The sequence below is a fragment of the Elaeis guineensis genome, chromosome 8, assembly GCF_000442705.2.
Source record: "Elaeis guineensis isolate ETL-2024a chromosome 8, EG11, whole genome shotgun sequence".
NCBI lineage: Eukaryota > Viridiplantae > Streptophyta > Magnoliopsida > Arecales > Arecaceae > Elaeis > Elaeis guineensis.
This window is the reverse complement of record NC_026000.2, coordinates 5,923,265-5,992,737: the sequence shown is the minus strand read 5'-3', so window position 1 is coordinate 5,992,737 and position 69,473 is coordinate 5,923,265. Positions and strand designations below refer to the sequence as shown.

The window sequence follows — 69,473 nt, the reverse complement described above, 5'->3', positions numbered from 1 at the left end:
AAGGAGCACGACATCATCGTGGAGAACTCGATCTCAGGAGCCAAGGATCCGGAGATGTGGATTAGCATCGATGGTGTCGTTCTGATCCATGTGGACAACCTCCAATGGAAGTTCCGGGGGAATGAGACGGTGATGGTTGAGAAGGTGCCGGTGCAAGTGTTTTGGGACGTGCATGACTGGCTGTTCGGGGCCCCGGGAACGGGGCATGCCTTGTTTATATTCAAGCCTGGGGTACCAGGGGCTGCAGCAGAGGAAGACCGCAATGGGACTGAGGGGTGTAGTAGTAGTTCGGGTCAGAATGGCACTGCAAGCTCTCCGGCTCCAGAGTTCTGCTTCTTTCTTTGCGCTTGGAAGACGGAGTGACTGATTCACGAGTCAGTCAGTCCCAGCGTCATCCCCGAAGGCTAAGATGTTCCGAGGAGCACTATATGTGAAACATAAGAAACATACGAGGTCTGGCACGATGTTTTCAATCTGAATATAAAAAGAGCTCTCTCCCATCTTACACTCCCATGCGATGTACTTTTGAATTCTGGATGTTGTAATGATGGAGAACCCGTCATTCGATCGTTAAGAATATATTATTGAACTGCAGGAGACTTGACAATATCGTATCGGGTGGTTATTTTGATTAGCTAAGTATAAGCTACTGCGACGATGGCTTTTGAAGCATATAAGGTAAGCTTATGCCCTAGTTGACTTATTTTATCCATAGAAGCTATGACCTGTTGATTCATACTACAAAACAATTGTCTTTTGAATTTCTTCCTTTCTTTTTCCTTTTGAGAATAGAAGTTAAACCTCTCTTGAATGATTTAGATTTTTTATTTTTATAATTGACCTTTTTTTCATAACTTCAATCATTGAATCACATATAGCATAAATCTCACAGCACTATAAACTTCTTCGTTCATCTGCTCGCATAGATCTTGAAGGACCATCGTGCAATCTAATTGTAGATTGTTGCAAAGAAAGATGAATCCCTTTTTTATGCAAAATATACAACCCATCCCTCTTGAAAGCCCTGTTTTTTTTTTTTTTTTTTTGGGTTCGAAAGCCACGCTTGGCAAACCTCCACCAGTCCGGCAATAGGCTTTCAGTTTGAGACGTTCTTTTCTGATGGTCACAACCAAGGATCGTACGTTGTCCGGTGAGAGGCATCCAAACGACCCCGAGTAAAATTCTGTATACCGTTCTACTTTTCAGACCAAAAGGCAGTCTAGGTCGCGTTTGACATGAATCAGTTATGACCCGCTGTATCGTTTTGCCCGAAGCCGTGTTTCACCCAATAGAGAGCTCGTTCTTGTCGGATGGGTTTCATCTACTACATTTCTTAGCTTTATCAAAGGTAATTTGTTAGACTTGCATAGCATTTATATGCAGGCGGCACTAATACAAATTTACATCATCACACCTCATCGAGCTGGTACGAGCACTTTGTAAAAATCAGATAAATGAACGATCTCATCCGTCTTGAGTCCTAGATGGCAAAAAGGAAGTGAAAAATGGAAACGCAATAGATGCGTAACGAAAAGGTCCACCGATGAGACCGTCTGTGAGCAACAACTTTCTTGGGGTTTTCATGAGCAAGGTGATTTGACAATGTTGAGAAACGCAAGTGTGATTCTCGCGGCCTGCTGAGAGTCTCCAGGCGTATGCACCATTCTCCCTGTATGCCTAATTTTGCAAAGAGTAAATAAACACAAATACAAAACACAAATGGGTTGCCAGTGCTCCCATGTTGTTTCGGGTGACGCCTGTCAAGATCGTGCAATTTGGTTTCTCCAAAAGAATACAAGGAGACACTACTGACACATCCTCTACAGAAACCAAAGGCTGCACAGAATCGGTTCCAGGGCCTCATGTGGAGTATGTCCAAAAAAATCTCATTTTTTTGCCTTGGCTTCTGCCACCTAGGCTCGCACAGAATTAAATAATTTTTTGAACCTTCCAACTCTCTTGGACTTTTGCGTGCACCGTTTTGACACAAGAAAACAGCCTCCCACAAATATCCACAATACAATCAAGTTGTCTAACACAGCATGAAAAGAAACTCCAGTGCAGAATCACGGAAAGATATATGTCCGAATCTCAACAACGAAGAATGAGCAATTGTGACAACCAATTTCAGTATGGAAGCCACCATCGTTGGATGATATGAAACCATGCAAGAAAACCAATTCAGCAAACCACAACATAGGTCCTTTTTTTTTCTTTCTTCTTTTGGAAAGAAATTTGTGCAGCAGTTTCACAAAGGACCAATCTGGCTCGTACCTTAAGGCGTATCTGCTTAAAAATGCGCAGGACAGGAGTAATGAGTTAAAATTGTTATGAGAACTCATCTCTTAAAATCCTTTATATCCAACAGATCTCTCTCTCTCTCCTCTCTCTCTATTGAGCTAAGATTTGTGTCGCTTGAATCCATTTAGCTTATTTTTGGAAGTCCCATCATACACTGCAAGCTCAATACTGCTAATAATATTCAAGAACCAAAAAGATAGAACGTTAGTGTGGATGCTGTTACAGGAAGTCCCTTGAAACAAAGGAAACCTAGGATATTAGCTCACCCTCATATGGGAAAATGAGACTTACACCTCACCACATCACCTGCCAAAGCACTTTAGTACTGATGATGTAAGAGCTGACGAAAGAAACTTCATTCCAGCAGATCCTCCAGGAAAATATGAAATAGCATAATATCCAAGCGCAAGGACCTAGGCCAGAACCCCCCCCCAAAAAAAAGTGTAATTAATTTTTCTGTCAGCTCTGAATAGGTTATGTTGATGTTCTTTACATTTGAAGTATTTATTTTAAGCATTTAGACAACACATATTTGCTATCAACTAAGATGTCTAGACAAAATAAAAGTTACTACAAAGGAAGGAGTTCAGGTCTGCATATTATAATTGACAATGTTATTACGCACCATTATCATGAACTAAAGTATTAAACCAGCTATATCTTGCTAACATTATGTGCTCGTGAAAACAATAGCAAAACAGCAAATATTTAGAAAAGGGAAAGAAAATTATAGACAGTTAAATAACATAATGAAGCCACATGCATATCTTGACAGCAATAGGTCAGATATTTACCAGCAACTTGGAGAAATAGAAGAATAAAATGCAAGTAGAGTGAAGATCACAAGGATCATTACCTGAAGCACAGAGAAGAGAACAGAAAGGATGTAGCTATGAAGCACCATGGACACATAAATGGTACCCACCATGCTTCCAACAAATCCCAGTGTGAAAGGTAGTCTCTGTTAAAAACACGGAAGCCCATATTGACATAAGTTATTATTCTTACCACAAATTTTAGTGAAAACATATAAAAATACAAAGCAGATCTGATAGCAACGCTTGATAGACCATTTAAGTGAGATACCAGTGACCATGAAGTAAAGAGCAACTGAAATGGCTACATGTCAGAGAAAGCTCGTCAGGGAAAATGGAACTTTATATCCAATGTTTGCATTCAACTTACCCTCCAAGTTTTTGAATTATAAGCCACTTACTATCACAAGATAAACCACAGTAGCAGCAAACTGATCAGAGCATGGTTTGCTGAACCAGACTGATAGGCAACCGGCACGATTCAAGCTTCTAAAATAAAACAGCTCCCCCGGCTATTAAATCTCCCACACAACTTGGCTATTAAACGGCCCACATCTATTAAACGAAATGGCTCGCAATTCATTCCACCCACCCGACCTCGGATGCTCGAGAGAGCACCCCTTCTCTGCTTGCGAACACTTCCCTGCCTGCTGCTGCTCAAATGCTCTGCCCTCCTGCTGGTATAGTAAGTCCCTCCCCACCCTCTCCCTCTCCCTCTCCCTCTCTTGGGGCTGGGGTAGGGTTTCAAGTCCCTCCCTCCCCCCCCCACCCCTCTCTCCTTTTCTCCCGCTCCCCCTCCCTCTCCCCTCTCCCCCCACCTCTCTCTCCTTTTCTTCCACTCCCCCTCCCTCTGTGGCTCTCCCTGTGTTGGTACACCTCGAAACAGCATGGTACAGACCCGTACCATGCCGAGTTGGTCGCATCTAGTACCCCCTCCGGTACGGTTCGGCGAACCTTGGATCAAAGTTTAATTTTCAAATAGAACCACAAATTATCTTTCTGGACCTCAAAGTGATCATCCACTTTAGTACCTATTGTGCATCTAGCTGATGTACTAAAGCATGGAGACACACAGCACCAGCCCTCTACTCAATTAGTATTTAGCCCAGAAACCTTTATATTCCAGACCAAGTACCATTCAACACAAAATTTATAACACCAAAAGAGGACAGTTGTGGATTAACAATATTTATGGCAAGAAATGGAAACTCAGATGCTGCTAGTGATGTCCAAGACATATGGCCAACCACATAATTTTGCAGGTGCTAGTGATCAGTCAGAGTGGATTAGAGTAACGCCATTCCAGAAACGAGTTTTTTTTTTTTTTTGGTATAACTTCCATGGCAATTATCAGAAGGGAAAGACTATTTGGTTGAAATGGACGACTAAGTTGAGCATGAATGCTGCAAAGATCAGGAAGACATAGTTATCTACAACTAGGGCTCTAAATATGGAAGTCATAGAAAATAGGGTGCTCTTCAGGCAGGCTGACTCAAGTTGCCTAACAGAATGCATTAACATCCTTATGTAATAACATAGTCTAAGTAAATTGGAGTCCGTTTCATAGAAAAAAGTACAGCAAACATCTCCCGAAAGACAGATGTTCAGGTATTGCTCTATATTAGAGGGGGAAAATTTTGTCCTAACCATCTGACTAACCCAGTTTGACAGGGAAAAAAAATCAGGCCATGGATGACAGATCCATTTCCAGGAACCAGGTCAATTCCTGGAAAATTTGGCCAAGTTTAGAACTTGCCCAATCGAATGCATTTACATTCTTATGTAACAACCTAGTCAAGGAAGTAAATTGGAGTGAGTTTCATAGAAAGAAGTACAGCAAACATATCACAAAAGACAGATATTCAGGTATCACTCTATCTTAGGGGAGGGAAAATTTTGTTCAAACCACCTGAATAACCCGGTTTCACCGGGGAAAAAACAGGCTATGGATGACAGAACCATTTCAGGAACCAGACCTATTCCTGGAAAAAACGACCAAGTTTGGAACTGTGTTAGGTTTAAGACTATGAATCCAAAAATACAGGTTCTTACCATGGGGTCTTAAAGTGGGGCCAGACTGGGTCAAGTATAGGTTGACCAAATTAAAACCAAACCAATCTGAAATTTGTTAGTTTTGTAAATACATACAGGAACAAAAGTTAAACTGAAATCAACTGGAGTAAAAAATCCCCAAATTCTTCCTAATAAAGAGAGAATCCATCATCAAGACATGAAAGAAATCCTACCATTGATACTTCAGCCATTTTCACATTCCTAAATCTGGAACAAGAAACTCTATTGCAGCATTAACAATATTGTTTTAACCTAAAACTACTCCATGATTCATAAAAGAAAATAAATCAAAAAGTTTGTCCTCTTACTACACAGTTAATATAGTAAATAAAGAACAAATACATATTTCCCCATAGCCAACCCTATTCCAAGTCAACTAAAACATAACACCTATATCGTTTTCTTTCTTTTTTTTTGTGTAAATGTGATGTACTCATCTTTCTTTTCTTTAATCAGAAGATATGGAAGAGAAGTGGCACAAAACTAACAAGAAAAGGCATCTCTAGTAATTTGATACCTCTTTTGAAGCCATGTGAGCAAGCTGATTCTTAGGACCTTTAAGAGCAAAGAATGATCCAATAATAAAGGCACACCCAAGTGTGAAACAGATAGCAAATTTCTGAGGCATCAACACCATGACTGGAAGGAACATGGTGAATGCAATAAAAATGAGAAAAATGCCACTAGCAAGGAGCAGTCCAAAGTATAAAAGAGACTTTCCAGATGGTACATTGCTAGTGGCTGACTGAAAACTTCCAGGTAATTCTCTAACACCTTTGGAAAACCTGAAAAATATCAACCGAACAAATATCAAATTTAAATGTTGATTTGCAGAATAGATAAGAAACTGTAAATCATATCATTAAATACTTTATGACTGGACAAAAGAAACTTGCATCAGAAACAAGATAATGTCATCTCTATTTTTTCAGTAACACTCTCATTAGCGCAGAGCATACCTAGCTCAAGAAACCTACTTAGTTGCTGCCAGGGTTAATGCTAGCATATAGATCAAGTAATAAAGAACATTCTCCAGCTTAACTTTAAATTTTTGATAATTGGTTTACAATTATGGATAAATCACCAGCTGCAGAATGAGGTCTGTGAACCAACATTCTGATTGGAACCTAGAAGCTATAAATCTCTAGCAAGGAGATCACACCGGCTTTGAAGTGTCTGTGGACCTCTCTCCAATACTGCTTCTTAAGTGCTTCTTTACTATAAAATGTAATAATTAGCATGCAGTACTAGGCATAAAAATTAATATGCCTGTTTTTCATTGTTTTTTGTCAGACATTTTTACATGCATGCATACACATGTATGTAGATATAAAAAATGATAAATACGGTAAACAATAAAACATGTGCATATGCACATTTCAATTTAGGCAATAATCTGAAAGTTATGGCAAACCAAAAAGACTTTAAAAAATGACAATAATCCGAGGGAACAAATTTATTTACATGCTAATAAAGCCTTGAATATACATATAGAATAAATACAGTTTACAAATGGTCTCTATTGACCGAGACAAAAGAAATGTAAGCGTACCAAGAGAATTTGGGGGCATTAAGAAAAATAAGGTCTGAATACATGGTATGCTCAAATCGCTGAGAACCAATGTGTTAAAGCAGTTGCAAGCAACAAGACTAGTTATCACAAGCCCAGTTAGTTTGTAATCATGATAGGCTTACACTTTTTCTTTTTTGATGCAAAGGGAGGCTTACCCACTATGGGCTTACACTAATTGTCAGCACCATAACCATTCCTCCTCACAGGAATCGTCAATAAACTTATTGATAATATCTACAAAGATGTGGCACAATGTAAGAACAACTTTAACCAATTCGAAGGTTAAACTTTGAACTAAAATAAGGGTCTAAAGCTAAAAGAGCAAATAATAGTATATATGTGACGTAGTTCCCACATAATCGGGATGCAGGTGGGGCCCCAATGTATATGATCATTTTCATTTCTAGGAATTATTTACAAAAGAATAAGTGGGTAGATAAGCCATATCTTATACAGTTGGAAGTAAACGAATGAAGCGAAATGCTTTTTGATTGTTAGGTCATCAACACATTCCCTCAACGTACCAGAGCATTATGTAAACTACAATAGATAGTAAAGTTGGGTAGTTAAAAGGTTGAAGCAAACAAGATGCAAGTGGCAGAAATGAAAATGCTGAGACATATGTTGGTAAATAAGCAACGTTATAATGAGGATAAAGTATTTTGAAGGACACATGGAGGTTAAATCAATTGAGAATTGATAAGCTAGCAATGGTAGAGCAACGCGTGTACTAGATGATGCATGGATATCATATCAATTAAGGCAAGTGACAGAAATGGCTGAATAGAAACAGCATGCAATAAAATCTAACAAGGCCCTAATAAGAAACGGTCTCCAAATCTATGTCAAAGATTCTAGAAAGAGAAAGACATGACTATGCTAAATGATTAAAATTATGGGAAAGGCTTTGAAAAGGTGAATGATTGAAAAGTAATAATTTTAAATCCAAATAGTTGCGGTAAGCCTTAATAGCTACGGTAAGCAAGAATTCTGATACAATGAAACTCTAATTAATATAAAACCAACATTAGGTTTATTATAGTAAATCTTTTATAGGCTATGGGTTAGATCACTTGGTACTTGATCAACATCATATCCACAAGCAACAATACACGTATCACATTGGCTCATTGTACCAAAGCTGGTGCCAATGGACAATATCTAAGACATAATTATTGCAAAAAAGGGAACTAGTTACGATTTAACTCATCTTAAAAATACTTAGATCTGATTAAAAAAATGGGAGAATGATACAGACATCCATTCTCTAAAGTTTCAAATTTAAAAAAATCAAATATATAACTTAAGAAGAGATATACAAAATTATGAATTTTTGGGAATTTGGTTTAAATCCAATTGCATCCATAACTTTGTAAGAGAAAAAAGCATAAGGAAAAAAAAAAATCGCACAACGATACCCCCTCAAGGGTATTAGAGAGTGTGAAGAGTTTACTGGCGGTGAAGGGATTTCTAATTCTATTAATTTTCTTAACTTTATTTTCTTTGCTGATTGATCTTTAAGGCTATTTAAGTGGGCTAATAATTTGAGTTTTAAAGTTGTCATATGATTTCAAAAATCATGATCGGACTACTATCTTAGAGAAATCCAGTAATTTATGTTACAGTTTTATATACATTTGATACTTGGGCCCATGAAGGTGTACTACGTACAAGGATTTACTCATCATGTTCCATAGTTGTGCAAGTGATAGGTTGGCATATTATGATATCTTAAGATACCATAGCCACCAAGAGCGCGATCGCATGCTTGAGCCCATTTCAACTCATTATTCTATTCATTTTCCTACACACTTCATCAAAACAACCAAAATATAAAAATATTATTCCATGGTAACATTTATTTTACATTATTAATATTTATCTGAGCATTATGTGGACCTGAATCCTACCACATCAGATAAATTTGGGGAAGCAATGCCAAAAGTGACAGTAACAATTGTTCATGGCCAGCCATTTTTGCACGAAAATTCATATTCTCACATATTATTGGGCTATACATCCTATATGCAAACTCAAACTTCCTCGCTTCATGGAAATACAATCTGAAATATATAAAGGTAAAAGTTCTCTATTGATGCAATTACCTCAAGATGCATTAGTTACCTATTTAAACAATTCATAAGGATTTCATTATGAATCCCAAAGTATTAGATGTTTTTCAGAATTTTTTGAAAAGGGCATCAATAGTTATGCTATTGACACTTGAAAGATGAATGTACAGAGATAAATAGTAGCCTTGGAAATCATAGCAAAGCAAATATTACCTGGCCTCTCAAATTGTGGATCGTGAACTACAATAAGTCAATCATCCAAATTTCCTTAGAAGGACCATAACTATAATCTCATCTGTATTTCTTTTAGTGTCAGGTCTACCACTCCTTTTCCATTCATTTTTACCGAGACTACATTATCTATTGACATAAATCAGTTCAAACGCTTTCCCACTTCCATCTTGACACACTAACCTTTTCCAATTCACCCTCATATATGAAACCCTTCTTCCCCAACCTCCTGCAATTTTTGTTCCACATGTCATACCACCTTACACAATTTTCTGGTACTTTGCTTTCAGATGTTGTAACTCTTAAAACTTCTATATGGCAGCTTCAATTTTACCTACTTCTATACTACGTAGATTAACCAAGATCTAGCTCAGCAATCTACTTTGCAATATATCCTCTTTGTATTCCAAAAGGTCTAAAACTCATCTATGTCTTCGTTCTTCCACACAACCAACTTCGATATAATGAAACATAACAAATATTTGGGATCCATTGGCCGTCACCTCATCAAATTGTTATAGTTCGGTTCTTGTTTGAAGGCCCCTCCTCCAGAATCTGATCCACAGTTTAGGCTGAACCAGCATGACACTGTATCTCAACAGTTTTGAACCCAAACCCTAAATTACCAAGAAGCGTTCAAGAAAACCAAAGAGCAACAGAAGGACAGAACACAAGAAATAGATTGCAGTAAGAACTGAAAACGAAGAAGATGATCAAAGAGAGTGGCCTCTTCTTACACGTTGAAGGTTCCAGTGACCTTATCGTTGGCGGTTCTGACGGCGGCCTCGAGATCGAAGCCCAGGGCGGAGGAGGCGGCCTCCTCGGAGGATCTGGAGGCGGCGTAGGAGTTCCAGTCGGCGAGGAGGGAGGAGGAGCTCTGCTGGTCGCGATCGCTCGGCCCCCCAGAGAACCAGGCCTGCGCGGTCTTCTGCATCGCGCGACCCGGATCGAATCCGGAGACGGGGAACCCCAAAGCGAGACCCCTAGAGAGAATAGTGTCGGAGATTACGTGAGCAAGTTAAATTGGCTTCCATGAATGATGGCGGTTGAGAGAGAGACAGACCTCGGTCGATTTCTTTATCGCAGGAGCGACAATTCAAGGAGGAGGAGCAAGCAATCTCCGCACGCTCGGGTAACGCCTCGTTCGTGAAGGACTCGGGCATCAGACTGGGAATATTTAAATAAACAAATTCTGTAATAGTTATTTTAAAAAATAAATTATATTTATATAAATTATGTAATACTAAATAAAAATATATATATATTTAAAAATATAAATAAATAGGTACAAAATTTTCAAAACAAACCCACGTAAATGTTTTCATCAGATTGAATTTTTCTCAAATTAGTTTCAAAATAACTATTTACAGATAACGAAATAAATCTTTCGATAATTTTATTAACTTGATTTTTTTAAAAAAATTTATCCATAATTTTATTAGAGCATGTTTTATATTTTTTAAGAATCAAGATTATGAATTTCAGCTGAAAGATATTTTTGATAGACGAGACTCATTCGTTGGAATGATTATAGATAATTATGTATTATATAAAAAATGAATAGGTGTTTTTGACATAAAAAATGACAGTATCCAAAAAGAATATCCCTCAATTGTGAAAATATATAATTTTTAGATATAATATGAAAAAATTCAACTCTTTTTTTTTTAAAAAAGTTGTAATTATCGAGGCTTATATTTGATTGGAGTTCCCAAAACACTTATAGTGAGTCAATTCATCCCTCTCAACCTTTTACATTTGGCCACCAAGCACAGCCTCTGGCGCAGTGTGCTCATCTTAAGATAGAACACATATTCCACCATTAGTATATTCCAAGAACAAAATTTGTACAGCTATCGCAGCAGCCAGACATTTTCTATCGTTTCTTATGCAGAGTTAGAAGGTCAAGAAGAGTGCACAAGATTATTCCCGTTGGCATATGAAAATCTATTAAGCAAACTGGTTCAATTATGGGGTTTCACCCACCCGGTTCATTGGCTTCCCCTCAAAATTGGCCAGATTAAGGATTTCAACCGCACTTCCAATCCTATGTAAAGACCAAATCAATTTAAACACATCATAACGAACGGGCAAAAATCATGTGTAGGAGTTGATGTAGTATTTTCAAGCTTTGGGAGGCCACAGAAGGAGTCGGAGTATTGGCTCCAGAAGACTAAGACAGGTGTGGTCCTAGGTGGAGGTGGTGTATAGCTCTCTACGGGCTCAAGGTCCGAGTGTTCAGGACTTCGAGGGATTTGATTGGTGCTACAGAGACTTGGGGATATAAGTGGAGCAAGGAATTAGAGCCAGAGCTGAAGCTGTGGAAGAACAAGCAGATTCATGGTGTTAGTTGGCTCAGATAAGATTGGATCGACTAAGTCGCAGGTGGATCAATCCAGTCACAGTCTGGGTCGACGATATCTCAGGTAAACAGAAAGGGATATTTTGGAAAACTGTGGCATGGTACGTAGGTGAGTCGACTCATGCTAGTCTGAGTCGACTCAATCGCAGGTGAGTCGACTCAGTGTCGGGCAGAGCTACATGATTTTCTGTTTGGATCTAGAGTCAAATTTGATCCTAGAATTCTTAAGGCCTAATTTGATAGACCTTAAGGAGGCTAACTAAGGGTTTGAACTGGGATTAAGTCCAAGAGATGAGAGCATATGAGACATGGGTGTACATAGGCTTGGTGAGTACTTTCATGTATGGGTTAGCCAAGAAAATTTTTTGTCAAGCCTATTGGCTGTATATATATATATATATATATATATATATATATATATATATATAGTATTAGGGTTTGACACAGGGTGTGGAATACAAGGTCTTTTCTCCCTCAATCTCCTCTCTCTCTCTCTCTTTCTCTCTAGGTTATCGCCCCAGGTTTCTTGAAGAAATCTTAGAGTGGGGGGCGCCTCCCTCAAGCCCTAAACGCCCTTGGGGGTTGGGAGGAGGGAGGTACCCCATCATAGTACCTTGGGATTGGTGCTGGTATTTGCTGCCTTCAGAGAGATCGGATCTATTGCAGGTCTCCTCAGGTCAATGCATAAATCAAGGGTTTCAACATGGTATCAGAGCAGCACAGCAGATTGAGTTAAGCAGCGGGTTGAGCAATGCCATGGGTCCTTATATTTGATATCAGAGTCTGGTAGAGCGTAAAAAAAGGAGAAGTCATACAAGGTGAAATCAAAAATCTGCACATCTATATTTCACGGTGTCTCAGATCAACTTTTGTTCTTTTTGCTGTGGTTTGGCCAACTGGGTGTAGCAGATTGAAGGTGGAGGCTAGAGATTTGAAGGAAAGGGATGCTTCTCGGGGTGGAAGGTTTAGGTGCATAATTTGTTGATCCAACTTTGGTTGGAGGCGATCTTGGAGGAAACATCAGAATTTATGATGGTTAGGCGATAGGGATCTCTGGGAAGAAGGGCAGCATGGGGGCTGTTGGTGAATGAGGAGAGTTCACTCAAGGGGTAATGGTCGAGGGAAGCTGAAGAAGCAACTATAGCCTTTGGGTGTAAGAAGACAAAAAAGTAGTCGGGGATGCATTCAATAGTTCGACTAAAGCAAAGATTTGTGAAGCCTTGGAAGGATGGAGATACTGATCTTGGATCAGATTTATCTTCTGTAGGGGCATCAGGAGGAGTCGCAATTCAAGTGGAGCACCGGTCAAAAGTGCCTCCATGGGTGGAGGATGGTTTGGCACAAGTTCAGAATCTAAGAGTGCAAAGATGAAGCCAGTTTCTAGCACCAGCGACAGTGATGCACAGCATGATTCTATGCAGGATGTGCGGGTACCGAAAAGCCATGACCCTGGGAAGACCATGTCAGACAGGTTGTTTGTAGCAAGAGAGGATCCAGATATCTATGAGGAGGTTGTGGTGAGCCTCAGATTGAGATAGATGGATCTGAGCCCAGGATAGGATTTGAGCTGCAGTTACTCCAGGAGAAGCTGAAGCGACGGTTGGTGCAGGGACAGAAGAGGATAAAGTGCTAGAATGAAATTTGTAGGGTTCAGTCGCTGAAGGTGAAGAATTGGATGAGCTTTTTGATAGTTTCGAAGGAGTCTGCAGAGTGCGGTGTATTCGAAACAGCTTCGGAGGAGTTCATGGAGTGCGGATGATCCGAAGAGGTAGCGATGGTGTTCGAGGTGTAGCGCAAGCCCAGCAGGACAGCGTTGGATGGTTGGCCTCAAATACTTATGCGGCATCAGGTGGACTTCAGGTTCAAATGGAGCACCGGACAAAGATGGCTTTACAGGTGGAGAAAATTTGGCACGAGTTCAGAGCGAAGAAGTACAAGAGGAGGAGCAATATCCTAGCACCAGTGTCAAGGCTGCACAAAGCCAGATGGAGCAGAATGTGCAGACAGAGAGGCATGGCTCTGAGGAGACCATGATAGGTGCATCGTTGCAGTGAGTGTCAGTTTAGAAATGCTGCAGTTTCTCAGAAAAGTTCGAGACAAAATTGATGCGGTTGTCAAGCAGAAGGACGCCTGCAATATACTCTAGAGTGGTGCAAAAAGCAAGCCATGTGCCTTCAGCAGTGGAGACGATCATCCCAAAAGCTTCCAAAGGAGCGCTCAGCAGCTAAAGAGGGTTGGCAGAGGTAAATTTGCACAAGAGGCTGTCAGAGCGTGCAGCGATAGCGAGATCGTGCAGGAAGACGTTGTCAGGTGTGCCAAGATTTGGACGCACCAGGATGAAGATCGTAGGAGTTTGTGTTGCTCCCAAACCTTAAGAGGTTATAGGAGTCGTTGGGATGTTAGCTCCGAAAGACTAAGACAGGTGTGGTCCTAGAATTAGGACAGAAATTATCCTAAGGTGAAGGCGATGCATAGCTCTCCATAGGCTCAAGATTCGGATGTTCAGGACTTCGAAGGGCTTCGTTGGTGCTCCGAAAACTTGAAGACACAAGGTGGAGCAAAGAATCAGAGCCAGAACTGAAATGCGGAGGAACAAACAATTCAGGATATTAGTCGGCTCGGACTGAGACTGGATCGACTAAATTATATGTGGATCGATCCAATCTCAGTCTGAATCGACTATGTCTCAACAAACAGAAAGAGATATCTCAAAAAATTGTAGCATGCTATGCAAGTGAACCGACTCAGTTTGAGATTGAACCAACTCAGTATCACGGACAGAACTGCACAAATTTTCTATTTGAATCTAGGATCAAATTTGATCCTAAAATTTTTAAGATCTGATTTGATAGGTCTTAAGAGGACTAACCAAGAGTTTAGACTGAAATTAAATCCAATGAATGAGAATATGTGAAACATGGACATACATAAACTCGATGAGTACTTTCATGTGTGGGTTAACTAAACTTTTTTTATCAGATCTATTGGCTACACACACAGATTGTATTAAAATTTTACATAAGGCGTGGAATACAAAATCTTTTTTCCCTCAATCTCCTCTCTCTCTCTCTTTCTCTTTAGATTCAGAGGTGCTCCTTACTCTAGGATTTTTCAAGAGTCTGAGCAGCTAGGAAAAAATCCTAGAGTAAGGGGCACCTCCCTGAAGTCCTAGACCCCTTAGGGCTGGGAGGAGGAAGGCGCTTCATCATAGCACCTAAAAAATGATGCTGGTATTTGCTACCTTCAAAGAGACTAGATTTATTGTAGATCTCCTCAAATCTACACATAAGAATAAGGATTTCAACATGATATCAAAACAGTAAAGCAGATTGAGTTACGCAGCTGATTGAACGATGCCATAGATCCTTGCAATATAGACCTACCACCTTTCATCACGGGGTGAAAAAACACCCAGCCACCTATGCAAGGTTGATGGATCTCGTTTGATACCTGTATGAAGAGACACACGGGACTAATAGGAAAAAACAATCCTCCGACCCCCCCTCCCCCACCTTCATGATGACAATGGTGGGACAGAGGATGACCACTATGCAGTCTGACGTTCTCAGCAAATACCCTGTGAATCATAACTTATTCTTTATGCGCATGAGAGAACGATGAGCTAGACTGTTAGCCTTATAATGGTGTGATTACATGAACGATCCACCTTAAAGAAATCAAAAAGGGCAAACAAAGTTGACAGCATCGTCTTTTATATCAGCCACCATTATAATGCCTAGCGAAAATGTATACACACTGGATGACGTAAACTATAGAGGTGGAGAATCTTGTCATCTCGATCAGAGTACACAATCATTTTTACATGGTCTCACTTCAAGCATCAAAGACCTGCAGAAATTCAAAAAAAAATGATAAGCAGATTATTATGTTTAAGATATTGATATAACTCACTTTTTGATAGAATAAAAATGTCTTCCATGAAGTATGAAATAGCCATTTGCGCTTTCACACAGCAATTAGTAGATGGAGGCCGATTTTGGTTGTGGAGAAGGGGCAAAAGAAAAAAAAAAGAAAAAAGAGGTGGGGGAATGGTGAGCCGGATCTATATTCTATGTCCCTTGCATTCTGGCCATGGTTACAACGTCAGCCAACATCTAAAGCCATACATGCTTAATGAAATATTGCAGTCAAGATTTAGGGTATTCAACTGCAGAAGAATTCCAATCTCACTTCTGTTATCTTAATGAAAGTGGAGTAAGCTTTTGCCTGACTCTTCTCCGAAAGAACAAGATACATGTTAATAAATCAAAACTTGTATATAAACAGATAGCAGAGGCTCATAAATGTGGGAAATGTGGATTAGATAATGGGAATTGTAGACTCACATTAAAATAAATCAGAAGGTTGTATATGAACAGTCAAATGACCTTCTAAGGCTTTGATAATGGGAAATGTGGATTCTCACATTAAAATATTTATAAAAGGGAGTTACCATCATGTGCTATTATATAAATTTCACAAGCAGCATCAAACATGTGAAAAATGTAGGATGCATGATAGAAGACTGAAGAACCAAGCAAATTAATTTACCAATTTTCTTCTTGACAGACTCAAGCAAATACCTAGTAATCTTAATTTGATATTGCAACACAAACTTCACAAAATCTTTTCACCATGAAATGATTGTTATGTCAAGCAATAATAGAAGAATTGATCATCAACTGACAACTGTTTTTACCCACACATATGGCATAGGTGGAAAAAATAAAAGTACCTGCCTACATCGCCATTTCTGCCTGTAATGCTGCAAGTTCATCATCTTCAGCTGTATTTTTCCGTGGAGCAGGCCGAGGCTGTTGCCTAGCAGCAGGGACAGGCATTGGAGCAGCAGGAGCAGTTGTGGCAGGTTGAAGAAGCTGTTCCTCCAATTCCACACCCTCCAACTCTTCAAGTTCTGCCTCTAATTCGTCCTGCCATTGCAAAGTACAAAAAATAGATATCAACATGCAAATTAATAGAACAGAAAGAACAAACCAAAATTAAAGGAAGGCTACATACTTCATCAAAATCAGCTGCAGCTCCAATAGGAGCAGATAGTGCTTCCTGAATTTGTTTCATGTTCTCCGTCTGCTCATTAATTTCATCCATAGTCTTGTCAACATCATCAATATTACTGCATCACATAAGGTGGCATCCATGAGAAAATACTTCCTCAATTTCAAAATAGTATTATCATTATTATGATACCTATACTTCAGAGCATGTCCGGATATAGGAAAGGCAACAATTTAACCATATATATATATATATACGCGCGCGCGTGCGCACACATATGATACCTATACTTCAGAGCATGTTCGGATATAGGAAAGGCAACAATTTAATCATATGTGTGTGTGTGTGTGTGTAATCCAAGACAACTATCAATTATCATGCAGTGGAAAAAGAAAATGAGAACTACTGAATGCTGTAATTCAAAACTTCAAAAGTCTGCTCCCTCAAGCAGGTTAAGGTGCGGCAAATCAAGGACAGATGAGAGAAAAATAAATTTTGTATAGGCCTTACAGCACACGTTTCAAGCATAAATTTCACAAGAGCATAATACATTATGACCACTGAAATTTAGTACTATTTACTCACGTTGCTTTCTGCATGGCCTTCATAGCTGATGCTCCAGTTCTTAATGCATCAACAGTCTCTGTTGTAGCTTTTGCACCTTCCAACATTATCATCTGAAAAGTACAACTCAAAAACATTTAATATAGTGAGTGTACAAGTAATTAGTAAAAGAAATAATCAATCAAACCTTAGGGCACTGTTAGCAAATTAAATTTCAATTTGTACCTGATCATGGATACGCAATTGGAAATTCCCAAGTTGCTCAACCTGCTGCTCGTAAATCCTCTTTTTCTTCAAGCATTGTATTGCAGCTAATATAAATACAAAATAAGGATTCAACATGTTTAAACATGATTAGCATGAATATATGAAAATTTACATTTCATGGATGCAGGAAAAAATGTCCATTCCAAATGCATTATCAATTCATTCGAACTTTGCAATCTTCGCTTGTGCACAACACCTACGAACATTCTTGCAGGAAATGATCAGTAAACTATGATAATGAACAGAAAAGGGCAGTCTTGATGCTTATACCATTTTTAACAGAACATGCCAGATCAATGAATAACAAAAGTCCTAATCAATTGCAAGAAACCTGTCACTAGCTGGTAATCTAGTGGTCTCTAGTATTTAACGATTGCACTAACTGCAAAATGGGTAATATGCAAATAAAGGTAAGTAGATTGGTATGTTTCACTTAATTTATTTCAGATTGAATCACCAAGCAACTGGCACAAATCAATGAAGGCAGACAATCTGCAAACTCCAGAAGATCAAAGATCCACATAGACAAAATGGATATGAATTCTGGAGACTAGAGAACAAATGGTTCGCTTACAATCATTTAAAAATCATTTAGATCTCTTGCATTGATGGATATTTCAGTTGAGTTGCCGGATATATGGAAAAACCAGTACCAAAAGGACTAGAGCAGAACATATCATATTGCATCTGATGCTATAACAAGCAGAAAAGATCAAAAATAAAAACTAAATTAATAAATACATAACAAACCAATCAAATTAACATGGAAAAAAAAAAGAAAAAAATAAAAATAGAACATCACATGCATCCTTGCACCCAACAAAATGGTAGGTAAATATATAATCCAAGCTCATTTCAGTCATAAACTTTTCCTTTTCGAAAACACCAAACATTTTTCTTTTTTCTTTTGTTGCCACCTTGAAGTGCATCACAAATTTGAAATTCTTGTAGCAATGAAATTGGAATAACCTTTACATGTTCAGTCCAAATTCTGCCCCCATGCATCTATCACGCTTGCATGTTCTTTATGGATAGTATCCCATCGACTACCATGACCATCAACATATTCAACAAGGACTTCTGCTCATGAGTACCTTAGAAGAAACCTTTTTGATTGTTGTTAAACTTGACCACAGGTTGGAGACAAACTAATCACTGACAAGCCCCATCTTATTTATACAAAAATCAACTCTCTACAAATAACATCTCTTTGACTGAAGCAAACAAACAAAATCCCTTAGACCTGATGCCTAAAATGATTATAAACATGAGAGCAGAAATGGGAGCAAATGTAGGAATGGATTCATGGGTGCAAATGGGATGTGCTCCCCCCCACCCCCCTCCCCCACAAAAAAAAAAGGGAGGAGAAAAAAAGGAAAGGAAAGAAGAAGAAGCAGTGGAAGCAAATGTGGGAGCAAGAATTCAAGTCCTAGCGGGACATGTCGTGGGACATCGAGACGGGGTACCATCCCATGTGTCGGGATAGGACCATCCCGCTAGCGTCTCCGCATCCCGATCAGAACGTATTGGGACATCCTCTATCCCAAATGTCGAGATGGGGCAAGATGGCAGTGCATCCCATTCTATAGGAAAATCGGAATAATCCTGTCCCACAGGATTTAAAACCTTAAGTAGGAGTGGTTTCAAATGTGGAAATGGGGATGGGAAAGTGTCTTCCCCCCTCCAAGAAAAAGAAAGAAGAAGAAGTAGAAAAGAGAGGTTTTCTATCAATAATAATACTGAATTTTATAAATGATTATCAAACATATGATTGGTAGGGTTGTTTTCTTTGAGACTAAATTTGGTATTTGTAGTTTATAGAAAACACAAGATGAGGACTTCAATGATCTAAAGTTGCTCCTAACAGTTAAAACATTTAACATTATATGCTTGGTCAAGAAAAGGGTGATCTGAAATGTCAGGAAGCATGAGCCAAATCCTAGAAGCACAAATAGCACATTCAAAATTTCAAACCACTAAGACACAACATTGCGATGCCCCACGTTGGGTTGGTGGGTGGGAAGCACATCCATAATGATCAAAGAAAAAAAAAGACTTGAATTGGAGGATCGATAACTTTGATTTTGGAAGAATGGCTTTGTGAAACTGAAACAACCATGAAATAAGATACAATAATATCTAAATCTTCACCAGGTGTGAAGATACGCTAGGGTCATAAAAATGGTATAAAGATAGAAGAGTCTAGAAAACCTTGACACCACAAAAGGCTTGAATTCAACCATACGGTTGAATATACTCAAGTTCTAACCTGTATAGAGGATTACCATGCTTTAGCTGAGCTTAATAGATGCATTCACATTACTCTAACATATTGTCAAGGAAAGACCTTTCCGCTTTCAAACCAGTCATGCAAATTCTCTCCATACTATCTGAAGAAAATAATACTTTCACTTTACTTTAATCCTTTATTTTTTTGATTGCGAATTGTTGAATCAATATACTAGAGGAGAAGAAAGGAGAATCCTCCACAACATGCAAAATAAGTTCAAAGCACACAAGTGAAAATAAAAAAATAAAAACAAAAGTTCAAATCAATCTACCCCACATAACAAGGTCTTCCAACTGTGGCAATGGACTAAAGTTGAAGGAATCCCAACCCTTGAAGTAATCACCCTAACTTCAGCACCAAGTGTGATATACATAGGTGAATTTCCAACTATGTTGATCATAGGGCAGGTAGTCAGAGCGAGTCACAGGTGCATGAATAAAAGCATCGGACACAAATAACACATGGTTTTTGGAATATAGAAGCTGGAGTGGAAGATTTTGTAGGCTTGTGGTTGGGGATAGAAGCTACAGCATTCTCATGAAAAAGCATATCTAGAAAAATTATGCCAACAATACCACCTATAACATAAATGAATGCCATAAGATGGGCAAATGATGCATAGACTGCTGACAACAAAGCATGCAGAAGCATACCCCTTTTATTCTTTGCTCTGGTGAACTCCTTAGCCCTTTCAACCTCAGCAGCAACCTTCTTCAGCAGAACTTTCTCCCTTTTCTCTAGCAATTCAAGTGTCTAATATATATGAACAGCAGTCAGTTTACTCTCGCAGATAATGCAATATTTATAACTTTGAGTTGCATGACATAATTACATGACCTATGAATCAACCCAAAGAAGTTTACAAATGTAAATGAATGCTTACATATGCACATGAAAATTATACTGATCTAACGTATAAAACTGCAAATATGGTAAAGAAACAAGTTCATAGGTGATTGTTTTCACAAAATTCCCTCCGACATAATCATTTTCATAGCAAGTTTCATGAAAGAATACATTCTGTTAGCAAATGTTCATAAACAATGTAGAAAATCATAATTCATTACAGAAAATCAGATCTCCTGTCTATGACATAATATGTTCATCCACACTGACTGGAATTCCCTAGTTCTGTCATAGGTGATTGAACTGGGCTTAATTTTGCAACTTGTAACTTCAATGGTGAAAAAAAAAAAAAAACACGGAAATCATGAGCTACCATTCAAAAATTAGATTGTTTCTTTCAAAATAAAGTGATGAGATGAGATGAAGACTTGTTTGAAAGCCATGTTGTAGACCTATAAGAGCTATCGGATTTCATATGAGAGTGATAAAATTTGGGCAACCAAAAATAATAGGAAAATAGTAATCAATAAGAAGAATATGAGAACTGAAGTATGGTCAAATCAGCACCCAACATCTATGCAAAAGATGCATCGAAGATATTAACAAATTGTTTAATGGTCGCTAGCTAACTCAATGGCCTCAACAGAGGCTCCTTGTAAGCATCAAGCTCATCATCTTTCTTATTCTAAAGAATATTTTCCATAATCATGCATGATTTCATGAAAAGAAAGCCACAAACCAATTTTCTCCTATGGACATGTGATGCATATTGGGTTGGGGGAAAAAAATGCAATGTAGCAAGATGATGTTTTATACCCGGAATCATAATAACTTGTTCTTGTTTCATTTTTCCTATCAAAAGGACTAAAGCATTCTATACAAGAGCAGAAACTTCACCATGCATTCTCCCCTGATGTGAGTTTTAAGAACACATGGAAGTCATTCAGACCAGTGCAAAGCTTTAGGCTATTAGACAGCCAATTAACAGATTCATTCCTATAGCTTCTTATGCCACAGATAAAAAGATCTGGTACCTGTGCTACAAGTTGTTTACCATTAGGGAATAGGTTCTTCGCATGCCGAGGTGGCTTAATCCCAGCTCTAAGAAGGCTGGTTAGATTTAACAAATCAAGATCCACATCCCATTGGTGTACATCGTTTCTTATTGCTAACTGAAAAATTCTAATTAGGACTTTTTTCAGTCTTTACCACTTACATAGCCATTGCAGATTCAGAGTACTACCAGTATAAGAAACAGGACTTCCAAACGTGACACCAGAAAGAAAAATTCATCGTCCGGATCATGGTTTCCCGACACTATGGTGATCAAATTCGATTCACAGGTCAAAACCATTACGCGATATGCCAAGCAATTTCGAATCACATATTGCCCGTGAAAACATGACACTAGATTCACCGCAAAATCCCAAAAAACATATTCTATCAAATATTTAAGAGTTAATCAACAAACAACTAAAAAGAAGATGAAAATATGATAATACCTCGTTTAACTTGTCGAGGGTGGCCAAGGCATTCGTCTGCTCCTTGGGCTTCCCGAAAATCCTACTAAACATGGCAGACATAATCTAAACAACTCGCCTCTGCAAGCAAAACAACAAAAAATTCTCAAATTCCCAACCCCAACCAGAAACCTAGATGATAATTTAGAAGAGCAACCTTTGATCGATCCTGTCGAATCAAACGAACGAGAAAACTGGAAAGGAAGTAAAAGAAGCGATTTTGAGCTGTAATTGAACAAATTTCGCAAGAACTAGGCAAGAAACGTACCCAACGTATCAAAAAGAGAAGAGCGATCGATCGATCGATCCAGGAAATTAGGTTTTAGACAGAATGATCGAAAACGAGGAAGTATCAGTGATATCTGGATTGGTTCGAAGTCGATGGCGAGGGTATCTTCGAGGAAATCGCACTACCGCGGAGGGGCCGACGGGGCGAGAGATCTCGAAACGCCCCGCGTGGCAAAGTAGCGTAATGGGAAAACTAATATAAACACCTGTTTCCGCGTAAACTACAAGCAGGGTGGAGTGGCATCAGCTTAAGGGAAGTATATGTATCGACCACGTAAGAGGCTAATGGACCAGGTCCAGTGGACCATTCTAAATGCGGATGCATAGGGCGCCCTTCGTTCGATCTTGAATTCTTTAAATATAAGAGGATAATATCGGACTGGTCCACTGGTCCATCAAATAATTAGACCTGGATTGAGTGGGCGATGACCACAGACTGGTAGCGTGGTTTCCTTGCGAACTAAGGTATTGGTATGTTCAAAGATGATCTGAGTTTTCTTTCTTTATTTATTTTTTTAATTATGGGTTGCTGAAGTAAGTTTTTCACCTAACTGTAGACATATTATAATTATGCAGTGGGTATTACCGGTGATCATTATTTTAGGAGAAGATTGTGGATTTGAGCCTTCATTGTGTATCCTGAGTATTTGGGCCTATATAACTTATAATGACCACACCCTCCTTCCAAAAATAGGTTTTTGGGTTCATATCTTGAATGGTAAATTTCGAATATTTGGTTGTGTTGGGGAATACCGACCGATCCCACTCATGCCGACTCATCATCTGGCCTATATGTTCAACGCCCGACTTTATCAACCGACCGACCGACCGAAGGAAGCCGTTACCGACCGACCGACGGAAGCCGTTACCGACAGACGAGTGCCGTTACCGACGATCGGCGGCTATCGACCGATCGAGGATACGTTGGTCGGGCAGACCTTTTCCGCTCTCCCAACCGACTGCACCATGGAGTCCGATGCCCGACTCCTGCAACGTGCCCAACTGACTGTCGGAGGGGCCCAGATCTTCACCCGACGCGCCTCAGCTGGCCGCCGACCTATGGTCGGTCGGCTCCTCCAATCGCCGTACTGCTGCCACAAATTGTCAGTCCTGACAACGGCATGCGGCACTGCCGCCTAGGGGCATTATCCCACCTAAGGCATGGGTCAACCCTAGCGATTTGATAGTGCCACGGTGATTTGACACTAGGTCTGACAGTCTCATGAGTTGACATATTCAATTGTCCGGCATTAATGAGCGCATACATGTACTATATATATGAAGCACAATGTAGGTCGATTCGAATGAACTTTTTTTTTTTTTTTTTTTTTTTTTTTTTTCTTTTGACTGAATTTCGCAGTCTCTCAGTTATTTTTTTGCAGGCTCGTTGGAAGAGAGAGATTGGCGACAGATTGTATTGGTTCAAGTCCTATATGAAAGATGTAGGGTATACTGAATTGTACCATCGGCTGATTGATTCGGAATTTAGTACCAGCATAACAGATCTTAATAATATCCATATGGAATATAAACGGGAAATGGTTAAAAGATAAAAAAATTACACCGTCTGATTGTTCTTGTAATTGCACAGCACCATTTTATGAAGAGGTAGCGTTGGCTCATTGGTTCCTCTTTAAAGTATTCGCAATCTGTTAACACAACCGACATTTATATGTTTCGTTCATACAATTTATTTTCCATCATTAGAATATTAACTTATGCATATGATCATGGACCAAAGTGTCCTTATGCTTCAAGAAAAATTAATGTTCAGACTTCTAACAAACTTGATAAATAAAATTATTTTAATTATATTTGCAGGACCCGAACATTCTATTAGACTAAATGCTGTTAAGAACTCCATTGTTCAAGGGTAAAGCATAAGACTGTAAATGATTGGGTTGATCTGTGATTCGATTTGATTCGAATTTTTAAAGAATCTGTGAATCCGGATCGGATTCTAAAATAATATTTGTTCTATTTTTCGAATTGGATCCAAATTTACTAAATTTTGATCCAATCCGATTCAATTCGATCCGTGAAAATTTTTGGATTGATTTGAATTTTGAGATAAATGATCCAATTCGATCGAATCCATCCCTCATCTCTTTTTGTTCTATATTACATGAATGTTAATTTTGATCAAAATTGCTTTAATATTTATTGTTCTAATTAAAATACATTCTATTGATTTTAGATCTTTATTTTTTAAAATTTTATTAAAATATTTTGAATTTGAATTAACTAAGTCAGAGACAATGATGAGAAAAATGTGATTAAACTTTTTAAATTCTTAGATAAAAATGTAGGACATGAGGCTCTAATGGTCTCATGCATCAGAATCAAAATTTGTAGTGCGAATAAGATTATTTATATATCTTCTATTTATTAATTTGTTATTTATAATTAGATTTAAATCGGTTCAAATCTGGATTTAAATTGGGACCATATTTCATGGATCGAGATTGGATTATATATATATCCGATCCGATTTGAATGATTTATTGGATTAAAAAATTTGATCATAGACCCGATCCGATCCGATTTAATTTTTTATTGGGCTGAGTTTAGATCTAATATTTAAATCTGATCGAGAAACAGAATCGGATCAAGATTACTCCGACTTGATCCGATCCATTTGCATCCATTCTAAAGCACAGCTACATGCATTTTCCTAGCAGCTTTATTTCTTATTTGTTTTCTAATATTTACCCAGCCTCTTTCACGGATCCCAGTGGGTTGCTCGAGAAGGTTCTGTGTGTGATGAACCTATCCAGAATGTGAAATCCAAAATTCTAAATACATCTATCGTTGCAGAATCCTTGCGCCGAGGAGGTGTCAGATGATTCCCACCGCTCGGCGTGTGGTTTACTCAGCTTTCATTATGGCAAACCCAAGGCTTACAGAGCCTGTTTACTATGTCGAAGTAACATTAGCTGCATTCAATTAAATTAGGAGAAGTAATAAATAAAATTAACTTGTTCTCTTCTCTTTTGCAATATCTGGTCAGATATCTGATATTCAGCACCTTGCTTGTGAGTTCATGGTGAAAACAAGATGCCAGAAAGTATGTATACAGTTAGAATTATCTGTTTACCAGAATTTTCTTTGATTAGTTGGACGCCAGTAATATTTCCATCTACCTTCCAACATGGATGTACCTTTTTATTTGCAGGGAATGAGGCAGGATTTGAGTGTCAACAAGTTCTTCGATGAAATGTGAAAACGGTAGCTTTTTCCTTCTAGTTTCAGAGGTATATTGATGTGTATAGCCTGCCATTTCTCCTACATGCGATGTCCTATGCAGTATTTTTCACTGCAGAAAAATGAACTAGGGTGGAGCAGCAAGCCTTGTTGTTAATTTGACTTGTTATTGTTGTGATGATCTTTAACCATCTAAACGTAGAACTCTCAAAGGTATTATTAGCAGGTTTTGCTGCTAGATATGGTCCTTGTAATGTTTCCCACTTTTATGGTAGCCAGGCTGGAATGTTGTTTGGGATAGATGTTGCTGGTAGATTATCCTTTCTTTGCTTGTGCGCATGGCAGTGACACTAGGATTTGACCTGAGTGGTATTAAAATGTTGCAGAAGTATGGTGCCCATCAGATATATCTATATTTGTATTTGGAGTAGATGAACATCCTGGATTAGTATTAGATCACATAGAAACCCATCTCTTTTGTATGCGTGATTCTGGTTTCCCTCTTGATTACTGAAGAGTGCATTATTTATACATTTCAGACAGTTCATACCCTGTGGTTTCGTGGATCAGCTACCTACCTTAAGTTTGCCCGAGATTTATGGTGCCAATCTTGTGTACAATTTGCTCATTGCATTAACTTTTTTTAGTACCTGATATCACTGTCAGCAGTATATTTAGATGCAAAGCTTCATTAACACCGTCTGTGAGAGGCAGGATTTAATGGCTCACATGCATTCTGAAAGTAAAACAGTAGCTGTGTAAACCTTTTTTTTAATCATAAAAAAGAAAAGGGTTAAATTGGATGATGATGCAAAGGATGTGATGTTGAAACAGAAGAACTGGATGCCTTTAGATAGACAGGAACGAAGATATCAATCCATGGCCAAGAAAACAAGGAAATACTATGGAGTTACTGGATATAAAAACAAGATATTGTGATTTCCATATCATGCTGTTCTCGTAGCTTTTGCTTTAACATCCACTCGAGGCTGGACTATCATCAACAGACTGAAGTCTTGTAATCGCAGGTTTTGGCAATTTTTTATGCCTCTTTTTGTTGCTACTGCCCTTTTAGCAAACTACTGAGTATAGCATGTCATATTATATACAGTTTGATGTGAAGAAATGACCAGTCCTCTTCCAAGTTACCACTTATCTGCAAAACTGAATAAATATGGACCCAACGAGATTGCCAGTGGAAATCAGAACAACTTCCTTAAATGGGGAAACAGTTTCCTCCTCTCATTTATTCAAGTTTATTTTCAATGATGTTGCTGAATAAACACTAATATAGAACAACATATTAAAAAGAAAAGAAGAATCAAATTTGATGATGTTTAACAATTTTTGGATCAAGAAAATATACCATCCAATTTTCTTGAGCATGCCCCTCGGTGTGAGAGCTCTGCACCTGCTCGAAAAGCTGATAATTTTTGAGAACATTATAGCACTTTCAAGAGCTGAACTTCAAAAATTAATGGCTCATTTGCATGAGAGAGAAGGCTTCTCCTTGGACCAAACTGTAAAAAACAGCAAATTGTGGATTAAATGGTGTGTATGACAGAGAATCATCTGATTGTATATTTGTATCTAACCCAAGGAAAAAGGTCTCTAGCTAAATGCTGATCACCTTTTTCTTAAAAAAGAAAAGAAAAGAAAAGAGTTTGGCAAAGCCCAATTCAAATGTACAATATCATATTTGGAAGATATTCCAATGGCCATGACAAAAACACAAACAAAGAGATAATAGAATACGTACCTCATCCGGGATTGGTTTCAAGTTCTCATTGACATACCCCATGTCAGGAGGTATCAAAGCTCTACGCTTGCCTGCAAATTAGCCCACTTTAAATAAGCATGATTGCACAAGGCTGACCAGAATCTGAGTAGTAGGAGCCCTGCTCCAAGTAAGAGAAGAAATTTTGATCGCAGATCCTTAAACTGAACATGAGAAAAGTGGTATGTTTTCAGTTATACATTAAATTAGATCATATATTTCTTCACCTTTTTTTTTTTTACATGCAACATGAAAAAATCATGATATTAGGGTGATAGTTTGCCCAAATAAATCAAGGATTAAATCCTTTGCTAAGAAGTTCTGAATCTGAATTTCTTTTCCAGATTTAGGGGATTCCCCCACAAAACTAATCAGTTCATATATAATGAATCCGCAAATCTTTTTTTTTTTTCCTCCCAGCTAGCATCAACAATGCCTTTGCTCCCTCTCCCCTCCCCAACAAGTTGTATATACAGTGGCTACATATCAAAACAATGGCAAATTTTCGAGATCACGGACTTGGTTTTACTTAACCCCGATTGCGACTTCCACAAATTTTCAGAGCATATTAAGAAGGCAACTAAAAACGGACAAATCTGACCATTAAAATCTTCAAGCTCAAAAATCTACCTCCAACCTTCATGCCAACTAAAACATCTTTCAAGCCCTTTATGATCTGTCAAACAAGGTAGAGAAAATTAACATTTTAAACAAGCAGAAAACTCTAGATCGAAAAGCATGTAGCAAGAAACAAGATGCAATAAACACAGTGTTTGCCTCACAGAAAAAGAACCAGTTTTAAAGCAGGAAAAAGCTACTATACCTCTTTTTCATCCAGAGAGAGTACCACAGGCCTGCTTTCGCCATCAAATTGGTTCACCGTGCTACATTTAAATTCACATAGAGCATAAGATCAAATAATGGTATTGATTTGCAAAATGGATATCGTAAATAGATCCCCTCCTCTATCTTCATAATCCCACAATCAAATGTCAAATGATCTAAGGCCTAGGGACTCTTTCAACACCAGCTTATCGGATCATAGGATAACTCAAATGAAAGGAACTTGACTGAGATGCAAGAGTTTCTTTTTGGGTGTTTTATGTGTATGCGCATGTAGGTGGGCAGGGGAGGAGGGGTTGCCCTAGAAAGATATATCCAAATAAGTGATTTTTGAAAATCTTGGATCCAAGGGATAGACTAGCCTCCCTGATCTCCTGCAGTCCTGCTCCAGTCTGCCACCATGTTCTCCTCACCAAATTCCCACTTCATGGGAATTTTCTGCCGGCATGGCAACCAGGAATTGAACAGGCCCTTAATTTGTATCATTCATTCAAAATAACAAATAGCAAATATGATCAACATAGAAGCACAAAATTCAAATTTGGGTTCTATTCCCTGTATTATAATACTAAAATGAGATTGTTGAGGCAGATAGTTAGATCTATGAAAGTCTGCTTTATAGAAGCAACAATTACAGTTTTACCTGTGCACATAATATCCATTTGAACGCCGGCAAACATAGTTAATTTCAACCAAATCACCTTCTTGTGCTTCCAGGCCAACCCCTTCAACAATATCTTGAAATGGAAGAGATCATTCATGAGCAGTCTATTACTAACAGAAGTTCAGTGAATCAACTTTTGATGCTCATAGGAAAAATATCAACATGCTAAGGAATCACTACCTTGAAATTTTACACCACTATTTAGCTTTTGATACCTGCATACTTCAAAATCAAAACAAAACATGCTTTTAAGAAAACACAAGACTTTATGAAAACTTCACTCTAGTCCATTAATAGAGTGTTAAAAGCTAACAAATGACATGAAACCTGTATTCAAAAACATAAACTCTCAAAATATCCACACCTAATTCAAATTAAATTCCATTACCGGATCAGCTCAGGATCCTTTGCCTCTTGCAGTGGCACCGAAAGACATGGGTTAGCATACAATACGGCAGCACCAAGAGCCACAAATTCTGAAAGAAATCTCCTCTTTGATATCTCGCGGAAATTATCAGGGGCATAACCTTTACACAAGAACTTCACCCAGATCTTCTGGGGCTCTCCTTTGTCCCCAAATCTGTTTAAAACAAGTTGTTGTCACTTTGGCATACCAGCTGAAACTGCAACAGTATTACCTTCCATGTTCAAATGATCTAATACGCAACCGATGATCATTGAAGACAACAGTGACATAGCAAAGGGAAACTTAATTCATTCGAGACTCTAATTCTGTGTCATGGTCAAATTACTTTGATCTGATTGCATACATAAAGACCACAAGGTTTCATTTCAGTTTGGACACTGTCAAAAAAAAAAAAAAATTACAACTGCAATCGATTGATATAAATTTAAGATTTCAGCTTGGCTTTTCCTTAGTTTCTACAAGGATCAAAAACAAATGCAAACTAGCAATATATGAACTAACAAGTAAAACTACACGAACAGACCGAGCGCCATGGCATGCATGTGTCCAGCCAAAGCTTGCAGGACCAAGCTCCTTAACTAGTGCTCGTGGCACAATTAACCGATCTTTATACCATTCCGAGATGGCACTCAATATCTCACCTTTTTTCTAAAGTCCTACAATTTATTGGTCCTTCCCAAATAGAGCAACAACCGAGGGTTTGATCACCCCTTCTCTGTTATTTCACTGGTCCTATAATTGAACTCCGTAGTCTTAATTGACTACTAAGTGGTTTTTCTTTTTTTTTTTCTTAAAAAAAAAAAAGCAGAACATATTTCATTAACTGGAAAAAGGTATTATCTTTATGTATATGTTAAAAAAGAAAGAAAAATAAAAAGGGAAGGGCCTAAAAGTTTCAGAACCGTGGCCTTCCGGAAGGAAATTCCCGTTGGAGTTATTCTATCATAAAATGCGATTGAGAATTTAACTTGCTGCAAATTATAAAGATGCGACAGTTTAATACTACTGCATAAAGAGAGAGAAGGGAGGGTAGTGAGCTGAACAAAGGAGTAGAAAGAAGGGAAGAATAGGGGATTTTTGGTGATTACGTGGAAGAGAGGGAGTTGCGGCGACTAATCGGAGTCAGAGATCGAAGGGCCCAAGCCTCCATTCTCGCAGCGGAGAGGAACGAGCGAAAAAGGATAGGACGACGCCGTAGGTATCCGTATCGAACACTTTTTCTTCTTTTACCAAAAAAAAAAAAAAACACATTTTTCTCGTATACGTGGGTGCCCCCTTTGCCACCTTCTGCAATTTTTAGTTAATGATTTGTGCAATTTCATATTAAAACAAAAAACGATTCTATGATTAGAAAGGGATGTTGGTTAATGCAGGAAAAAAAAATCATTTAAAACAAAAACCACCACCCGAGCATAGATGTTTGGACAAAATTTATCTTGGCAAAAAAATTAGAAACGTTAATCATTGTATGCTTGGGTAATTACTAGAAGATATGAAAAATATTTTAGCCAAAATTAGCTAAGGACATGTTCCATATTATATTAAAAAAATCTTTTATAATTTTTTGATAACATCATTTTAAAAAAAAATATTACAAAAAAATCTTAATTTCTAACTTCTTCTTTTTAAAAAAAAACAGAAACAGAAGCAAACGACAAATACACTATGAATATTGGACTATACACAGCTTGACTTCTATTTGGATACCCAGGCAGTCCATTTTTTGGAGAGAAATTTTTTAAGTAGTCTTTCAAATAAGATTTTGATCCATCTTAAAGTTTATGGGACCAAATAAGACTTATATTTTGGTTTACCCTCCAAAGATGGAGAAAGCCTAGAACAAGGAAGAAAAAAGGAAGCAGGCAAAAGAAGAAAGAAAAAGCTACTATCAACCCCCTACAAGGACAGCACCCAAGTTAGAACAGAAAAAATCCTCCACTCTTCCCTCTTATTTGATCCCAACTTATTGCAGTTGGGACCAGAAGATTGATTGGATGAGACCGTTATCAAAGAATATTTTTATTTTTTAAATAATTTTCAACTTTGAGATGAGGATGAGGCTTTTGTTTCGAAAAATATTCATTGCAACGATAATATCATATCAAAATTATCGTGACTCAATTAAAAATTTATGATTAATGTAAAATATCAGCTTCTAATATTCAGCCGATAAATGTCAAAGAGAGTCGTCAAGACAGAAAGGAGTTGAGACTCTTCAATGAAGATGTAAGAATTGGCAGAATTGATGAGACCGTATCAGAGAGTGTTTTTATTTTTTAAATAACTTTCAACTTTGAGATGAGGACGAGGCTTTTGTTTTCGAAAAGATATTCATTGCAACGATAATATCATATCAAAATTATCGTGCCTCAATTAAAAATTTATGACTAATGTAAAATATCAGGCTTCCAATATTCAGCCGATAAATAGTCAAAGGAGAGTCGTCCAAAGACAGAAAGGAGTTGAGACTCTTTAATGAAGATGGTAAGAATTGGCAGAATTGATGAGATCGTTATCAACTTTGAGATGAGGACGAGGCTTTTGTTTCCGAAAAGATATTCATTGCAACGATAATATCATATCAAAATTATCGTGACTCAATTAAAAATTTATGACTAATGTAAAATATCAGGCTTCCAACATTCAGCGATAAATGATCAAAGGAGATCGTCAAGGACAGAAAGGATTGAGACTCTTCAATGAAGATGGTAAGAATTGGACGGAATTGATGAGACCGTTATCAGAGAATATTTTTATTTTTTAAATAACTTTCAACTTTGAGATGAGAACGAGACTTTTGTTTCGAAAAGATATTCATTGCAACGATAATATCATATCAAAATTATCGTGACTCAATTAAAAATTATGACTAATGTAAATATCATTCATAAAAATCGATGAAATATATTCATTGTAACGATAATATTATGTCAAAATTATCGTGACTCAATTAAAAATTTAGGATAATGTAAGATATCATTCATAAAAATCAATAAATATATGATACTGGATGAAATACAAATATTCATCAAGATATTTTATTGAATTGTGATAAATTTAATATAATACACTGTTGTAATGAATAATTTTTTTTTTTTTTTTCTTTTTTTTTTTTTTTGGAGAAGCAGACCCCCTCGTCATTCCCCAAACATGAGAAGAAAAACATGCGATTAACGCTTGTATTACTAATTCTACACAAATCCACTGAACGAGCGACCATCATGATGGGCTGGCTTTTAAATGATGGCCTAGCATACACGTAGCAATAGTAGTATAAGTTGGTGTAGCTATTTAGCATTGCTCATATTCTGTTCAGTGCCAAATGAGTACCATGGGGCGGATATCTCACTGACGATACCTGCCCAGTTCAGCCCATGTAACGTCTAATTATTACTCATCCACAGTGCATATGCTCCAAGATTTGCCCTGGTCCATGCAATAATTTGCAATAATTTCTCCCAGGTCGACGGCTTACGTCCTGAGAATACAATCAATCAATAAAAGCTATCATAATGCCAGACTAGCTGACAGGTAACATCAAATGGAGTAAATAATTGCATGTACGTCGGACAGGGGCCTCTTGGGCACTTCCAACTCGGCATGGCCTCTAGCAGGGGCTTCCTCATATCAACAAAGCAATAGATGTCGACAAAGAAATAGACATCGAGCTAAAAATCTTCTCCAGCAAGTAGTAAGCCATGAAGCGCTCCGCGGTTGAACAAAGAAACTTGATGCCAACATTAATAATTGAAACCAACAATACCAACATATAATATTCTCCAGAGTATTTTCCAATAAACACACCATTAAAATCCGGTAATTTTGTACAAAACATCACAATGAACTCCAAATAGGAGCTAAGCTAAATCGAGAAGCTCATGTATCGTTGACTTGAGAGTGAAACACAAAGCTCGGGAACGTAGTTGTGATGTCCCTGTTCATGAAGTGCAAGACATCAACATAACCAAAAATTAAAAAAAAAAAAAAAAAAAAAGTTCACACAATGGATTCTCAATTAAGATTAAATGCATTTAACCATAAAAAGTCACCAAATGTTATATGAGTAGCTAACATATTTGCGCTAGAACCTGAAACGATCATTATCTAAGTTGGATTTTTTTTTTTTTTTTGGTCTAAAATATTAAGATTTAACCAACTCCTTGGCAGGCTGTAATCACTCTAGAGGAGGCAAAGAGCAGGGTGCATGTTGGTGCCAACTAGTCAAGTTAGCAACGTCATTTGGAGGTGGTACACAATATTCTAGGTTTCCAACCCATCTACAATCGGGTGTCTGGGTGGGGGCAGCCATCCCTCTTCACCTTTTGCATGTACAAACACACGCAAAGTCATTTGAATGGTGGCACACAATGACCTGAGTTCAAATCCCATCAGCTACCGGGGGGCTGGGACCTCCCAGCCCCCACCGTCCAAGGCCAGAGCACAAGGTGAGGAAGAGAAGAGGAGATGGGTCCAAAGGCTTCAGAGTCCAGCATATGTATATATATATATATATAAGCCAATCAAGATGCCGTGACAAATAAACAACAGAAAATGTAAACTGAATAGCTAAAACGATAAGAAGGGAGATTAGGACATCAAGCATTGCATTCTATGAAACTATTAAATGAGGAAAAATATTTTACTTGAGGTATTGGAGGGTCATATTCTTCAAGAGAGAGGGATGTCGCAAGACAAGACTGCGCCACTCTTCCTTGTCAATCTTCCCATCTTGCTTTGTGTCAGCTTCCTCAAATGTCTGGGACAGAGGGAAAAGGAAACACAGATTGATCAAAGATAGGTATATGGTAATCTTAACACAATACGCATCCAGAAACTACCATAAGTAAAGATGTAGCCCACTAGCATCCAGCAGCAACACATATAAACTGGCAAAGGGTTATATAGATCACAAACGGTGCATCATAATCAACCATTGTGCAGCATTAAGACTGTTTGGTTACTACATAGGCAGCAGAAATAAAAATCCACATATATAGCTGGCTTACAATCTTTGACTTGACAGATATGGCTTACCGCACAGGGCTGATGCCCACTTAACCCACCCCATTCACCTCAGACTCCTTGAGCACTAGTTCAACTCTATTTACGGCATCAGCTTTTAAAATGAATGCCAGAAAACTTTGCTTTGCCCAGAAATTTTACTGATGTCGAGCCAGAGCAGATAAAAATTGTTCACATGTCAACAAGTTATTCCAGCCTAGTCCAAACATATCAAGAGAAACTAACATGAATAAATGTTCATAAGAATAACATCAGCTATTCCAATTGCCTAGTAGGAAAGAGAAGGAACAATGGCATGCCCCAGATCACACATCCAGGCCAAAGAATCCAATAGCACCTTTTTTTTCTGTTCATCAAGAAAGGAGTAGCATTAAAAATTACAATAGTGAAAATCATGTCATAGCTAGAGTCTCCTCCAGGGAATTGATGTATACTGAATCTCACATCCCCTCAGAGCCTTAAATTTATAATCTAACCCAGATAAAAATACTAAGCCAACATGAGTTCCTTTCCTTTATGATTTCCAGACAACTGGCTCCCACAACAACACTACTTTAACATCCAGAAGGCTACATATGAAGTTAAATATGTAAATTCATAACTCATGTATAAGATATAATTAAATACTGTGACAAGTTAAATGAGCACCTTATCAATGATACTTTCTATAACATCATCTGACAGATTCATGCCAGACTCGGCAAGTGTAGCCACTACCATTTGCTTTACCTGGAGGAATAGAAAGAGACTAAATTTTTCAAGAAGCAGATTGAAGATATCTGACTGTCAATAGACATCAAGAAATACCTAATATGATAAAATTATCAAACTTAAATGATAATAAGTAGCAACATAATTGTTGTCAAAACATGCAAAGGCAAGAAAATATTCATTCGCACTCTAAGACAAAAGGTAATGACACATTATCGCTTACTAGGTCTATCGTCAGTTATAATTAGCTATCGTCATACAGCTGCAAATGGGTCGTTCAGTCCATCAGGCCAATGGGCCTCACTTGATTAATGGATTGGGTTGGCTCAAAAGATGGTCAGTTTGGTCCTAAAACATCAAACTGAACCTGCTTTTACTTATTTGGTCATCTACTCACCTAATCTAAGGTGAAGGCTCTTCCTTCTGGAGGCATTTATGGATGGCCAATGAAGGTGGCTTGAGCAATCTCTCGAATCGTCTAAAAATAAGTTGACATATGATCATCTTTCTCTAGCCAATTTAGTTACAAATGACCTCTCTCTTTATCTACCTCTCTCGTATACATGCTCACGGACTTTTGAGAGGCAGACAGTGTCAGATCAGACCTTGGCTGAGCCTGCAAGTTTGTAGGGGCTTGGCTTGCTTTGAGTCTTAATTGGGTCAGACCCAACTAAGTGTTGGAATTTCGCTGCTCAAGTCAGGTTGATATCAATCCAGCCTAACTTGGCCTGACTGCAAATCAAATTTTGTACAAATAGGTAATAGCAGACTTAAGCATAATTTCTTTGTCAGTTAAAAAGGCAAAAGGGCATCCCAGTGCATGAGGCTCCAGCCAATTGTGAGGTCCAAGGAGGGTCAGACATACACAGCCTTACACCGGACACTTAGGCCACAATAGAGCAACCATACCGTTGTGTCAAGGCTCGCCCTCTAGTAAAAAAGGCAAAAGGCATTCATAAAAATCATTTTGAGAAATTGAACAGCAGATAGCAAAAAAGTATAATCATCTAAAAGCATGAGACTAGAAATTCATTTTCATGATTATCATAAATGATAAGACAAAAGATCATCATACATGTGCATATTGCTCACTCAAATTCCATCCAATAGATGAATTTCATGCTTAGTAATAGAAAATGCCAAAAGGAATATAACAAAAACTTGAATATTAAAGTTCGTTTCAAAGGGTGACACCAAGGTAGTGTCTAGATGCTAGATAGCTAACCACGAGATGGACATTTTTAACAATAGGTAACTATACCTTAATCACTAATCCCTGATTTGATAATAACCCATGCTTGGTTGAAATTTGAGGGTTAGTGGGTTAAGTTGTGGGAAAAAGTGAATAAGGAGATATTAGAGTTTTACAGGTTGGCACATGCACACACCTGCACCCCCATGAACCAATGCACTTGCGCATGCACAATGACAGATCCAATGAAGTAGCCAATTGAAGGGTCCAAAAGGATACCCTGTGAGAGCACTTATCTCAAGTCTCAATTTATCTTCAATTTCCATATGAATAGCCATACAATATCAAGCTACCCTTTAGCTTAACAAGTCACACACCATACATGTCACTCCACAAATAGCACTGAAATATTATAAAAATACCAATGGAGCATGACAAGGCTCGCCAATGTACCCCTTGTTTACTAATTTGATTGATCAGAAATTGTAAATACCTCTTGCCTTTCAATAAAACCTTGCTGCTTGAGATCATACAGCTTGAAAGAAACTGCAAGTTGATATCATGTGTGAGTTTCTGATCCAGCATATTTAAATCAATAACTTCAAGAATCAAGATAAAAATTAAAGGAAAAGGACACGCAAAAGGAGATAACACAAAGCATGTTAGTCTTAGAGGATGAACATGATGTATTTAGCAGAATAGCCTATATATGTTCAGTGCCCATGTCTGTTGATTCAGAACCTCATCTTCTTTCAAGATAAACACCAATTGGTTAAATTCAACATAAGCACATTTCTGCAAAAAAAATAATCTGTAACTGCAAGAACATTTCTAGGGGCAGAACAAAAAAAGAATATATATTCTGTCAAGCTGTGCGTCAGGGGTTGCTTTCGAACAAGATACCTATACTTATAAATGCATTTATAACACGCCCTCACACAGCAAATAAATGTGCACACACATGTGCAGATGCAGATGCATGGAAGCTCACAGAACAATGCACTTAAAGAATAAATCATTCAATTTCCTTTTTTAGCAGAACTATCTTTAAAATTATTAGCAGATACCAAACAGTGGCGAATTTTGAACCTCCTGTTATATAGGCAAGATCAAGCAATAAATTAAGATTCCATGGTTCTTGATGCCCATCTAGTGGCATTCATGAGTTTTCCCTCAACTGCCACACAGTCATTGAGGTTACCACAGGATGTAAGTCAAACGTACCAACAATAAAGCAAATACCCTAGTGCCTCTGGCACTAGTTGCCAGAAAACTTCAAACTCACATGCTTCCAGAGGATTTTGCTTGCATGGTTGCTCAAGGTCCTTAGGCAAGTCTTAGAGCTCCTAAAGGCTATACAATAAATCAGATTTCTATCAAGAGATGAAGTCCAATAAGGTTGACTTTTCTATCTCATTGTTACAAGGTTGTTTGTTAATGCTTTTTCTAGCTATTTTATTACATAAAATTGGCTTCTGTTTAGTCTTAGACAGCATCTTTATTTCATGTCTTTGTGATTATTCCCTTATATAATGTTGGTTACATAGAATTCAAGCTTACAATCTTTTTGTCATTTTCTCAAATAAACATTTGTTCCATTAATTTCAAAAGTGCCATTTAATAGCAATGGGATAGCCCTGACTCCCCATCACACCTTTTTTTTTTTTTTTTTTTTGTGGGTGTCTAAAAGATTGATGGTGAAAACAAGGAGCTGCATATGGATTTTGATCCGTATCAAATCTTCACAGCTTCTTCAATCTTCGCAATTTAGTAAAAAAAATGGCTGTCACATCTCCAAGCTGTCAAAAAAGTTATTTCTTCGAAAGGGAAATTTCCCATATTATGATGAATTGTAATGCTGCTGTTATTATATGGGTTAGGAATTGTTTTGTGTAGGTTGTCCTTGATCTTTATCAGTCTCGTGTTTCTTTACTCCATATAATTCCATTATATTATCCATGAAAGATAGTGCAGAGTTTCTTTTCACTTTTCAGTTAACCATAGCTTAATGGCGAAGCATTCCATGTCATTGCTTGAATCTTGACAAGAGATTTGAAGTATATGAATGTGATTACCAAAAGTTAGTCAGAAGATACTTAGAACACAAACCCACTCCATCTTGAGTCCTTCATAATATACATCTTTCTTCATGCTTATAACTGCATAGATTTTCTACGTCCCAGCACATCATGGCTCCTCCAAATTTGACATTATGTAACAACATTCAGAAGGCTAAGAATCCTAGGAATTATAAAGATTTGCAATTATCCAGCTAATAACAGAAGGCAAAGAAGAATCCACTAGGCTAACCACATATCCACAGGATCCAGTACCTTCAGTTATGGAGAAGGTTAAAGTATGTGGAGAATTTAAGACTGACTGTGATACTTGATTCTCTAACACATAGAAGCAACACTTGTAGGTGGGGACTCAAGCCGTATCTTTTGCGCAAAAGAAGGATTCGCCTTCCTTTGCGCGAATCCACCATTGGATCATCCACTGCTCACTTGGAGATCTGTGGAGGTGGATGAATGATAGAGTTCGGAGAACTTTGAGATCTGTGCAGTGCACGATCCAGCAGCAGATTCAAGCAAAGGTGAATCCTTTCACACGAAAGATACAACCCAAGTCCCATATGCAGACCTTAGAAACAGCTTCATTATAAAAAATATGCCAAAAGAAAATATTTCATTTTTTTATCACTTTGAAAATAATCATAAGAGAAGAGCTTACATTAATGGAACATGGCACCTAACTTAAAAGAGCAGAGGGGGAAAAAGGAATTTTTAAGCCAATCACATATCAACAGGATAAGGTTCTTTGCTTATGGATAAGATCATGGTTTGTAAAGCATTTCCAAGCAGCTATCACATTTCATACATGCTTTCAGCAACAATTTGTTGATAAAATTTATGAATATGCTCTGGCAGCAAGCATGCAGCAGCAATATGTTGACTGCTAACTTATATAGTATAAACAAAATACCTAAGATACAGGAAATTTAAGCTTTTAATAGCACTGCTGAAAAAGAATCACAAATATATGATCGCCAAAACACCTACCACACTATCCTTCTAAGCACAAATCAGCACACCCTAACAATGATTCAAAAGGCAGATTTGTTAATGAATCAATGATGATTAGTTATTTTCAATATGGCAAGATGTAAGAGAATAAACTTCATGGAATTTCTTCTTCTAAGAAAAAAGAAAATCAAAAAGAAAAAGTCAAGACAATGAGCTCTAAATGCTAGGTAAACGATATGAAGATTGAGTTCGCACTATGAGATATCAAAGCAAGGTTTACTTAGTGAGGGTCTAAGATTGCTTATTGCAAATAATCTCAACACTGGAACAAATGTATCGAAACATGCTTGATACTGTCTGGTGTTACCATATGATATGCACAAGGTGCTTCAAATGTACTATAACAAAATGTTTCACACCAAATCTGGATTTGAGTTGAAAAGGACTGTGCAAAACATATTTAAGATACACATTCCACAAAGTTATAATCACATAATATGGAAGCACAGAAAAATGTGCAAGGCATGACTTTTAGATAAGCCATTAAATTTCACTTGAAGTAGTCTTTCCAATAAGCCTCAAGGCTTTGTTTAGGTGTCTTTACACAAGAACAAGACAAGTCTCAATTAAGGTTTTCCAATAGTTTAACATTATGCGGAACAATATAGAAGCTCAATTTTCATAAAATAAAAGAAAAAGACCTCGCTTCCTCTTTAATCATAAAATGGATACATTTATTGCAAAATAAAAATGGTATATAATCAAATAGAAGAGTTTGGAACATACATTCAATTTTATCATCAATTGGAGCATTTGGATGGAAGACCGAGAGAGCACGTGCAAACTCTTCAAATCCTAGAATTCCATTGTGATTTGTGTCAAACAGGTCAAATACCTGCAAGGTTTGAAGCATGTGTCCTTTATAAATAGATTTACCACCAGAGCAGCAAATCACCTGGTCTGATTCTAGGAGATAATTAAGGAGGCTCAAAGAACAAAAAAGTTTTTGTTACAAGGAAAAAAATCCCATTAAACATATTTTCCATCAGAAGAGCATAAACAAAAGGCTTATCACAACCAACAGATTTATCAAGTAAATGTTATCAAACTATTACTTGAACTTCTGTGTTTATAGGAAAACCCATAGTCAAGCATACATACAAGTAAAAGTTCAGAGTTAGTTATAACCATCATAATCAACAGACTTGTCACAATATTGCTTGAACTTCTGCAATTTGCATGGTTCGCAATACAGGTTTCAGCACCAGTACTGGTACCATGCACTGAGTATTGGTTTGCTAACAGTACAGTATGGTATATCTGATATTCGATGATATGGTCTAGTATGCGAACAATAATGAATTTATAATACAAAACCCTCCTTAAGTAAAATTAAATTATGAATTCCATCTTTGTGCAAACCTACCAAAACTTTAAAAAATGAGCTTGAAAATGTCCCACTAATGGTAAAGGAAGGACATGTGTAATTGGAAAAAGAAGACAAGGTATCAGCAATGCATATGAACCCACCTTTGCATCTATATATTATATATGAAATATTAAGGGCAAAAAAAAAACCATTCGGCAAGTTTGTGCACTTTTTAGTGCAATCACGGGCATGCAACAAGGGTGGAAAAAACATCTTTATCAGCTACAAATCAAAAACACAACTGGATGCCTGGTCTTAGGCAGGTCTGTAGCCACCCTACTTAGGGTCCGACAAGCTAGGTCATTGCTATATGTGGTTAAACCTTGCAGCTTAAACACAATCTACCACTGGGACCCAGGAAGGTTAGGTTTAGGACTATATTTAGGGGCAAGCCAAGGATATCAAGCGTGTGGGTGATAACATCTCCTATCTGGTCTAATTGATGCATATAACACATTATCTCAACTTAAAACTTAGACTTTTTTCAGGTTCTGAGTTAGTTGTTTATTCCCAACTTCCAATTGTTTTTTATTTTTTTTCAAAAAAAAAGGTAGAGCTGATTCTTGCATTACATTACATTGTTTGGACAACCTTTTGCTGAAATAAAGAATTTGTCAATATGCTATGTAACATGTATAATATAAACAATCTAGTTTTGCAAGTACAAGTAAGAGTTTTATGTTAATTTACCCTTTTTTATCTTTTTTTCCGTTTTATCTCTAACCTTCTAGTTTATATATCAGTGAAAAAATTTAACTGTTTTTTATTTTTCTGATATAAGTCTTATTTTTTGCACAATCTCTAGCCTTCCACCAAAGTGCTATGCAGACTCATGGCCATCACATACTGTGGATACCGTGTAGAAATTAATTATAATAGCCATCTGCACAAGGCAGCTATCTTTTATGACATTAAAAAGTGAACACCATGTGTTAAATAAATGCTAAAGATACACATGATGCCATATGCCAGAGGCCACAGCCTATAAGTCAGATATTTAATCAGGACAGAGAGTAAATTCCAGACATTCAAGATAATTCTGTAACCATTTAAAAAATGTTCCAGTCTAGCAATATCCATCATACACTGCATATTTTCCTGACAGGATCTTTTTTTCTTGAGAGGAAATGGGCCAGAACCCAAATATTCTCATGACAGTAATGCACCATGAATTTAGAGGAAAAAATATGTACTTGCTAGGTCATCAAGACAGCTAAGATAACCTAGCTTCATTTCATCACAGTAGCTTCATTTCATCTCAGTGGTCTATAAGTTTGGACATAAACATATTACTTGAATTATGATTCTTAATTAACTAAGTTTTAACTCGTTTCTTTACAGGAATGAGCGCATGTAATGCTTCCAGAAAATATTAATTTCCATAAGAAAATACCCGATCAGCAAATAAGCTCTCCTTCTTGTTAGTCTTGAATAAAGCCAATTGGAATTCATCCTGCAGGATCAATAAAGTACATCATCAAAGATGATAAACTACGAAGCCACACAAAATGGGGGGAAATCTTAACATGGCCCCAATTTTAAAAGGGCCCAGATTTCAATCACTGCCATGGCAGAAGAATTTGACATCACGCACAGCAATAGTGAAAACATATTTTGAATAAATTAATATTATATAATCACATCATATAGCTTAGACCAATAGCAGTGGTACTGTAAGCTTTCGCTACAGGTAAGATTAACAATTAAATTTTTGAGCTATCGATTCCACAAGAAGAGATGCATAAGCATTTTTTTTTTATAAAAAACTTTGTGTTTCAAATGAAGGTTCTTACCTTGTTGATCAGCCCGTCATCAATGACGGCACTACTGATCTTCTTAAAAAGCTCGTATAATGCTTCTATTTCACTTACACTGACTGTAAACAAAGCAAGTGGAGTCAATTTCATCTGGCTTTGCTCAATAAATAGCTGTTTATAAGAACAAAAAGATTATGATATTCAAAAAAGAAACTTGTAGAAAGATCAAACAGCAAATCTCCCCACTCGTAAAGCTTTTTTCAGATTCACTAAAAACAGTTGCATGATAGGCAAGCATACATCCTCCCAGTAGTACTAAAAACAGTTGCATGAAGAAATTAGAAGGTAATGGTTGACATACACACTGTTTCCCTGGCTAAACGTTCAGGATCCTGAAGGCCTTTTGTCTGCTTGTACAAATCAATATCACAGCACTTCAATAGTAAAGCAAATAAATGCTTGAACGCATCTAGGCAGTGCAACATGATATTCCTTGCTCGTCAACACACTCCATACCTGCACTTCAAAGAAACAAGTTAAAACTTCCAAACAAACTGGAATTTGAACTGCAGCTTTATTGGGACAACCTTTGAACCATTTATGTCTTCTTCCAACCCAAGCCCAAATGCAAAGGATCACAGAATGTAAAGAGCAGCCCAGAACTCTATCTGAAAGGTAAAAATTCAATCATCGGCTGAGCAAACTCAAACAATCAGCAATCAGATGCTATGTAGAATTGCAATACATGTATTATATACAACATCTGGAATGCATGGAAAAAGAATATCAAACTAATTATTTTAAGTTTTAAAATTCATATGATCCAGGGAAGTAATTCTTCAGAAGAATGAACAGAGAAGGATCTCATAGACCAAAGTAGATGAATTTAATGCAACACCAATGTGTTAAAGGAATCCATAAGACGATTCAGGGAAAAATTCTATAAGCTCCAGAGATCAAAAAAAAAAAAAAAAGAAATTGGGGATTCTACGCTGCCTATTCAATCGAACCCTAGATTACACAGAGACAATAAACGTGCGAACCAAATATAGGTTAAGAAGTTTCCTCAACAAATAAAAAAACCAACAATATTCGAAGAAAACCGCCCAATAATTTTATTTTTCAACCAAAATCGATCAAGAAACGTAAAAAGACATGACGCGAGCATGATAAATATTGATACGAAAAAAAAATCCAAGATAAATCTACCACTCTTCTCAACTCCGATCCCCCGATGAGATAGGAACCACCGCTCGATCAGGACGAACCAGGGTACCAGGGAATCCAAGAAAAGAGGGGGAGCGGGGAGAGAGATTACCAATACGAGAAAGAGGAGGAGCCCAGATTATTCATATCTGTTATCGAATCGGCTCGAACACCTATTTACGCTCTTTTTCGGGATTTTGTTTATTTTTGCGTGTTTTCTTTTTTTTTGAGTATTGATTGCTCGTGATGATTGGGATAAATAGCAGTGGTCGTCAAGGTGAACTGGCAACTTTTGAAGCGAAAAAGTTTGGATCCGGTCACCGTCATGGTGCTTTTTTTTTTTTTTTTTCTGGCGTAAAACCGCCACGGTGATCCAACCTTCCTCTTCTAACCCAGAGTCACCCACAGCAAAGCCTCGCCCGTATAGAAAAACCCAGCGTAACCCACCGGCCCTCCTTGGACCGGCATAGGCCCAGTGCAGCAAGGACTGGCCCGTATGGAAAACCCAGAGGAAAAGTTCCCAAACCTGCGTTACAAGGTATCATAGTTGGTCTATACACGAATTACGCATATCCTATCCAAATTTATCAAATGTTCAGAAAAATATTTCATTAACCATCCTTTATGAATCATTCAGTAAAATTTGCAAAATTATCAAATTGATGTGAGAGAACGCGTGTAAAATGTTTTATGAATTATATTTATGTTTGAAAATGAGTAGAACATTGGAGGGGTGATTCAAAATCATATGTTCACGATTGCTTCACATGGTATCAGTGTTGGAACTCAGGGGCCACCTATATTTCTTAGAATGGCAATTGGCTCAGGTCGGATTGGATATAGATTAAATAAATAATTTTATTTAATTTACATAATTTATTTATTAAATAAATAAAATTTAATTAAATAAGTTAAACAAATTTTTAACAAATTAAATAGATTTTAATAAATTAAATAGATTAGATAAAAAAAATAAAAATAAATTAAATATATTTTTAATGGATTAAATAGAGCAGCATGATTCAACTCAATTATTAAACAAGTGAAAGGTCTAAACTTAAATCTAGTCTATTTAATAAATAGATTAATCCGATGATGGTCCAAATCCAATTATATAAAACTGAAATATTCTTAAAATGGATTGTTTGATCATAAATTACCATCCTTAAGGGAAATTTTTTGTGCATTGCAAGCGGTTCAGAAAATTTGATGTGGAGTACACCATCTTGTCCGATTAGTCTACGTAGTCACTACTTGCTAATGCATATTTAATGCTCATAATTTTTTTTTCATTTGAAAATTTTGAATAACAAAAATATTCATCTTTTTTTAAAAAAATTATGACATTCTGTAATATTTTATGACATCCTGCGTCTGTGATATATTATATCTTCACGCGCATAAAAAATCATGATTTTGCCTAGAATATCATAATATGAAAGAAACATTTTTATTTGACCACTTTTCAATACGCATTTAATATCTACCACTTTATTTTTTTTAAAAAATTTTAAATGATGAAAATACTCATATTCTTTGAAAAAATTATGACATCATGTACATATTATGATATCTTACGCTATATTATGATATTTTATGGATAAAAATTATGACTTTTCGAAAATAAAATGTCATAATATGAATATAAGATGCCATAATTTTTTTAAAAAATAAAAATATTTTTATCATTTAAAATTTTAAATAAAAAAATAAAACGGTAAGCATTAAATATACGTTAGGAAACGGTGGTTATATGGATCAATAGGATAAAACGGTGCGCTCCACATCGGATTTTCTACAACACCTGTGGTGCACAAAAAATTTCTCCCTCTCTTAATATTTTTTTATATATTAAATAAGATCAAGTAAAATAATGCAATAAATAAGATTGTAAAAATACAAAAGAAAATATCTCTTATGATTTTAGTAAAAACAGAGATTTAAAAGCATGTCTTTCCTGGCTTCAGCCATCCAAACAATATGCAACATTTGCAATAAATATTTATCTATACGATCGAGAAATCCTGCAATGATGGAGCAAAACTCGATTGTAACCAACAATTCAGATATGATTAGATTTCAGAGAGTAACAGAAAATGAACTTCCTTACGTTTTACTCAAAAATAAACTGCGGAAGTGCTTAAACATAAATTCTTAGAAGCATGGATGGGTTACTGTAGAACCCATCCATTTGTTTACTCTGCTGTGCAGGCCTCTTCAGCACCAGATCACTGAATTGTAGGATAAATAAGTACAGTATTTCAGGATTAAGCAGCAACACTCAATCCTGGCAATTGAGGCATCTAACCACATCCAAAATAAAATATCGAACAAGAAATACATATCTAATTTGGAGGGCAAGATTTCTTGCACCAGGTACAATAGCAAACTAATCCATTAGAGAACAAATATGCATGTATTACTTTTCAGTTCAAAATGGACCATTCCCACCTAAACATCACCATGCATGTCCAGTGGACCTTCAATACACTTCCATGCATTAATAGACCTGAGATGTAGGAAATTAAATCATCAACGTCCTCTCTTTTTTCATCTTTCTTGTTGTTTTGATCCCCCACTTTTGATAAAAGATAGGCACACAAGATGCACTACATGTGTACATTAGCATATTATCATATTATTATCGGTAAACCATGCTGGGCTGGATCAATCATCTTCTCCTATCATTCCTGTACGGTCCCTCGCTCTCTTGATCCTTCAGGAAGCTGAGGAATGCAAGCAGACCAAAAAAGAAGAAACCGCCTGACCAATGATGACCTCCACCACCACCGCCCCCTCCACCACCATCATCATCATCACGAGGTGGGAATCCAGTACCCCCATCATCGAGCTCTGGAGACTTCTCTTTTCCTGAAATCCACATGACAATACACTTTTTCTTGTCAATGAGCCCAAAATCAACGAAGGCAAAACATTATGCACGCAAGTCATTATTTCGCAACATTCGGGCTTATAGGTGCAGGAAAAATATATTTTTTATCTTTATCGGTAGTTTACAAACCACTGGTTTGGTATTACCTTGGATGGGAGCAATTGTAATTGTTGATGACTGGCGTGTGACAGTCTGTGTTTGCTCTGCTGCACATCTCACACTCTGTAGCAGAAATAATAAACAAATTACCAACAGCAGGGTAATTAAGAATAACAACAAATTGAACAAGTGTCAAGTCTTGTACATGCATATACGCACTAACAAGAAGAAACTTAAAATAACGAAGAGGTACAATGGGCAGGCAAAGAGGTGCAGAAAAATGGAATCAAGACTGGTTCAAGATGCATAGAAAATGAAAACAACCGTGAGCCAATAGAAATTAAGAGAAACTAAACTAACTACAAGAACTTTGTAGAAAAAGCTACTAAGTCGCATGATTCTCTTTTAGTCCACCAAAATGCCTATCCCACAGTCATATCAAGTAATTAGAAACATGTAAAACAATAGAAGGCCAGGATAGCAGGGGAACTAACTAAAGTGGCAGCAAGAAAAGTACATGACACAAGCATGCAGAAGAGGAGCAGCCAATGTTTTAAAGGCTGGACCAGACTGGCCAGTAGAACAGGTTAACGATTCAACCGGTCAGGCCTCTGGTCTGCATATCCCCATAAAACTAGGTTGCCTCAAGAACCAACCCATTTAGTAAACTGTTTAAACCCACGCTTAAACCTGCAGCTTGTTCAAACTACTCCAGGTTCGAATGAACTACCTAGTTCTTGAAATACATAAAACTTTAGGCTCTGGAGAAAAGAATTAAGGTTCAATCTCACCCGAGGCCCCTACACCTCATTGCCTCCTCCGTCCTCTCCCACTCTGAAGACTCCTTGAACTAGACCTCTCCTCTCCAGCATTGGTGTGAACGAGAATGATCGGCGGCCAACCACCTGCTAGCCCAGGTAAGCAATGTCACCTTGACTCCCTCTCTTTCTCTCTTCCAATCCTCTCCCTAGCCAGAGCCCAACCCCAGGTAACACCTTGCTCGTCAAAACCTAGTAGGCAGTGGCAGATCCAGAAATTTTACTTTATGGGGTCAATATAATAAAAGAAGCTGAGGAGCTGCGAAAAAAAAAAGAAAAAAGAAAAAAATAATAATGAAATATTATTTTTTAAAAAATAATAAAATATATAAAAAATAATAATATGCAATACCTTAAATATCCTTTATAATAAAAAATAAATTGATGTGATTCTTTTAAGATATAAAAAATAAATTGATATAAGATTTAAATATAAGAGATGGATGGATGGGGTTTAGATAGGGTATTAAAAGATAAATAAAGAAATAATTAATAAAGAAAGAGAAAAAAGGGGAGGAGAGGGAGAGATGTCAAAGTGGTGTGAGAGGAGGAGGGAGAAAAAGAGAGGTAGGACATATGAGTCGTCAAAGAGAGAAAATATAAGTCATAATTACTCCTTTAATGTGGTCTTTTTTATCCTATATTTCTTTAAAATTTTACATAAGATATGGAGTTAATTCATAAAATTAGTGAGGTCAATTTTGGCTTTTTTTTTTATATTGTGGGGTCAATTTTGGTTTTTCCCATTGCCTTTCCTAGTAATAGTTTAGTATATAAATATATGGATCAATTTTTTTTGTAGGGTCAATTGACCCCACATTTTCTCTCTTGCATCCACCATTGCTAGCAGCAAGCTGACAAGTAGCAGCACCCATCCCCTTCCATCCTCTTTTTCCCTCTCTATCTCCCTCCCCTCTCAACCTTCCTCCTATTGCCACATCCCAGTCCCTCTCTGTACGTCTTTGCTCTCGGCATTTTATGGTGTAGTGCTAGCTTATAAGACTTGTCCACATAAAGGCCAAAGTAAAGCCAGAACACCTTGGATTTGCCTTTCCATTTGCTACGATAGAATCAGGTCTTGAGACTTTGATGCAGGAGTAATGGACCAACTATTTTGGGTCAGCAGCCCATGTTGGTTCCACCCATTTGGAGTGGCTTTAATTTAGTTAAGAAGTCTAGTATTATTTATGCTATTAACAACTACCGGTTATTATGCTTAAAAGTCTTATTAATATTACATGTCTATTAATATTTCTAGGCTTGTTAATGACGGTTCATGCATGGTGCCTTCAAGAGTTCGCAAAAGTATGTAGTTATTTGCCTTTCAGAAGTTGTAAGCAGTAATGCAGCAGGATATGTCAGGTTATGTTGTGTCTATATAGATAGATATGTAGTAGGAGAAGTAACATACTGAATAGTGTAGAATTTGGAATGAAATTTAGAATGAAATGGTGAAGAATTTAGCTTTACCACTTGTCTACTTCATCATGTATTGTTAACTGCTTGCTTAATTTTAGCATTTTACTACTTCAATATGAATTAGCCCCTAGATTGACGACTTATTTATGCTTATACATTTGTAACTGATTAGGGTAAAATGTAGTTTTGGACTAGTGGAAACTTGTCGAATTTTGATTCTTTTACAATTTATACAAGGCAGAAATTAGGTACATTAATATGTTTATATGCTTTTACTCATATCTTTCATTACTTTTATCTTCAAAGAAATTGATATATATTTTTAACATAGTGTTATTATAGAGATTCGGAAGTACCCAAAGTTGTTAAGAAAATGCTAGTAAAGTTTAAAATTTCTGTATACATTTATAATTTTAATCTATTTTTATATATAAATAATTAATGATATTTATCATGTCATCATGATATCCTGGGTCGATTTTGGTAGACCCAACGGTTGAACCAGTGACCAAGGACCCAGACCCTTTGCCGGTTCAATGAACAGTCCGGTTTCAATTGATCAGTTCCTGTGAAAGTCCAGTTGCCGCAAAATAGCATCGATAAATAATTTACCATAAGATATGAAACAGAATGGTCCAACCTTTCAACTGAAGCGGCGTGAAGTATGGGAACACTTAAAGACACTCCAATGAGCTCATTAAACACTTCACAATTGTCAAATTATTCATAAGCAAAAGGAGGTCCGCAGCTGCTTCTGTTCCCAAATAAAGAACACGACCTAGCTGGTCATTCTAAAGGGAATATATCCCCCTCAAGTCTGCGACATTAGAAGAATTGTTTGGTGGCTGAAAAGCAATCACTTTTGAGTGCTGAACAGGAGGCGTTAAGGTGAAGAACAAAAGTACTAGAAACAGCAGTCGACTGCAAAGGGTTGACACCATTAACCCTAATACCAGCTAACCCAAAGACTAGGAAAGAACTCTTAGAATTCCCACATTGCTTCCCACTCAATATCCTTGTTTCTGTGAATAAGTAGGCCCTCCAGTACTCACTTCCACATGCTCAGAAACCAACCCAATGGTGGGTATCATCCTATAAAGCTCAGGGCATAACATTTGTAAAGGCTAAATCCCGTAGAGCCCAACCGCTAAAACCTTACATGCGACCCTTATCCTCAACCTAAAGTTGACAACCATCCTCCACATTTGGTATCCTATACATACCCCTCTCAACTAACTAGATTTAGTATATTTGTGCACCCTAAGATCCCACGTCTACCATAATAATGTTTAAATTTCAAGAATAGTGCCATAATTTTAATCTTCCCTTTGCGAACATTTTGGGAAAGTTTCAGAGCAGACTGCGTTCTTTTCAGATCAGACAATGAGAGGACATTAAAAATTTGGATTCAGCAGATCAAATTCAAAATTCTTTTGGTCTCTGTAGATAAAAGAACCACAAATGACACCTCTAAAATTATGCATGCGGTTTAAAACCCCTATACAGGGACCAACCTATATAAAATGAAAGCTTATACAGAAGCCTGCAGACACACGACATAAATTGCTAATGGAACAATTCAATTCATGGCATTTCAAAGCTCAGGTCTCTCTCTCTCTGCTTTCTTCCAAGTGCAAATTGTTTTATGTGTGCATGTACGTGTGTGCATGTGCACAAGTCAGGTTGCTCTCTGCTTTCTTCCAAGTGCACACGCTCTATGCGTGCACAAGTACATGTAAGTGTGTGCATGCGTGTATGCATTGTGCACAGGTGCACATGTGTGTCAGGTCTCTCTCTGCTTTCTTAATAGTCCATGCATCTCAGGTCTCTCTCTCTGCTTTCTAAAAGGTGTGTGGTTGTGTGTAAAAAACCAAAACTTGACGAAACATCCTTTGCCGCCTCCTTTATTTCACATGCAAAAAAGCAGCAGCCAGTCCCACACCCACCCCAAAAATAAATAAATAAATAAATGCAAACCTTCTCTCTAGCGAAGAAAATGAAAATGACAAACACAACAAGGAATAAAAATAATTATATCTCACATTTTTGAGCCATGAAATCCATTACAAGAAGTTGCAGAACTTGTTTATTTTCCCATATTTTTTTGGTGCATCTTTCCCCTTGATGTCTTGGCCATTGACGAACCATTGATTTCTTTCTTTCCATGAGGTGAAATAGGAAAAAATGCCTCCCATGAGTTAAAGAACGATTCTATCTATCAATATTACCTTGCTAAACCTGAACCTATTCATTATTCCAAAACCTAGAAATAGAGAATAAGCTCTTTTAGATTTAATTGTGCCATCCTCTTGTTTGTTAATAATGATTGTTTTCCCCTGTTAACTGAAAGCCCTACTTTTCCATAGTTTTGCTTATGATGTTTGGAAAAGCAATAGCAACAAAGCATAAACACCAAACAGACATGGAGAACTCCTGAGAGTACAACAAATTCTTCACATACTTCAAGGGCATTTTCCATGTGTTTTTCATGCACACATCTCCATGCCCTATACTATAGACAGAAGTATATGTTTGGTCATTCTTATGTTGAAGCAAAATTAACATCTTATGAATTAGATAGGCCAGCTAAAAGTTTGAATTTCAAGAAGCAATCCTTCAGTCTTTGCATAAAACCATATACCAGACAATATAGCTGCAGCAACCATTAAACCTTAGACATAATTAAGGAGATTTTTACAATCAAAAAACACAATTTAATACCAGTGTTTGAGTCATTCTGTTAATTGGCAACATAACATCCGTAATCTCTATGGATAAGAAAAATCATGGACTTTGCCATACCCAATTTGTTGTTGCCTTTTAACTCGTGGAAAAGTAATAAACAACATACCAAAGCAGCAGCACAGATCACTGTGCTAGAGCGCAGCCGCTGAGTGGGTGGTCTGTTTTGACATGGCTGACATTTGGTGCAGGGTACTGCAAGACCAGACTTGGCAAGTTCGAGCCTCTGGGCCTGCAAAATCTTCGCTTTTCCTGCATCAGATGATCATATAGTTTAATCACCAAAGGATGAAGGGGGGAACATAGAATCTGAATGTAACAAATATTCCTTAAAGAAACAGGACACAAGACATATTTATGAAATTGAGATATGAAATAGCCAACTTGTCAAAGACATCCTATAGCCTTCTTAGCAAATCAAAGTATATGATTGTATTCTCAAGTTCATGATTTCATTGATGATGTTGAAGGCAACCAATTATTCCACCCAAGTGTGTTAGGCAATTTGCCAGCTGCTGTGCATAGAATTCTTACGGCACCATTGCAAATGATCAAAAGTTGAGTCGCATAATAAAATTGGTTTAGAAATACCATGCTCTAATTGATGTTCAAATTATCCTAGAGATCTTTTTGTGCCTTACAAACTGATCTAAATTGCTTGGTTAAGTATGCGAATCACCTTGGCTTCTTGCATCCCAGTCATCTTCATTTAAATCGGTTATGAATCTCTTGGGGGGCATAAATAACCATAGATACCAGGAAACTCACATCCCATACCAGTTTCCTTAGGAAACAAATTTGAAAAATAATTCTAAGTGTTGCTAAGAAATGCACGATTCGCATTCTCAAGAAAATAATACCCCACAAGCATTCTCAGATTTTTTTTTTTAATCTCATGTTTTTTAAGTATTTTAGCTACATGATTAGGTTTTCCATCAACCATTTGAGACTTCTAAAGATTACGGACCTTCTAGTAAGAGATTTCTTTTGAGTAGAACTAAAGCAGACAAGATCGAGAACATAAGGGAAGAGATCTCAAAAGAAATTAGGTTTCCTTTAAATTAGAACTAAATTGGATTGGATGGGAAGATGAGGCAAGAGGTTTAAATAGAGGGAATGGGATGGTAGAGAGAGAGAGAGAGGGAGAGAGAGAGAGAGAGAGAGAGAGATGGAGTTGGAGGGGAGATATTAGGAGGCAGCCGGGAAAGGGGAAGGGAGAGAGTCCATTCCAATAAATTACTTATTTACAAACTAGCTTTTCTTAATTATTCGTCTTTAGTTTATTTTTAATTATTCATATATATATATATATATATGATTTTAAAAATAATCTTTTAAATATCTACCGTTTCCCATTTTAAGAAAATTTTCAACTATCATTTCCTGCTTCCTGTTTTCATATTGTTTCCTGAATCCATTTCCTATAGTGGCAACTACGTGAAAAAAAAAAAAAAAAGAAGAAGAAGAAAAGAAAAAAAAAGGAAAAAAAAAAGTAGTTAGAGATTTTAAACATTACAAAATAAAGTACCTGGTGAGCTCTTGGATGAAATTGTGAGTGTAGGCCCTGTTATAGATGTTAGAGATGTCATGCTGAAAATTGAAAGGGAAATTGTAGGTAAGAATTTTCCATTAAGATTTCCGTTACATATGAAAAGTAAAAAAATGTAAAGATTTTCAAGACATGAAGTTTAATACAGACACTAAATTGTGACATGACAATATGAGGGAGTTACTTATTCTGCTATTCAAGTCTAATTTATCATCCATTCCCTTCTGATGAAATCACATGAACAAATTGGGAACATTTTTCCAAAGGCGTGGACTTGCAAATACTCACAATTCGTAAGGTAATCACAAAAGAGGGAATAAGCTGTTTCACAAGAACAACAGTCTGTAGAAAAACTGGACCAAATTAAACCCAATAATGAAAGCAACAGTATTACAAGAACCAATTTTCCATTTTCGCAATCAACAAAACTCTGAGGAAACATGTCAGTAAAAACAAAATTGCAACTAATGAATAAAGAACATTACACATATCAGTCAAATGAAAATATATTTTATTACAACAGTAATGACGCAGTCATGAAAGAAAGCACATATTAATCATGAGTATAATACTCAGGCTAAAAGTAATTTTTAGAATTTACCTAAAGTAACTCCCTCCAAATATGAAACCAAATACATACCAAAAGAAACATCATATAGTGACATCAAATAACCTCGAAATAAAAAAACTGCAAATCCTGGAAACTTAGCAAAAGCATATCATCAGAAATAAAAATCATTTCTTTTTTTAATTTAAAAAAAGGTCTGCCCCGCGAAACCCGGTCATTAAATTCCACCAAGCTCACAAAAAGATTCGGTCTTTTTACACCGACTCGTGAAAACGAACGAACCCTCAAAAAGGAACCTGTCAAGAAATGAAAATTCCAAGAAATGATTACGAAACAGACATTAACCATCAATCAAACGATTTCTGGCAATTATTTCTTCAAATTCGACAATACGTCTCCATGACAACAATCTGACGAAGAACTCTCCTTGATCTCAAAGAAAAAGGTAAGAAAGAGACGAAAAAAAGATATCATCATTTCTAATGAGAGCACGACAAGCGTAGATGCGAAGATCGATCAAAAAAACGTGAAGGAAGAATTGAAGCAAGAAACGGAGAGAGAGAGGTGGAGAGAAATCAACACCTTTCTTGCGGTCGGAGGCCTCTGAAGCGGGCGAAGAAATGGGATAGCCCGGCGCGAGGGGAACAGAATGCTTTCAAGAGATGGAATTGGATTAAAAGGGGTTTATTACGAGACCGGGCCGGAAGAGCTCTTAACAGACCGACTTTATCTATTGCAGTACTTCTTTGTGCACCGCGGGCGGTGCACAAAATCCGGTACGGAGTGTGTTATTTTTAATTCACATAATTATTATTTTTTAATATATAAATAATATTTTATATATTAATTTTTATATAATAAAGATATTTTTATTTTGAATGTTATATTTTGATCTCAGATCATGACGCCATCTCGAGGGTCATAATTTTAAAAAAAATATATATATATTATTATTATTTAAAATTTTTATAATAAAAATATTTTTATTTTTTATAAAAATATAATATTCAATGCCATATTTTATCTCGAATGTCATATTACCATCTCCAATATAATAATATAATATAAAAAAATATTTTTATTCAATTATTTTTTCACATATATTTAATATTCATATATTTTTTTTATTTAAAAATTTTTAATAATAAAAATATTTTATTACATTCGATGTGGATATTATAATATTTTACAGATTGAATGTCATAATTTTTTATAAAGAAATAAAAATATTTAAATTATATAAAATTTTTAAATAAAAAATAATTTATAAATATTAAATATATATTAAAAATAAAAATTACATGGGCTAATAGGATGAGACAGTACACCCATCTCTTGACTGCCCGCGAGGATGGGCGTGTTATCATGCGGTCCACGCACTCCTCGTTGGCGGTTGAGGGTTATAGGGCCCAATATCTATTGGGCTGTCCTATGGGCTTCAAGTCTTTTCCCTTCGGCAATTATAACGGAAGAAATTGTGATCATGGCATATAATTCCTTTTGTATTTTGCTGTTGATGTTTACATTATAGGTGCGACTTGTAATCAAGTTCAAACAATTGTCATGTGCCTTGCGTGTGTATTTATTAATTATTTATGCTTTTTGTGTGATCGGTGGAGCTATAAATTGTGCATTAAATGTCTGATTTTGGACAATACCAGAAAATATTGTTCTTCTAACATGTTTTCTGATTAAGTTTAGGCTGCCTAAGCTTATTTTAATTTGTCGTTAAATATACAATGCAATTATGCATGCAACCAAATATGAAATATCGCCCTGGTATTCTTATTATAACTTAATGCCTGTAACATATTTTAAGCTAGTCACGTTTAATTCAATAATCATTTAGAGTCTGTTCGAAGATGCTGTAACTTTTTATCAAAAAATAAATTTTTGATAAAAATTATATTTTGAAAATCAAAAATTATTTTAAGATTAAATATTTTTTTATTAAAAATTTATTTGGCTATCAAGATCCAAAAGATGTTCTGGAATTATAGAAGTTGTTTGTCATATGTTTGGTTTGCAAACTCAAAAACTGATTTGGAATAATAAAATAATTAAAAAAATATCTAAAATGATTCTAAAATATTGAAAACCAGATAAAAAATTTTTGTATATAGAAAAAGGATGAACATAATCACTATTATCAAAAAATATTAAAAATTAGATAGAAAAAAAGGTGAATGTAATCTCTACTATCCAAAAAGGTAATCAAGACCGATATGTGTAGGAGTTGAGAAATAGATTACATAAAGATGGCATATAAAAAAATAATTTTCTGTAAATATGATATTTTGCTTACAAGATTGCATCTATCGGAAGTGGAAGAAGGTTAACTTTAAGTAAATTATATTTTAAAAAATTTTTAGTATAATTAAAAAATATTTTTGGGTTTTAGCTAAATATTTAAAATTATTTTTAAATTCAAAACTACTTTTGATCACTACAAATGTACTCGCAAACATATACTTAATATTTCATAGTTTTTAAAAAATATTTTGATCCATCAGCTTCATCTATAAGGCTCTATGTATGGTTATATTAACTCTATCATGCTTGTCCTCAACAAGGATGCACAATGGATCTCAAAACTCGGATGAGTGGTGATAGAAGATTTGTTTGCTCATATATTTTTCTCATTTAAATATGATATCCTCATTTATGAATTAGATTGATTTTAATATAATTTGTAATAATTTAGTATCTTATAGAAGAACTTAGTTAGGCGATACCATTTGAATTTTTTTTACCATTATATAAATATCTCAAATTTTTACAGATGTGAAATTAAATATATAAATAATATTACGTAATAATACATGCAACTTGTTACACAACTATACCCGACTCCAAGAGTTACAGTGCTCTCGCTATTTCGACGTAGCTCTTCATGCATGCATACCGAAATCCCAAACCTCTGTATACGCTCCACAGCTAAAATGCCGACAATGCCCTTACGCTCATGTCACTGTTGCCTGGTTTCTTTTGTATAAAAAAAATAATTAAAAAAAAAATCAATCTGATCCGCCGCCGAGCTCCTATGGCGCTTAAACCCTCCTGAAACCCTAACCCTCACCCATCTCAGACTCTCTGAAATACCAAGGGGAAGTCCCAACGCTGGCAAGGGATAGAACGCCCGAATCAGCTCTCGAGTAAACATCGTCGAAGCTGCTTTCTTCTCCGGTCTCCATTCGACTTCACGGCAAGATGAGGAACGCATGGAAGGCGCTCTTTCTCCGGGGCTCTTCCCGGATCTCAGCTCAAAGCTCGAGAATTGGATCCCTCAATCTCCAGGTGAGAGCTCCAGAACTGCGAAATCCTAGCTTTCTTGCTCCGTTTCTGGGCCGGCCGGCTTTTGGAAGCCCTAGAGACCGATGGTTCTCGTCGGAGCCGGCCATCGATCGGAAGGATCAGGATCACGCTCTCGTGGCCCAGATCTTCTCGAAGCCGATCGGCTCTGATGAGATCAAGGCCGAATTAGAATCCCTTAATCTCTTGCTGGACCAAGAGACTGTGAACTTGGTGCTCGAGGATCTTCAAGGGAGCCCTGAGATCGCTTGGAGGTTCTTCGATTGGGTTTTGGAGAGAGGTAGCGTCAGGCTGAACTCGAAGTCATATAATTCATTGCTTGAGATCATGGGCACGAAGGGCCGGTCAGAGGAATTTTGGAGTTTGGTCGAGATCATGAAGAAAAAGGGATTCGGGATATCAAAAGGCACTTACTTGAAAGTCTCGGAAAGTTTTAAAGAGCAGGAAATGGAGAGGGATTTCAAATTGTTGAAGGAAATTTATTTCCTGAATTCCCATGAGAATGTAGTTGGGAGGATGTGCCCTCAAATTTTCAGGATTTTGAGAGAAGAGGATGAAGCAGGTGAAGTCATTCAAAAAAAACTGGAAGACTTGGGTGTAGTTTTGTCATCCGATTTGGTCGTTGCAGTCTTGGAAAGGATTAGCTCATATCCTAAGAAGGCTTTGATGTTTTTCCGATGGGTTGAGGAAAACACATCTTTTAAAATCGATGGTAGGGCTTACAATGCGATGGCCAGGGTTCTTGGTCGGGAAGATTTTATCAAGGAGTTTTGGGATGTTCTTCATAAGATCAGAGATGGCAGGCATGAGTTGGAGGTGGAGACATATATCAAGGTCGTGGAAAGGTTTATCAAGAGGAAAATGATTGCAGAGGCCGTGAATCTTTATGAGTTTGCAATGGGCAGTTCCGAGAAGCCTTCTCCTCAAGATTTTGCTTTTCTGTTGAGAAAAATAGTGGTAAGTAAAGATCCAGATTTGAATTTGATTATTAAAGTTGTTCGCGTTTTTAAAAATGCTGGGAATTCTATCAAGGGACAAGTTTTTGACACAGTTCTTAAATCACTGAGGAGTGTTAGTAAACTAGGAGAGTGCGGTAAGATCTTGAAAGCCATGGAAGAAGGGGGCTTTGTAGCAGACAGTTCTGTGCATGATCGGGTTGTGGTTGGACTTTGCAGTGCTGGGAGATTGGATGATGCGCTCGATTATTTAGATAATGTGGAAAAATCAGGGTATAGTTTGGCTCCAAAGACATGGGCATCTTTAGTTCAAAAATATTCTTTGGCTGGTGAGCTAGACAAAGCCTTGCAATGTTTCCATAGGATGATAGAAAGGAAGGATGTTGAGAATGTTGGTTGTGCCTTTGAAATATTGGTGAATGGGTTTTGCCAGAAAAACAGGGCAAAAGATGCGTTCAAGATACTTAAGGATTTGGTCACTAAAAAGAATGTAGAACCTTGGCAAAGTACATACAAGTTCCTGATCGAAAGGTTGGTAAGTCAAGGAAATATTAAAGAAGCTTGTGGCCTTCTGGAGCTGATGAAAAGCCATGGATATCCTCCCCTTGTTGATCCATTTATCAGTTATATTTCTAAATCAGGAACTGTGGATGATGCCTTGAGTTTTTTGAAGGCAATGACTGTGAAAGAATTCCCTTCAAAGACCGTGTTTCTGCGTATGTTTGAAGAATTGCTCAAGGCAGGGAAGCATGAGTTGGCACATAATATACTTTCTAAGTCTCCAGGATGTGTTCGTAACCATGCTGATGTCTTGGATTTCTTCTACTCAATGAAGCCAGATGAAGCTACTGCAGCAGCTGCATAGGTGATATGGAGCATAGGTGTAATGTTTTACTCTCTACCAGAAACAATTCATCATTTGAATGAAGAGAGTTGATTGAAGTTTTGTGGAGCACCGTTTGGTACTGAATCACATGGAAAACCATACAACCAGGTCCTTCCATAAGTTCATTGGTCTCAAGAGGGAAGTTGAAATGACTGGCTAATCACGTGAATATTTACTCTGATGAGTTCCAATAATAAATGTCACTTTTCTTTTTATTAAGAAGAAAGAGTTCTATTCTTTTTATGATTTCATGAGTTTTGAAGCTTAAGCATACTCTTATATTCCACATTTGAGATAGATTTGATGGCAGATTGTTTTCTCATATTATTAGGTTGCCTTGTATTATCATTTCATAGCTCTTGTGCTATGTTGCATAGAAATGTGATGTTCTTTTGAACTATTTCATTTTGTAATATGACTAAGTTAAATTATTTTATGTTTATTATTAGATGGAAAGGTCTATTTATTATCATTTGTCACTTTGGGGCTACTGTTGTTGCAAAAGTTTGAATAATGGTTCAACAAGTTTTCACTGTAAAATGACTGAAACATCTCTAAGTATTCCTTAAAAGTTAACAGCCATGTTTGCAATTTATAACTGGAAAGATGCTTCTCAAAATGGCTTATTAAGATAATTTCTTTTCCCGAGTAATTTTCTGCGATCCTATCTGTATGTTCTTCATAGGCTTCTTGAATATTTTAGCTATGCCTACATGCTTGAGCCTCCTGAATTTTTTCCTTCAATTCATGTGTTGTTAGAGGATTTGATGGAGTCATACTAATTTAGAATCTTCCTTGTACCTTTACTAGGCCCAATTCTGTTCTTTCATTCCCTGTCTAGAGTTCTTAAGCATTAGTGAACCATCACAGCCAAGATTGTGGTATCAAGGATAGCATAATATCAAGGATCATATATTATCTTTTGAATAATACTTTCACCATAAGATTCAACTCCTAGGGGTTGTGAGGGTTTTACTCCAACACAGTATTCCTTAATTTTATTCTATATGCATTACTTTTAACTGATAATCTAGGTCAGGCACTTCCCAAAGCAGGCAGCCTTTTGATTATATTTATGTTGTTTTACTGTCGTTTCTTTCACTCCAACTCCATGGATGTTCTATACATTATGGTCCATTTTCTAGTTTTTTCTTGCATTCATATCTGATTTTTGACTATGCCAACACCAAATCAAAGCATCATATAAATTTCTTACACAATTTTTTCCAGATCTAATAATAGAAATGCTCTGTTCTCTGTGCTCTGCCTTCGCACACTCTACTTACGCTACTATCTAGCAAGACCTTATTTGGATAGTTTCATTGGGGTTTGCTGCAGGGAACAGGTTTGTTTTTCTAGTAAACATAGTTACTATTAATGTAGTTATGTGAATGTAGTAAACACACAAAAAAAGTCAGCAAGGAACTTCATCAATTCTTAATGTAAATAAAAGAGAAGCATGTGAGAAACCAATGCAAACTTTGTTCTTAATGGTTTTGCCATTACTTCTTTACAGCTTCTATATGGACTATGTTTTTTACCATGTTTCCTGATTGCTGTTATCTAAGGTTTCGAGCTTCCTATTGTGCAACCTTTACAGGCCATCGTTTCCTTCTCTTTATGGTACCAAATTTTTATTTTTATTTACAGTTAACTGGTAATAATAAATATTTAACTGGAACAAAAGTAGGGATAGGTGAGGTAGCCTGGAAGCGTAATCTATGTTTCAAAATGATTTGCCAGAATGTGCGCGTATAAAATGGCTCCAGGAAATCCAACCTGATTGTTTTATGATAATCTGTATGAGTTTAATTTAAATTTTCAATAAATTTATCATATCAGAGTCGGATTCTATATATAGATTTGATTTATTATTGATATTAGATTTAGATACAGTTAGATTCATTGCATATACTGTATGTGTGTGTGTGTGTGTGCGTGCGTGCGCGTATATATGAATATCTCTTATTGCTAAATGGTGAAAACTCCGCTTGGACGCATGACCGACCGGTGTACCTCTCCGTAGAAATTTAACCGTTCATGTGAAATACGAGTCGACAGTATTCGTGTGCTGAAGTATATATTTAACGAAATGGGAGTCGGAATTCCAACTATTCTCGAAAAGAGACATAAACGCCAACAAAAAAAAAATTTGCTGCGGTAGTTTAAAAGATATTTTAATTTTATTTATTTATTTATTTTTATCATTAAATTAAATATCAACATTTAAATTTAAATGATTGAAATGTCGCATGTATGAAGATTAGAACTATTTATTCTATAATTTTTTTTTTTCAAAAGTTTCTCTGTGTGTACAGGCATGAGGCAGGAGTGCAAAAGCTGTCGGTGTGGACGGTGGAGGGGGGGGGAGGGGCGGGGGTTGGGGCGCCGGCATGCACAGCATGAGAAGTGCAGAAGCCACCGACGTGAGGGCTTTGGTGGGGGCCGTGGGTGTGTGGGGTGGGGGTGCAGACAGTTTGGAGGGGGGGTGGTCGGGCGTGGGGGGTGTTAGTGGAGGGCGCGGGGTAGTCCGAGATGGTGCAAAAGCCACCGGCTTGCATGGGGTGGTGTGGGGCGTGGGGCAGGCGAGGTGGTATAGAAGTCACCGGCATGTGGGGGGGCGGAGCAAGGGGCCATAGGGTGGTGCAGAAGCAGTGTGGGAAGGGGGGTTGTCGCACACTCAGGGGTGGTGAAGGTGGGAACCCATTGATGCTGGGGGTGGGGAGGGTGGAACTATGGGTCCGAGGGGGGGGCGGGCGGGGCGTGGGCGTGGAAGTCTTAGACGTCGGAGAGGGGGGATAAAACTTCTATGGTCGGACCGTCATCGTCTGTCACATCTCCGAAGCACGCTGCGTGTTTACCATCGTCTTAAAATACTAAAAAAATAGGAATAGATAAATCTACGGGTATTGAACAGTTTTGATAAATATCACATAATCTTTTAGGTTTATCCATTCCTATTTTTTTAGTATTTTAATGTGCGGGAGAGAGAGAGAGGGGTACAAGGGTGAAAGGGCCGCCAGCTTGGACCGGAGGCAGAAGAGAGTGCTATTTTTTTTTAAAAATAATAAAATATATAAAAATATTAATATAAATATTTTAAATATTCTTCATAATAGATATTACGAGGAGCATAACAGCATTCCTCAAAATAAAAATATAGCGTCTGGTCAAACAGCACGTTAAGAAAAATTTTCTCGATTTTTTTTTTAACCGAGATCCTTTATTTTTGAGCTGTAATGCCTATATTTTACAGTCTCAATGCCTGCAAATCGATTGCAAATCTTTGCATAGCCGGACTCCGTGAAATAGAAGTTGACAAGGTGGCCTAGATAATATATCGAACTGCCTCTTTGCACGCATGGTTCCATGGATTATCTCTGTTTTAATTGCTAATTTTCCAGCTTTTCATCATCGAGGAATATTTGGACGAAGCAGAAGTTCAAAAAATTTCTCCTCTGAATGTGCATGACATTCCAAAGTTTATTTGATCAATCATCCGTTGCTCACTCAAATAATTACAAAATTTACCTCCCACACAAACTCTCCAATTCTCTGGATCATTAAAAAAAAAAAAAAAAATCATGAATATTTTTGCAATTTACAAATGAGATCCCCTTCCCCTTGTTTCTCTTTTTCACCTTTCTTTTTGTTGTTGGGGTCGAGTGAGGATGTATCATGACCATATTTTCATCCCTTCTTTAGCGTTTATTGGTGGATTCTGATCTTGTTCCGTGATCCTTCCGCTTTCTCCACTACCACCAGCTCCTTCTTCTTGGCCATCCTGGACTCCGACGACGATCTCCCCATCCTCCGCATCTCCACGCTCTTGGCCCTTCCACCTTGCACCGACTCTCCTCTGTGTCGAAGCCCATCATCTGACCCCTGTCTCGGCCTTCTACGGTCATCCGGAGCTCCCCTCGCGTCTGAAATCTCGGTCGAAGGTTGAACGGGAGGAGCCCTCTCTTGTTCCACAAACAGGAGTTGCACGATCGTGCGCAAGGGCAGGCGGTCGTTCGCTATTGCATGCGCGCGTGCTTCGGGGGACAACTTTTGGGAGTCTATCAACTGGCAGAGCCGCTTCCTCTCTGCCTTGCTCACGTCTGGGTGCTCCTAAGGAGATCAGTGCAGAGATATGGCCCATTACAAACTAGATCCAATTGTTCCAAACCTTTGGAACACTCACGTTGAGTCCAGCAACTCAAGTCACTCAAATTTCATAATTCAACTCCTACTTTCACAAAGTAATTGGTTGGAATAACTACAAGTGAAATTATATCCTACGCTGCCTGTATTATGTGGTTGTGCACCACACCAATCACCTCATCTCCTTCCCATAGGCCTCAATATTCATCATGCACTCGTCTCCGTGATTAATTAGCTAGCCATAGGAAGAAATGAAGATAATTGGCCAAGTGCACGACGGCGTTGGGATATCCAGTATCTTCATATTTTGTGTTTAATTATATTGGCTTAATACTTGCAACGTTCTGCTTCCCTCCCGTTTTGGGTGTCATGTGGAAATTAAGCTCTCTTCAGGTGCGGTCAGATTAAACAGTGTGAAAAGAAGTCCAAATATTTACCTTCAGGTAAGTATCAATGGCTTGGTAGAGCTCGTCGTGCTCTTGGCGCGCCATGTCCGGCAAGGACTCCGCAAGATCAGCGAATTTTGACACTGGGAGTTCGCTGTTTTGTGCGATGACTTGCAAGTAGGAGTCGAAGATCTTTGCCACCCTCGCCATGGATTCAAGCATCCTCTCACTCTCTTGTGGAGGCATCGGCCGGCGAAACTGCAGCAGGAAATTCTCCAACACTGCTTCCACTGCACCGATATCGTACTCCTGTGGATTTGAAGGCAGTGGAATGAGGAGGTCGCTTGTGGTTGCTTCATCCAATTGCCGCCCCGACCGCCTCACTAGCTCGGCTTTGGTCGATGGCGAGGCACCAATGTAGTTCGCCACCTTGAGCAGCCTTAACAAGAACCTGCCGGAGACCGAGCCTGGCTCGCTGGGAATCATGCTGACGATGGACTCGAGCACACGCTTGTGCTTGGCTAAGGTCTCTTCGGATCGAGCAGTGGAGCTTTGAGCTTGGTGCGCTTCCATTGGGTCTGGGAGGTGCTTGCATGCGTAGACATGGAGAGCCTCCCCCAGGAGTGCTGCAGGTAGCTTCCTTGTTGCTCGAACGGTAGAGATTATTGATCGGAAGAGGTCGAGATCGAGCTCGGAAACATCCTCGGTCCACCAGTCCTTGGGGACGGAATGGTGATCCTTCTTGCTGTAGCCTGGCCTCGTGTATGTGTAGGACCATGCGACCTTGACAAGAAAATATGGCCAACAAGTTACATGTAATATAAATTGTGATCTTTAGAAAGGTCTTATAGCAAAGTCTTGCGGTTGCCTTCAAATAGGAGACTGCTAGCTAGCTCCATCTACCATGCGATCATGAACCATGTTTTAGCATTAACGTTAACATTTTGTTTCAGAATTAAATGATTTTTTTTTTGTAATTCTGAAAACTTGAGTCAGATGGCAAACTTTATATGCATGAAAAAAATGAAAGGATCTGGCAGTGAAATCAACCAACCTTTGATGGGTGTGTGAGGATTTTTTCGATAATGGAATCCATGCATGGTTGCACAATCTTAGGATTGTCCAACCAACCTGACAGCTTCCCTACAGACTGGAGTGTTACAATTGGATCCTTCCAGCCATGGAGGATGAATGACTCGAAGAACGACTCCAGCTTCATTATGAAATTTCCCTTGGCGACAGACTCCGTCATCTGTAGGAACCTAGCTGCAGAGATTGCCTGCACAAAGTTGTGGGCGCTAAGACTGATGGTGATTCCATAGCAGAACTTTGCACATAGCTCAAAGGCTTCTTCCCCTCCGGGGACATCGTGAAGAGCTATGGAAATCGGTTGGTCCGAGTTGTTGTCGATGCTAGAGCAAAAGCGTTGGAGGAGGCCACACTTCAGGAGAAGCGGAAACTACAGTTAAAAAGACCTGAAATCAAAAGCTTTGAAGTAATTGAAACGTAAAAGCATTGCTAATCTAGTCATAATGTGCACAATGGGGTCTTGTTCTTGAGTTTTAGAATAGATGAGGCAAACTAGAAGGAAATAAACATGGACTAGCAAATCCACCTATCTGAACCCTGGTAAAGATATTTTCGGCTAAGCCCACCTTTTTGACCAACATTAAATCAGCCTTAGAGTTTTATTGTCCATTGTAAGGGCTTAAAGTGTTACATTTAACATTGATGATGTCCATGCGGTCATGCTCATTATTAAGTCTGAAATGTATAGACAGCTGAGAACAAATTGGAATGGTCCTTTCTTGGTAGCTGAAGAAAATAAGAATTTTTTTACCTTCTGTTTTGTTCTGGGTTCTGGGTCTTCAAGTTTAAAGTTCAAATATCTGAGTGGAGATGTATTTTTTTGGATGAATATGGAAGCTAAGCAGCTTAGACTCCATAAGCCAGCAAATATTATCAAAAATTATATGTATATCAGAAGCAGCAGAAGACAACAGAGAAAGAGGAAGCAAACATATTTTGGAAACAGAAAGATAAGCAATGCAGACAGGAAAGGACCCCCACCTGGTGTTACATTACTGGAGTGGAGATGGTGCTAAGATGTTTTAAAACAAACAAAAACAATGAAATGAATCATGATGCACGAGAGAGAGAGAGAGAGGTACCTTATGCAATAGGAATTTCGTGCTATTAATGTGTATGATAAGGTCAGCTGGCACATCCGACAACACTGATCTGCAATATAGGTATAATTTTTTTGAGCAACTGCATATAAATAAATGCAATTTTCTGTAGAGAATAACAATAAATGGATATTGCTGATCAACTTGTAACCCAAGATAAGCCTATATTCTTTTAACAGATTTGTTTAATTTATGACCCCTGACATTAAAAAGAAAACAAATTCATTCCTATAGTTATCATTAGCCTCTTTCAGTTCAAAGCTTCATCTCTAACCTATCCCCTAAATTCTCCTGTGTACAATTTAATCTCATTTTGTAATGAAGCACCACATACCTTACAGCTTCTTCTGTGTAGAAGGTGTCTGGCTTTGTTCCAAGTTTCATGTACTTCATCTTTATGGCTTATCTTTCCTTCTAAGAATGACATAAACTTTCTTACCATCAACAACAGACCTTATCTTCCTTCACCGCCGTCAAATCTAAACACACAGAATCATTGAAGTGTGAGTTCATCGTCATCTGTTGTTGCAATACAGCTGCAGAGATATGGGAAAAAGAACATAATGGATTGCCATGCTATTCTGAAATATTATGCAGATGACTACAGACACAATATATCTGTTTCTTGTTATGAAATAAATTGGGGGTAGCTCTTTGCTGCCTCCCTTTTCCCTTCAAAAAAGACTAACTCTTTGCTACCTCCCTTTTCCCTTCAAAAAAAGACTACAAATACAATATACTGTATTGGTATGGAAAAAAAAATAAAAATAAAAAGCAAGTTAGTCCCTTCGTCAGTCCCATTCAGTTTGTAAAAAATAAAATATTAAAAAATAAAAAAATTATATCTACTTTACATGCACCATGTGACCATACATGCATATAACCGTAACTGCTTGTTCCTATAGCAGCATCAAGATAAGTACTTGATGAATGGGCCCATTATAATGAGCGGCTATGATTAGATGCGTGCACAGCCATATGGTGCATAGAGTATAAGATATAATTTCTCAGAATGGGGACAACTCTTTCTGAAAAATTCAAGGCCAATTTTGTCCTCAGGTCACCTCCAGTCCAGAGAGTTTAAAGATAATTGGACACGCTACCAAATGCTCAGTGAGGTGAGACTAGACTAGAGGCTCAGAAAACTAACCACCACCCACATTAGAATTGACATCATGTTGGCTTTATCAGTGACAGAGGCTGCCCTTTTTTTAACCTTGTTATGTAGACCTTTTCTGCAGACAAATCTAAAGATAAGGATTTTGAGGAGTTTTCGGATCCCAAACATATGTTGTGGTTAATGCTCTACATATCATTTCTGAAGCATTTTGCTAGGTCCAGAAGGGCCAAAGGCAATATAAAAAGCCAAATGGGACCCATCATTCACCCAACTCCAACTAAAAATATGAACATATTACAAGAAAGGAACCCAAAATCATATGAGCTCGTGTTAAAGGATTCAGCACAGAGATAAAGAAGGGAAATTTTGTCCCTCAAAGCAAGATTTAGATGCCAACGTTGGGGTTTAGCTAAAGAGAAGTGCCCATGCCACTTACTAGTTCGCTACTTTGGCATGAAATAATACATACCGCAAGCGCTCCACCAAGGATCCCATCATCACCTCCTCACCTCTTGGGTACACATTCCCCTCCTGCAAAGTAGTGCCCCTTCCAATATTAAATGGCCATTGAGCAAATGTGTTCATGCTAACATGTGCTGGAAGCAACTTAATTGGTTCATGGATGAGGCAATTTGAGCAGACCGATTTGTGAATTGCTTTTCTTTTCTGAGAAAAGCTTTGGGCATGTTTTCCAATTAAGTTCATAGATTTGGGATGGAAGATGTTATCTGGATATGGCTAACATTTAATACATCATGATTATTGTTCAATTTGAAATACACACGCAAAGAAAAAGAAGAAAAAGTTGGTGTTGCTGATCAAGATGATAAACATTACCATTTGGGCTTAAAAAAGGGAGAAAACAGTGAAAATTTCTTCATGGTCTGTCACAAAATGTGGCTTATAGAACACCAAATCTAGAGTATGCTCAGCCTCATCCCATCTACATAATTTTTTTTGTAAGAAATATGTGCATGATGAATGATATAACTTTAAAATAAGGACTAAAAAATTGGAAATCAAAAATTGAAAACTGCAGAAATAGATAGAAGAGATTCCACTTTCCTCCATCTAGAACACCCACCAAACGAATCCAAATGCAGAAGAGATATACAGATTGTTATCATACTGACCATCTCATATCTTCATCAACACTGAGCAACATGCATGTATATTGGCATACATTGGTTCATTTTAGCTCAAAGGAAATCAGTGGAGACCACCTGATCAAATGGTCCACTGAAAGAGGGTATGCTCATTCATAGACTCAGAATTCATTGAAATAAATATTTACACAATGCTATTTGTTTGTAGAGGCTCATATCTGATGTCTCTCTCAGAGAAATGAGACGCAGGAAATCAACTTCTTAGTGTTTCCAAATGGCAGATCTCAGAAAAATAAAGTTGGTTCATCTGAGATGGGAAACACCAGAATGTGATTAGGCTGAGAATTTTGCCTAATAAGCTTACACTAGGGGAAGAAAGAGAGAAAGAAAGATTATATGGTTGTAGTTGGAATGCCAAAAAAATTATCATATGGTAAATAATTGCCTATAATTTCATAGCCTTCCAATACTGCCGCCGCCGCACTGCTGCCATGTGGCCATCACCAGCAGCAGAAGCAGAAGCAGCGGCGACAAAAAAAATGAAACAAAAACATGGGGCATATTAAAACGCAAACATACCCAGATAACAAAAAAAATGTTATATGGTTGAGAACCGGATGGTAACTGAAATTAATATGAAGTTGTCGTGAGAATTTGGACGAAAAAAAGGTTACTGGTGTTTGTGTGTGGGAGGCAGAGAGGAGAGGGATGTTTAGATTTGAACAGAAGCTTACCTCAAGAACAGACGATAAGATGAGTGTCCAGGAGAAGATGCTCATCAATACTTATCCTTCACTCCCAACCTTTCCATTGCAACAGTGCCTTCAGTTGAGATATGGGATGAGCTGTTAATATATCATAAGATGTTGGGAGGGGGGGGGGGAGAGAGATAGAGAGTAAAGGTGGGGAACTTTTCCAGCCATACATGCATAGCCCACCTCAAGCATAGGTAGTAAGTAAGGTGGGGTGTAAGGAGTGCAGCCAAAGGAGAGATTTTCTTCAATCCCAAGATAGCCTCATATAGATACCCCTCATTTGAGATGAAAGTAACAACCTACCATGAGAGGGGGAAGGTGGACTGGATTTTGTGCTCCACCATTTTAAAAGGGTGGCCTAAGAAGCTGGCTGCAAAACCTAGAAGGTAGGACTTCGTTGTTGCACTAGTCTTTCGCAAAAGTTGCCATAGTCAAGCAATATAGCATCTATTGTCCACAAAAGCAGCACCATAAGTATATTGAAAGAAGTCAGTCTACCAAAAAAAACAAAACATAAAGAAAGAAAGGAAAGTAAAAGAAATGGAGAAAAGGAAGCAGCTTGTGGACTCGATTTTACCGGGAAGAAAAATGAGTGGTCAAGAAGCAAAGGTTACTGCACCTCTTGGGGCAGGTTTTTGTTGTGCTTATATAGCACAGTAATATACCATTCTATTATTCATCCGGGTATCATGAGTTCATGGAAAGGCCAAAGGGGACCTGCTCTTGGTGCTCTATGATTGAAGCCTCCAAGTGGGATCTACTCCATAAAGCGTGGGAAGAGGGAGAGAGAGTTGCCACTGAGGACTCCCATCATTGTCCCCCCACCCCACTAAGTCCCGGTATATTCTATGTCCCATCCCTTTCTGGATGGCGATGCCGCTGTCGCGCATGTGCCTCCTGCACCGCTCCTTGGTGCCACAGTGGCGTCGGCAGTGGCAGGCCAAATGGATCTCCAAGTCCACTCCCAGTGCTTGTCGACAGGGATGATATATAGCTCTCGATTCTTCTGGTCGAGGTTGTCTGGAAGCTCCGTACCGGCCCAGTTTTCCCATG

The 69,473-nt window shown here is 37.5% G+C and overlaps 8 protein-coding genes and 1 long non-coding RNA gene across 20 annotated transcripts in view; 3 read left to right on the top strand and 6 right to left on the bottom strand.

Annotated features, from left to right (window-relative positions):
* LOC105050916 (uncharacterized) overlaps nt 1–961 on the top strand; it is a 2,149-nt gene extending 1,188 nt beyond the window's left edge. The window contains exon 1 of the mRNA XM_010931145.3: nt 1–961. This exon is cut by the window's left edge and continues 1,188 nt beyond it. Within this exon, the coding sequence (XP_010929447.1) occupies nt 1–363 (363 nt within the window). The 3' untranslated portion in view covers nt 364–961.
* Nucleotides 962–2,043: 1,082 nt separating this feature from the next.
* Nucleotides 2,044–10,256, bottom strand: LOC105050627 (protein transport protein sft2). Of its 3 annotated transcripts, XM_010930716.4 has the most exons (6): nt 10,129–10,256; nt 9,803–10,048; nt 5,707–5,974; nt 3,158–3,262; nt 2,568–2,714; nt 2,044–2,469 (listed from the first exon to the last, which is right to left on the bottom strand). In XM_010930716.4, the coding sequence occupies exons 2-5, from the start codon at nt 9,997–9,999 to the stop codon at nt 2,604–2,606; spliced, it is 681 nt and encodes a 226-aa protein (XP_010929018.1). In that variant the 5' UTR covers nt 10,000–10,048; nt 10,129–10,256; the 3' UTR covers nt 2,044–2,469; nt 2,568–2,603. The 3 variants fall into 3 exon arrangements, with proteins under 3 accessions (XP_010929018.1, XP_010929017.1, XP_029122075.1); XM_010930715.4 differs by having other exon boundaries at nt 2,181–2,714; XM_029266242.2 differs by lacking the exon at nt 10,129–10,256 and having other exon boundaries at nt 2,181–2,714; nt 9,803–10,122.
* Nucleotides 10,257–15,007: 4,751 nt separating this feature from the next.
* LOC105050628 (vacuolar protein sorting-associated protein 32 homolog 2) lies at nt 15,008–22,452 on the bottom strand. Of its 2 annotated transcripts, none has more exons than XM_010930717.3 (8): nt 22,199–22,452; nt 21,913–22,011; nt 20,218–20,317; nt 17,233–17,318; nt 17,029–17,120; nt 16,447–16,561; nt 16,163–16,358; nt 15,008–15,276 (listed from the first exon to the last, which is right to left on the bottom strand). In XM_010930717.3, exons 2-7 carry the CDS (start codon nt 21,991–21,993, stop codon nt 16,167–16,169), a joined length of 666 nt encoding a protein of 221 aa, XP_010929019.1. In that variant the 5' UTR covers nt 21,994–22,011; nt 22,199–22,452; the 3' UTR covers nt 15,008–15,276; nt 16,163–16,166. The 2 variants fall into 2 exon arrangements, with proteins under 2 accessions (XP_010929019.1, XP_029122077.1); XM_029266244.2 differs by lacking the exon at nt 22,199–22,452 and adding an exon at nt 22,088–22,108.
* Nucleotides 22,453–24,936: 2,484 nt separating this feature from the next.
* Nucleotides 24,937–25,960, top strand: LOC140851133 (uncharacterized). Its single transcript, XR_012133961.1, has 3 exons — nt 24,937–25,144; nt 25,229–25,285; nt 25,394–25,960. It is a non-coding gene; the product is annotated as an uncharacterized lncRNA (long non-coding RNA).
* Nucleotides 25,961–26,247: 287 nt separating this feature from the next.
* Nucleotides 26,248–30,354, bottom strand: LOC105050630 (peptidyl-prolyl cis-trans isomerase FKBP16-1, chloroplastic). Of its 2 annotated transcripts, XR_012133960.1 has the most exons (9): nt 30,222–30,354; nt 29,095–29,286; nt 28,887–28,921; nt 28,686–28,779; nt 28,023–28,083; nt 27,830–27,875; nt 27,182–27,252; nt 26,789–26,942; nt 26,248–26,586 (listed from the first exon to the last, which is right to left on the bottom strand). XR_012133960.1 is itself a non-coding variant. In XM_010930720.4 (8 exons), the coding sequence occupies exons 1-8, from the start codon at nt 30,281–30,283 to the stop codon at nt 26,865–26,867; spliced, it is 639 nt and encodes a 212-aa protein (XP_010929022.2). In that variant the 5' UTR covers nt 30,284–30,354; the 3' UTR covers nt 26,635–26,864. The 2 variants fall into 2 exon arrangements, 1 of the variants encoding a protein (XP_010929022.2); XM_010930720.4 differs by lacking the exon at nt 26,248–26,586 and having other exon boundaries at nt 26,635–26,942.
* Nucleotides 30,355–32,847: 2,493 nt separating this feature from the next.
* LOC105050631 (calcineurin B-like protein 3) lies at nt 32,848–43,728 on the bottom strand. Of its 3 annotated transcripts, none has more exons than XM_073261815.1 (10): nt 43,589–43,728; nt 42,858–42,938; nt 42,632–42,786; nt 42,307–42,389; nt 41,907–41,966; nt 39,871–39,979; nt 36,552–36,604; nt 34,804–34,884; nt 33,777–33,889; nt 32,848–33,067 (listed from the first exon to the last, which is right to left on the bottom strand). In XM_073261815.1, the coding sequence occupies exons 3-10, from the start codon at nt 42,753–42,755 to the stop codon at nt 33,010–33,012; spliced, it is 681 nt and encodes a 226-aa protein (XP_073117916.1). In that variant the 5' UTR covers nt 42,756–42,786; nt 42,858–42,938; nt 43,589–43,728; the 3' UTR covers nt 32,848–33,009. The 3 variants fall into 3 exon arrangements, with proteins under 3 accessions (XP_073117916.1, XP_073117917.1, XP_073117918.1); XM_073261816.1 differs by having other exon boundaries at nt 43,480–43,618; XM_073261817.1 differs by lacking the exon at nt 42,858–42,938 and having other exon boundaries at nt 43,589–43,724.
* A 2,145-nt stretch (nt 43,729–45,873) lies between these two features.
* On the bottom strand, nt 45,874–54,279 carry LOC105050632 (uncharacterized). Its single transcript, XM_010930724.4, has 5 exons — nt 54,147–54,279; nt 52,976–53,037; nt 51,557–51,699; nt 46,516–46,591; nt 45,874–46,347 (listed from the first exon to the last, which is right to left on the bottom strand). Exons 2-5 carry the CDS (start codon nt 53,034–53,036, stop codon nt 46,148–46,150), a joined length of 480 nt encoding a protein of 159 aa, XP_010929026.1. The 5' UTR covers nt 53,037; nt 54,147–54,279; the 3' UTR covers nt 45,874–46,147.
* A 2,298-nt stretch (nt 54,280–56,577) lies between these two features.
* LOC105050633 (pentatricopeptide repeat-containing protein At3g02490, mitochondrial-like) lies at nt 56,578–59,180 on the top strand. Its single transcript, XM_010930725.4, has one exon. It carries the CDS (start codon nt 56,775–56,777, stop codon nt 58,695–58,697), a length of 1,923 nt encoding a protein of 640 aa, XP_010929027.1. The 5' UTR covers nt 56,578–56,774; the 3' UTR covers nt 58,698–59,180.
* Nucleotides 59,181–62,169: 2,989 nt separating this feature from the next.
* On the bottom strand, nt 62,170–68,862 carry LOC105050636 (BTB/POZ domain-containing protein At5g47800). Of its 6 annotated transcripts, none has more exons than XM_073242869.1 (8): nt 68,591–68,862; nt 68,400–68,487; nt 66,996–67,090; nt 65,774–65,918; nt 65,422–65,491; nt 64,305–64,709; nt 63,302–64,033; nt 62,170–62,831 (listed from the first exon to the last, which is right to left on the bottom strand). In XM_073242869.1, exons 4-8 carry the CDS (start codon nt 65,830–65,832, stop codon nt 62,427–62,429), a joined length of 1,671 nt encoding a protein of 556 aa, XP_073098970.1. In that variant the 5' UTR covers nt 65,833–65,918; nt 66,996–67,090; nt 68,400–68,487; nt 68,591–68,862; the 3' UTR covers nt 62,170–62,426. The 6 variants fall into 6 exon arrangements, with proteins under 6 accessions (XP_073098970.1, XP_073098967.1, XP_073098971.1 ...); XM_073242866.1 differs by having other exon boundaries at nt 67,029–67,090; XM_073242870.1 differs by having other exon boundaries at nt 64,305–64,691; nt 67,029–67,090.
* Between the last annotated feature and the right edge of the window lie 611 nt (nt 68,863–69,473).

Bases quoted from the DNA above. Each gene is read 5' to 3' on its own strand.
- LOC105050633 (XM_010930725.4), top strand. From the start codon at position 56,775: ATGAGGAACGCATGGAAGGCGCTCTTTCTCCGGGGCTCTTCCCGGATC.
- LOC105050636 (XM_073242869.1), bottom strand. From the start codon at position 65,832: ATGAAGTACATGAAACTTGGAACAAAGCCAGACACCTTCTACACAGAA. The intron at 64,710-65,421 runs GTACCTCTCTCT...TTTTAACTGTAG, and splicing joins CGAAATTCCTATTGCATAAG to TTTCCGCTTCTCCTGAAGTG. The intron at 62,832-63,301 runs GTAAATATTTGG...TGATCTCCTTAG, and splicing joins CCATTGATACTTACCTGAAG to GAGCACCCAGACGTGAGCAA.
- LOC105050630 (XM_010930720.4), bottom strand. From the start codon at position 30,283: ATGGAGGCTTGGGCCCTTCGATCTCTGACTCCGATTAGTCGCCGCAAC. The intron at 28,922-29,094 runs GTAATGGAATTT...TGAAGTATGCAG, and splicing joins AAGGATCCTGAGCTGATCCG to GTATCAAAAGCTAAATAGTG. The intron at 27,876-28,022 runs GTATAGTAGCTT...CTTGTTTGACAG, and splicing joins TCTCTCTGGATGAAAAAGAG to ATCATAAAGGGCTTGAAAGA.
- LOC105050631 (XM_073261815.1), bottom strand. From the start codon at position 42,755: ATGTTGCACTGCCTAGATGCGTTCAAGCATTTATTTGCTTTACTATTG. The intron at 39,980-41,906 runs GTATTTTCTTAT...CAAACCTTGCAG, and splicing joins AGAGCTTATTTGCTGATCGG to GTATTTGACCTGTTTGACAC. The intron at 36,605-39,870 runs GTATGTTCCAAA...ATCAACTTGCAG, and splicing joins AATTGATGATAAAATTGAAT to TTTCTTTCAAGCTGTATGAT.
- LOC105050627 (XM_010930716.4), bottom strand. From the start codon at position 9,999: ATGCAGAAGACCGCGCAGGCCTGGTTCTCTGGGGGGCCGAGCGATCGC. The intron at 5,975-9,802 runs GTAAGAAGAGGC...GATATTTTTCAG, and splicing joins GTCACTGGAACCTTCAACGT to GTTTTCCAAAGGTGTTAGAG. The intron at 3,263-5,706 runs GTATCAAATTAC...TGTTTTTAACAG, and splicing joins CTCACATGGCTTCAAAAGAG to AGACTACCTTTCACACTGGG.
- LOC105050628 (XM_010930717.3), bottom strand. From the start codon at position 21,993: ATGTCTGCCATGTTTAGTAGGATTTTCGGGAAGCCCAAGGAGCAGACG. The intron at 20,318-21,912 runs GTATTATCATAT...CATATATATTAG, and splicing joins CCCTCGACAAGTTAAACGAG to ACACTTGAATTGCTAGAGAA. The intron at 17,121-17,232 runs GTACAAATTGAA...TGTACTTTTCAG, and splicing joins AATTGCGTATCCATGATCAG to ATGATAATGTTGGAAGGTGC.
- LOC105050632 (XM_010930724.4), bottom strand. From the start codon at position 53,036: ATGACATCTCTAACATCTATAACAGGGCCTACACTCACAATTTCATCC. The intron at 51,700-52,975 runs GTACTTTATTTT...CATCTGATGCAG, and splicing joins TTCATCCAAGAGCTCACCAG to GAAAAGCGAAGATTTTGCAG. The intron at 46,592-51,556 runs GTATGTTGTTTA...TTTCTGCTACAG, and splicing joins TGATCTGTGCTGCTGCTTTG to AGTGTGAGATGTGCAGCAGA.